At 43.1% G+C, this 72,089-nt stretch overlaps 1 protein-coding gene and 2 non-coding genes across 3 annotated transcripts; all 3 read left to right on the top strand.

The window, feature by feature from the left end:
• The first annotated feature begins 21,223 nt into the window (after positions 1–21,223).
• LOC126176040 (cuticle protein 21-like) lies at positions 21,224–60,859 on the top strand. Its single transcript, XM_049923172.1, has 2 exons — positions 21,224–21,279; positions 59,978–60,859. The coding sequence occupies exons 1-2, from the start codon at positions 21,268–21,270 to the stop codon at positions 60,728–60,730; spliced, it is 765 nt and encodes a 254-aa protein (XP_049779129.1). The 5' UTR covers positions 21,224–21,267; the 3' UTR covers positions 60,731–60,859.
• Trnat-ugu (transfer RNA threonine (anticodon UGU)) lies at positions 44,409–44,483 on the top strand. Its single transcript has one exon. It is a non-coding gene; the product is annotated as a tRNA-Thr (tRNA).
• On the top strand, positions 59,730–59,804 carry Trnat-ugu (transfer RNA threonine (anticodon UGU)). The gene has a single exon. It is a non-coding gene; the product is annotated as a tRNA-Thr (tRNA).
• Positions 60,860–72,089: the final 11,230 nt, after the last annotated feature.

Here is a 72,089-nt window from a genome sequence, read left to right as displayed (position 1 = left end):
TTCCGAGCAAAATGCTTTAGTTATTTGATTACATATATTATAATACCCTTATGTAAAAAAATTTCAAAAGTTTTTTTTTAATCTTAAAATAATTTTGGAAAATTATCATATCAGTGGATAACTGGGGGTTGTTATTCCTTCTTTATTTATTTTAATGCAGATATTAACCTGAAGACGTGGCCCTCAGTGCCATGAAACCGGTAGTGATCTAAAAGTAACGGACTAAATACGTCTGAAGTGGTTTATTAATACCCAAGATAATTTCGTATAGAGTCTAATGATTCGCACGTTCTTGCACTTCACTCAATTTTCCAATGCAGGAATATTTTTGTAAATGACACTTCTTTTGATAAAGATTCTTGCCGTTTTGTTGCTCAAAAGTAGCAATAATTGTGAAATTGGTTTTACTGTGTTGGAAGACAGTTTTCTTGCTTTTGGCGTTTTATTATCACGTCTGCGTGGTTTTCGCTTTTGCCACAGTTATTGTGGTTTTTTTGGTACGTCAAATAATGTAGGTAATACATTCCACACTCTTTTTTTATGTTCCAGAGGCAGTGATTTCACTGGAAACGCAGTGAACAAAATTTCATGCTGTCGGGTAGATATATGGCGTCTTTCTGTAAAAGATCAGGTCTTCTGCTGTTTACTTGACATCTTTCTGTTTTTAAAAGAAAACGATTTTCCTCAGTAAAGAGAACAGTAAATAATCTGCCTTGTAACGTACCGTTTCATATCTCTCAGAAACCTTGGGTAATTAACGACAGACAAATGCGAGGTAAGTTTTTAGCAGGTTTTTCTGGCACTACATACTCTTTCCATTGCAAAAACTATGTTACAAGTCAATACAAACGATACTATTCGCACTCATCGGATATCTTATTCATGTAGCTCGCTAGCCACTTGGAGTGCTGCTGTCGCAGAGTATAACGATAATGCGTAAGAGTGTCGTGACTGTATGTCTCGGACTGTGATTCAACAATGCCCAAGAGATTTCGGTCACGCTTCAGAGTGCAAAGAGCGAGTCGTTGTTGCGGTTTATTGCGGAATGGTAGTGGATGTGTGCGACGCACGAAGTTATATGAAAAGTTTGCTAAAGTGATGAGTTGTTACTTTGGAAATATTACAACTGGTAGCGTAATAGCGAGCAATGATTCGGTTATTAGCGGAAGGTGTGCATAATTACTATAATTACCCATGAAATCAGTGACTGAACCGTCTCCACACGGTTTTGAGTATCTCCTCTACAAATAAAACAGGTAAAAAGACGAGGGTTAATATAAATCCTTGGGTAACAGAAGAAATATTGAATTTAATTGATGAAAGGAGAACATATAAAAATGCAGTAAATGAAGCAGGCAAAAAGGAATACAAACTTCCCAAAAATGAGATCGACAGGAAGTGCAAAATGGCTAAGCAGGGATGGCTAGAGGACAAACGTAAGGATGTAGAGGCTTATCTCACTAGGGGTAAGATAGATACTGCCTACAGGAAAATTAAAGAGACCTTTGGGGAAAAGAGAACCACTTGTATGAATATCAAGAGCTCAGATGGACACCCAGTTCTAAGCAAAGAAGGGAGAGCAGAAAGGTCGAAGGAGTATATAGAGGGTCTATACAAGGGCGATGTACTTGAGGACAATATTATAGAAATGGAAGAGGATGTAGATGAAGATGAAATGGGAGATACGATACTGCGTGAAGAGTCTGACAGAGCACTGAAAGACCTGAGTCGAAACAAGGTCCCGGGAGTAGACAACATTCCATTGGAACTACTGACGGCCTTGGGAGAGCCAGTCCTGACAAAACTCTACCATCTGGTGAGCAAAATGTATGAAACAGGCGAAATACCCTCAGACTTCAAGAAGAATATAATAATTCCAATCCCAAGCAGGTGCTGACAGATGTGACAGTTACCGAACAATCAGTGTAATAAGTGACGGATGCAAAATACTAACGCGAATTCTTTACAGACGAATGGAAAAACTGGTAGAAGCCGACCTCGGGGAAGATCAGTTTGGATTCCGTAGAAATATTGGAACACGTGAGGCAATACTGACCCTACGACTTATCTTAGAAGCTAGATTAAGGAAAGGCAAACCTACGTTTCTTGCATTTGTAGACTAAGAGAAAGCTTTTGACAATGTTGACTGGATTACTCTCTTTCAAATTCTGAAGGTGGCAGGGGTAAAATACAGGGAGCGAAAGGTTATTTACAATTTGTACAGAAACCAGATGGCAGTTATAAGGGTCGGGGACATAAAAGGGAAGCAGTGGTTGGGAAGGGAGTGAGACAGGGTTGTAGCCTCTCCCCGACGTTATTCAATCTGTATATTGAGCAAGCAGTGAAGGAAACTAAAGAAAAATTCGGAGTAGGTATTAAAATCCAGGGAGAAGAAATAAAAACTTTGAGGTTCGCCGATGACATTGTAATTCTGTCAGAGACAGCAAAGGACTTGGAAGAGCAGCTGAACGGAATGGACAGTGTCATGAAAGGAGGGTATAAGATGAACATCAACAAAAGCAAAACGAGGATAATGGCATGTAGTCGAATTAAGTCGGGTGATGCTGAGGGAATTAGATTAGGAAATGAGACACTTAAAGTAGTAAAGGAGTTTTGCTATTTGGGGAGCAAAATAACTGATGATGGTCGAAGTAGAGAGGATATAAAATGTAGACTGGCAATGGCAAGGAAAGCGTTTCTGAAGAAGAGAAATTTGTTAACATCGAGTATTGATTTAAGTGTCAGGAAATCGTTTCTGAAAGTATTTGTATGGAGTGTAGCCATGTATGGAAGTGAAACATGGACGATAAATAGTTTGGACAAGGAGCGACAGAATTGGGGAGAAGAGGAGTTTGTGGCACAACTTGACAAGAAGAAGGGATCGGTTGGTAGGACATATTCTGAGGCATCAAGGGATCACCAATTTAGTATTGGAGGGCAGCGTGGAGGGTAAAAATCGTAGGGGGAGACCAAGAGATGAATACACTAAACAGATTGAGAAGGATGTTGGTTGCAGTAGGTACTGGGAGATGAAGAAGCTTTCACAGGATAGAGTAGCATGGAGAGCTGCATCAAACCAGTCTCAGGACTGAAGACCACAACAACAACAACAGTAGTCTAAAATTAAGAGGGATGAGGGCACACACAAAAACACCACTATTCTCCGCTGGAACAAATGGAACTTCTTGACCTGTGTAAGACAACGAAATCCTCATCGTTGTTACCAAATACTATCTACAGGTAGCTGATGCCTCCACGTTGTAATACGAGACCTCTGTCCACGTAGCAAATATACACTCTACACTCATTAAATCGCTCGCTTTCTCACAACAAGCAGAAAACAGCTTTGTTCATCCCTGAGGATAACTAACTGTCGACTTCCTACAAACAAAACTTTTAAAAGCTTAGCTCCACTCCACAGGACCTACGATTCCGGTCCTAACTTCACGAGGGCTGCAGGCTGAGTCCTAATTTCACAAGCTCCAAAACCGTTCCACGAAGTTATTTTAACACTGAGGACTCTCGGGTGTCGGCATCCACAGCAGAATGTAGACACTTCAGCTGGTCAGTTGCTTGATAACGCTCATAGTACTTGGCATAAGATGTTGCTTCCTGCCAACACCATCACAGGCTTGTTTGCCGTAGGGTACAAGAAGCACCTACCATCCTGTGGAAACCACTCGCCTTTGAAAACGATAGGGTCGGACCACATCACTACCTATTTAGTCAGATTAAGGGAACTCTCTAGACTAGAGAACAGTCCTCGTCCCCCAGAAGCCAGAAAAACTGACCTGGTGTTCACAGTAGCGGCCAGCACTACGCAACGGGCGCAGTCAGCAACTGATACAAGTATACTCGATAGGGAAAATGGGATAAGTACACAAGAGTTCGAAATTAATGAACTTTTATGTTTCGAATAATAAAATGCAACTGCACGGAAATCGAGGGAATCTGAATGGCCACAATAATTATGGGAATGTATACGGCCGTAAAAACAGCCACTAAATGTAGTTCTCATGCCCTTGTAGCTCCCCGTTGAATCGAAAGGCAAAAACGGGAGATCTCTGAGAAGCTGAAATTTTTGCAGATACGAGGTGCATTCAAGGTCGAAGGCCTCCGATTATATTTCTCCGGACTGGCAAGAGATAGAACATGCACATTGTTTTAAAATGAGGCCGCGTTCATTGTCAATACGTCCCAGAGATGGCAGCACCATACAGCAGATGGAATTTTACCGCCAGCGGCGAGAATGAGAACTGTTTTAAATACTTAAAATGGCCACGTTTTCCTTACTTGAACAGGGTGCAATCATTCGTTTTCTGAATTTGCGTGGTGTGAAACCAATTGAAATTCATCGACAGTTGAAGGACACATGTGGTGATGGAGCTATGGATGTGTCGAAAGTGCGTTCGTGGGTGCGACAGTTTAATGAAGGCAGAACATTGTGTGACAACAAACCGAAACAACCTTGGGCTCGAACAAGCCGGTCTGACGACATGATCGAAAAAGTGGAGAGAATTGTTTTGGGGGATCGCCGAATGACTGTTGAACAGATCGCCTCGAGAGTTGGCATTTCTGTGGGTTCTGTGCACACAATCCTGCATGACGACCTGAAAATGCGAAAAGTGTCATCCAGGTGGGTGCCACGAATGCTGACGGACGACCACATGGCTGCCCGTGTGGCATGTTGCCAAGGAATGTTGACGCGCAATGACAGCATGAATGGGACTTTCTTTTCGTCGGTTGTGACAATGGATGAGACGTGGATGCCATTTTTCAATCCAGAAACAAAGCGCCAGTCAGCTCAATGGAAGCACACAGATTCACCGCCACCAAAAAATTTCGGGTAACCGCCAGTGCTGAAAAAATTATGGTGTCAATGTTCTGGGACAGCGAGGGCGTAATCCTTACCCATTGCGTTCCAAAGGGCACTACGGTAACAGGTGGAACCTACGAAAATGTTTTGAAGAACAAATTCCTTCCTGCACTGCAACAAAAACGTCTGGGAAGGGCTGCGCGCGTGCTGTTTCACCAAGACAACGCACCCGCACATCGAGCTAACGTTACGCAACAGTTTCTTCGTGATAACAACTTTGAAGTGATTTCTCATGCTCCCTACTCACCTGACCTGGCTCCTAGTGGCTTTTGGCTTTCTCCAACAATGAAAGACACTCTCTGTGGCCTCACATTCACCAGCTGTGCCTCAGCGATTTTCCAGTGGTCAAAACAGACTCCTAAAGAAGCCTTCGCCGCTGCCATGGAATCATGGCGTCAGCGTTGTGAAAAATGTGTACGTCTGCAGGGCGATTACGTCGAGAAGTAACGCCAGTTTCATCGACTTCGGGTTAGTAGTTAATTAGAAAAAAAATCGGAGGCCTTAGAACTTGAATGCACCTCATATTATAGGTAAAAAACATTACACAATTTCTTTAACGAAAATTGAAATAACTTGCATATTAATTTTCCGTTTTCTGCTGCTCAGTGACTTTACTTCCTCGTTATTCACATATTAATGTCGTATTGGCAATTTGCCGTTTTCAAGTCGTCCTACAACATACAATATACATTTTTTGGTATAAAATCATAAAAATATAAGCCTGATGGCCCACGTCTATTGCCGAAACCACAACCGTCGCATGTAAATAATCAGACAATAACATCAGTGTGCAGTCGAAAACTGAAAAATTTATACATCATTCATCAACCTACAGCACGCTGCAGGCCACACCTGAAAAGAAAACAAAACTAACGTGTCGTGTATAAAAAATAATTTTCACCTTAAAAAAATGAATAAAGTTTTAGAAATCACAATGGAATCTTATTTTTGTCTCGTAAAATATCAAGATTTCACTACATATCTCTATATCACATGCCTAAACGGAAAAGTGAATGCAATTTCACGGAAATCGAGGGAGTTTGAACGGCCACAAAAATTATTGCAATGTATACAGCAGTAAAAACAGCCACGAAAATAAATCAGCTCAGTAGCGGTGGACGAGCCGTTTACTATACAAGTATTCCTGTTCTCTGTGTGCAAGCATTGTGTATACAGGGTGTTACAAAAAGGTACGGCCAAACTTTCGGGAAACATTCCTCACACACAAAGAAAGAAAATATGTTATGTGGACATGTGTCAGGAAACGCTTACTTTCCATGTTAAGAGCTCATTTTATTACTTCTCTTCAAATCACATTAATCATGGAATGGAAACACACAGCAACAGAACGTACCAGCGTGACTTCAAACACTTTGTTACAGGAAATGTTCAAAATGTCCTCCGTTAGCGAGGATACATGCATCCACCCTCCGTCGCATGGAATCCCTAATGCGCTGATGCAGCCCTGGAGAATGGCGTATTGTATCACAGCCGTCCACATGTCGCTCAGGAGTGGCTAGATAAAGTCAATAACAATGCATTACTACCGATGCGTGTCGCCACAGGTGATGAAATATCGGTTAACGGTTGTGACGACGATACTAAGACCCTGCCATCCCAGTGGAAACATTCTGGATCGCTCGACAAGGTTATGTGCACTGTGTTCTTCAATTTTTAACGGCGTAGAGCACCAAGCGTTATTGCCTCAAGGTCGAACTATCAATTAGGAATTCGTCATGCAAATTCGATGCCTATTATACGAAGAAACCTGAAAAAAAAACAGCTTGGATTTGGCTTTCGCACCACAATAATGCAGCTCTGTCGCAGAAAAGAAAAACAAATATTTTAGAATTATTTGCGAGAATTCTATGATATAGTGCAGGAGAGGTGTGTTCTGTCTGCGAACCAATGAACCAGTGGAACACGTCTTTGATTAGTGACAGTGGCGCATCCACAGGTGTGAATTAGGGAACGTTAATACAGATTTCGGTTGTGGGTTGTACCATAAGACTGTGGGATGAGTGAACCTCATTTGAAAATAAATGTAGTACTAAATCTTAATCCGATCTATGAGATTGATATAAACATGGCTCAGAATAAAAAGATCTCTCGTACGCGAACATAACATTTCCAAAATGAAATTTTTCCTGTGCAGCGGAGTGTGCGCTGCTGTGTCAGGAAGTGACACAAAGTTTTAATATACCAGGAAGTTTCACAGTAACACACCGGGTGATCAAAAAGTCAGTATAAATATTAAAACTGAATAAATCACGGAATAATGTAGATAGAGAGGTACAAATTGACACACATGCTTGGAATGACATGGGGTTTTATTAGAACCAAAAAAATACAAACGTTCAAAAAAATGTCCGACAGATGACGCTTCATCTGATCAGAATAGCAGTAATTAGCATAACAAAGTAAGACAAAGCAAAGATGATGTTATTTACAGGAAATGCTCAATATGTCCACCATCATTCTTCAACAATAGCTGTAGTCGAGGAATAATGTTGTGAACAGCACTGTAAAGCATGTCCGGAGTTACGCTGAGACATTGGCGTCGGATGTTGTCTTTCAGCATCCCTAGAGATGTCGGTAGATCACGATACACTCGCGACTTCAGGTAGCCCAAAAGCCAATAATCGCACGGACTGAGGTCTGGGGACCTGGGAGGCCAAGCATGACGAAAGTGGCGGCTGAGTGCACGATCATCACTAAACGACACGCGCAAGAGATCTTTCACGCGTCTAGCAATATTTCTTTTCTTTTTTTTTTTTTGTTCTAATAAAACCCCATGTCATTTCAAGCATGTGTGTCAATTTATACCTCTCTATCTACATTATTCCGTAATTTATTAAGTTTTCTAATTTATACTGACTTTTTGATCACCCAGTATATGTACTTAGTTTGCCATTGCACTAACGTGTTTCTGACTGTAGAATACTAAAGACCATGACGCCTTTGCATAGCTCCACGTAAATGTGACGGTTTTGTACACATTGCTGTAAAATGTGTACATACCCACTTGCATCTGGCGTGTTCTTGTGTGCAATGAGGGGACCATGACCTAACCATCAAAAACGAGCCATTCCAGCCCAGTCTCTTACCTTCCTTTGCATAATCACTGTGTTAGCTGGGCAGGTGATAGCACATTGCAACTCACGAGTGATAAGTTGCATTGATTTCATACAATTTTTTACAAGCACCTTTGAGTGTCCTTGTCCGTCAGTACATGAGGTCCCTCTGGTCTTGGTTTAGCTGTTGTTGTTCTCAAGCGTTTCCACTTGACAATCACGTCACCAGCAGTGGAACTTCGTAGCTATGGATGGCCTGAAATAATGTCCCTGATGGATTTATTAAGGGGACCGCACCCTGCGTATCTAACCCATGTTAATTTAGGCAAGTGTTTGACCCATTTATGAAAAAACTACTTGATGCAGGACCTTCATATTTTTATTGCATGTTACATGATGCTAATAGAGTTAATTGTACTAAAATCTACTTTATCCATTGTATAGTTTTTAAGAAATATTTTTTTAATTTTATTAACCAAAAATATTAAGTTTTTCTGCAGAAGATATTTTTTGTGAACTTCCTAATGGGGGACTATTCATGAATGAAGTACCAGAGGTGGCTTTTTATGTTATGCAGAGTCTCTGAAAATTTCATTCATTTATCTATGATAGTTTCTGATATAAGGGGCATATGTAATGAAAATTTTAGTTTGCGGGAAATTGACATTAAAAAAAAACTTTTGAAATTTGTTAATTAAAACTGTCCTCCTGCATATGATGGCCCTTCTTTGGCCTCGAAGGCCAGGGTGGCCGAGCGGTTCTAGGCGTTATAGTCTGGAATCACGCGACCGCTACGGTCACAGGTTCGAATCCTACCTCGGGCATGGATGTGTTTGCTGTCCTTAGGTTAGTTACGTTTAAGTAGTTCTAAGTTCTAGGGGACTGATGACCTCAGAAGTTCAGTCGCATAGCGCTCAGAGCCATTTGAATCATTTTTCTTTGGCCTCTAGTAGGTTTTCCAGCTTCTTTTTCACCGTCCTGAATGTTTGTCTTGCTTACTTGGCCATATTAGATGCAGACCTGTCTGCATCGGCTATCCTCATTTTATCGCAATGTTGCAGCCCAGTGATCATATTTTCACAGGATTAATTCCCAGATTTTTCAATAACCAACGCTTTCCAATATTACCACAATTGAATGTAGTAACAGCATCATGAACTCCTAGGCTCATTGTATGCATGCCTACAAATACAGTTTTAGGAAGGAGGTTCCAAATTATGTTGTTGAAACATTCATTAGGGTTCAGTGTCTGCCCATGCAGACATTTCCTTAGAAGGTCAGGATGAGCCAAGTCTCTGGCAATAGGTTTAATTGCTGTAATAACAGCAGCAGGAAGAGTATGCTGGTGAGAATAAGATTCTCCAGTTGCCTGAGCCCTATTTTATTTGCACCACCTCTTGCACAGAAAGCTTTCTAAACTTGTTTCCTCTAAATTGTTGTTTCTTGAAAATGCCATTACGTTTCGTCATCTTCAATAAATACTCGTATAACAAAACACACGTAAAGAAGCACTGCAAACGTAAGTATAACAGTTACTCACCGTCACACTTGAACAAAACTAACCGCGTGTTTGAAAGCGTGTTGCTTACAAACAGTAGAAACAAAAGAATACCGACCGTTGCATTCCAAGGATAGCCAACACACTCGGAACTAAAAAAAATCCCTAACGTGCAATGTAGGGGATATAAAGATCTAAAATATAGGCAGAAAAGTGGGTGACAGAGAAGTGGGAGTGGAACATAAACACACGTGATAGGAAAATGCTCTTTAAATGGTAGAAAAAAAAATTCAGCAAAATCCTTTTTAGAGTACTTAAATAAAACCATAATCTATCGAAATATGATGAAAACCGAAAATCGATTTTTTTCGACCTGAACCACAGTATGGTTCCCTTAAGGTGTGTTTAGATGGCTCGTATTTTACCACAGTATTTCGCCACATAAACATTGCCATCAACATTTCTGTAGTGTGACGGCAAAAGATGACAATTTTGCAGTATGCCTGGAAAATATTGCTGATCTTGCAGGCTGTTGCAGGTAGTTTCCGGCGTATTACCTAGGGTTTGACGGTGTTGTCCACCAAGGTTGGAGAATATTTCGTATCGCGGTGCAATAGTTATCTCTATCCTCGTTTGTAAGTGCTTCCCTCTCGCTCTACCATTGTTTCCTACTTCTCTCACCAACAGCACTGCAGTCACGTATCTGAGCCAAGGTCTGAGCGAAAACAACATCGATTTGTTTTGTTTTTTTTCCGAATGTTCGCCCGCAAACATATAGGCACGTTTTGTAGTTGTTTGTTGCTGTGACTTTGTTGTGTACAGCAATAAAGTGGACAAACGAGAGACTTATTTATTTTATAAATGCGATTCACTTATGACCAGAGATATATGACGTCGAAATTAATGTAGAGAAAGATTCTAGTCTAAAAAAAAAAGTCAGCGAGCTGTTACCGATGAGCTCAGAATCACACTTGATGAAGCATACAATAATTCAGAAGCCTTCTAACCTACGCCAAATGCATAAGTATTCCATAGGAAGTGTGTAAGTGCATATCGCTCTTCATCCACATGGTTTGCGGTTGATACCATGATTTCATATTAATCTCGAGATGTACCTGATGCAGAAATTGCCAGTAAAAACAGCGATGAGGGCTGGTGAACAAAAATAAAATAAAAATATTATTATTCTTATTCCAAAATACCTTGAATGAAATCTTTCACTTCTGTCAAAGCACTGCATACTTTTGATACCATGTGGCTTATTGATAGACAGCGAACTTTAAAGAGGTATATAAACGTCCGTACGAATCACCAGTAGCAAGAAAAACAGAAGGGCGATCACAAGTTGGGTTGTAACTCGTATAAAATTTTGAAATAAATAAGTAAATAAAAAATTAATATACCTTGTCTCATATCTGCATCGGTTTTAGCAATTCTCGGACAGAGATATTGGAAACTTTGTTTCGAGATTCCTGTAAGATTCTGGAACAGGTTTGTATTCAGCATCAGTTCAGTAGTTAAATTTTCTGAAAACATTTTCTTAAAACGTAACGCCTCCACTAAGGTATTTCAATGAAGTGCCTTGATAGCAAACTGCTAGTGATCTGCAATACTTTGTTTCGGGCTTTTCTCGCTCGGACGTAGACCGTTCTTTCCATCCCAATGGTGCCTTACTTCCCCCCCCCCCCCCAAAAAAAAAACAATAATTTAAATTTCAATCCTCACTGCGCCAGTTACTTGAAAGACTTCATTCCACCCTATACTTCTTCCACTAATACCTCAGGTTTATATCGGTATGTTTGAGTTCTCCAAGCAATTAATACGTCGTCTCTTATTGCTGCTTATATGCGTTGTGGTATGGTAGTTTAACTTGAAAGGACTTTGAAATACTACAAGTACTGATACAGTTCGTATTTTATGGGCCTCAAAAATCATGAACAAAAAAACCGAGTGAGGTTAAGGAAACAATCAGTTTCTTGTATACTGACAAAACTGCAGCAATGGTTGCAGGAAGCTTTTAGTTAGAAAGACGTAGGAAAATCATAAAAAGAAAATATGGTTTAAAATTTAAAACTAACTAGTGAAAGAGGTTAGAATTTTAACTGAAGTACCTTACCAACATGTTTAGGTCAGTCACTGCAGTTGTAGACATAAGAGAAATTAATCTGATTTAGTAGTAATAAAGAAGTGCACTAAAACCCCACCAGCATCATTTAGAAGTGTACGCCTAAATGAATATTGTATTCTCCCCGATGTTATTCAATCCGTATATTGAGCAAGCAGTAAAGGAAACAAAAGAAAAATTCGGAGTAGGTATTAAAATCCATGGAGGTTCGCCGATGACAATGTAATTCCGTCAGAGACAGCAAAGGACTTGGAAGAGCAGTTGAACGGAATGGATGGTGTCTTGAAGGGAGGATATAGGATGAACATCAACAAAAGCAAAACGAGGATAATGGAATGTAGTCGAATTAAGTCGGGTGATGCTGAGGGAATTAGATTAGGAAATGAGACACTTAAAGTAGTAAAGGAGTTTTGCTATTTGGGGAGCAAAATAACTGATGATGGTCGAAGTAGAGAGGATATAAAATGTAGACTGGCAATGGCAAGGAAAGCGTTTCTGAAGAAGAGAAATTTGTTAACAACGAGTATAGATTTAAGTGTCAGGAAGCCATTTCTGAAAGTATTTGTATGGAGTGTAGCCATGTATGGAAGTGAAACATGGACGGTAAATAGTTTGGACCAGAAGAGAATAGAAGCTTTCGAAATGTGGTGCTACAGAAGAATGCTGAAGATTATATGGGTAGATCACATAACTAATGAGGAAGTGTTGAATAGGATTGGGGAGAAGAGAAGTTTGTGGCACAACTTGACCAGAAGAAGGGATCGGTTGGTAGGACATGTTTTGAGGCATCAAGGGATCACAAATTTAGTATTGGAGGGCAGCGTGGAGGGTAAAAATCGTAGAGGGAGACCAAGAGATGAATACACTAAGCAGTTTGCACAGGATAGAGTAGCATGGAGAGCTGCATCAAACCAGTCTCAGGACTGAAGACCACAACAACAACAACAAGAGGCAAAACTGGGTTTAAACAATGAAAATTCTTAACAAGTCAGAAAGACATAACGCGCTTGTTTTCGGTGTATTGGGAGAATTTTAAAAAAGTGTGGTTCATCTGTAAACGAGACTGCTTATAGGTTGCTGGTGCGACCTATTCTTGAATACTGCTCGAGTGTTTAGGATCCGTACCAGATCAAATTGATGGAGGACATTGAAGCAATTCAGAGGCGTGCTTCTAGATTTGTTACCGATAGGTTCGAACAATGCGTAAGTGATACGGAGATGGGTCCAGAATGAGATTTTCACTCTGCAGCGGAGTGTGCGCTGATATGCCAGGAAGTTTGATACGGAGATGCTTCACGAACTCAAATGGAAATCCCTGGAGGGTAGGCGACGTTCATTTCGAGGAACACTGTTGACATAATTTAGAAAACTGGCACTTGAAGCTGACTGCCGAACGATTCTACTGCCGCCAACATTCATTGCGCTAAGTACCACGAAGATAAGATACGCACTATTAGGGCTCAAACGGAGGCATGTAGACAGTCGCTTTTCTCTCGCACTATTTGCGAGTAGAACAGGAAAGGAGGTGACTAGTAGTGGTACAGGGTACCCCCCAACACGCACCGTTCTGTGATTTGCGGACTATCTATGTAGAAGTAGATGTAAAATATGTAAGAAAGAAAATAATTAATTGCAATAATGTACGACACGAAGAGAACGAAATAGAGCAAAATGTCTTGAAAGCAGTGGACACTCTGGATATGAAAGAATTAAACATTACAGAACACACACACAACCAGTAAAACACAGGTTTCATTGCGATGAGATGTTTTCACGAAATTTCAGTCACCAAATGTTCCCTACGAATTCAAAAATATTTTTTTTGCCCCCCATCTATGCAGGAAGAAGTGGCCATCTTAATGAAATAAGCGAAACCACAAATCATTTTTCCCTAAGTGCTACACAAGAATGTAACGATCGAGAAATTATCTGCAAGTGGTTCTGCAAACCCTTTGCCAAGCACTTAAATGTCGATTGCAGAGTAGTCATGTAGCTGTAGGTGTAGAGATAGACATACAAATTGAATTTGTGATTTTATGGTTAAATCTGACTTTGAGATCACAACAATCGGTGTCACTTCTACAAGTCTTTCAGACCGTCTTTAATTAAATGGACAGTTCTTTATCTCCCTTACCGAGTGAGGTGACGCAGTGGTTAGCACAATGGGGTCGCATTCGCGAGGACGACAGTTCAAACCCGCTTTCGGCCATCCACATATAGGTTTCCTGTGATTTCCGTAAATCGCTTCAGGCAAATTCCGGAATGGTTCCTTTCAAAGACCACAGCCGATTTCCTTCACTAATCCTAGCTTGCGCTCCGTCTCTAACGATCTCTTTGTCGACGGGACGCTACAAATTATTCTCCTCCTTTTCCTCCTCCATCAACCATGTCCCGTTCAGTGGTTGAGTATCGACTACCCACTGTTAGGTTTTGAATTGTATGGTCTTTGTGGGATGGATGTTCGTTTCACTTCTCAATGACATCGAGTACGACTATGGACCGAAGATCGACGCAAGGTGGTTTGTGTGATTCCTGCGTATAGCTGGTGGATTCTGGGAAGCGCTACGACATCTGAAAAACATGTTCAGAGATTTCATAATGTTACTACATTTGAAAACTAAACTAACAAAACTTATAGTGACAAACAAACGGGTCAGGAAAAGATGTAGTGTGTAATAGACACTTTTTAGCAGATATCTTGGAGGTGTAGTACGAGAATGAAAGCTCAGTTACGATAGAGAGGGTGCTGAATCAAAAACAGACAGTCTCATTATATTTCCTTGTCTCTTATATTACGACGATATCTTACTTTTGACAGGAAAAGAGGACGACTTATAAAAAGAAGTTTGCTTATTGGGCAAGACATGTAAAGAGTGTGGTCGTAAGGTATTGAAAGAAAAAGCAAAAAATAGTTTTAAAGGAAAATGATACATAAGAACAAAAGTTGTTACAAATCATGAAATGGTAGAACAAGTTCAAAGTTTTGACTACCTGGATTGTAAGAGAACATACTAGTACGATAAAGATATAGAGAAGAAGCTAGTGAATTTCGCAGATATACGTAGGCAGTAAACCTGAAACATAACATTTGAAATTTTGTAAGGTCGCAGAGTTATTGTATCAAAGTAGGGCCTGGGTCGTAAGTAATTCAAGAATAGTAGATTTAGTAGCAACATTAAAATATCTCCGAGTGGTGTAAATATGTCACAGATTAAAATTACAAATTATGACAATGAGGAACGTTTCTAACGACTATAGGTTATGAAATAAAATTCACAAAAATAGAACAAAATTAATTGAACTTATCAACAAAATAAAATTTTAATACATCAACCTGAAGAAATACGAAGAAACGTTGACGAAAAGATGGGCTCGCTACATGAAAATGCTCAGTGATTAAAGTGCAGAAGAAAAAGGAGATAAGCAATGTCCAGTCCCTTGGTACACGATCTAGTAATGGCACACGAAATGCTAACACGTCTAAAGAGTGCAAACGAGGTACACCAACAGATTGATCTACACTGGATATAGGGTCATATCGATATTAGAACGTACAGACCAACTGGCTAAAAAGGGCAGAACCTCCTGCTACCGAAATCCTACTGTACAGCAATCGTCATAGCAAGTTCGCCTACATATCAAACGGAATGTACAGTGTTTGTGAACATGACACATGATATTTGGCGACACTGAAACATATAAGAAAGCTATACTTGGTTTTTCAACTTGGAGATGTCGAGAAAAGAAATTGTTCCTATTAACAGAATACGATCATGTCATATGAGTACCTACTAAGAAAGTGAGACATTTGGCAAAAATAATACCCTCTACAAACTGCGATTCCTGTCTCACTGAAAATAACATTATACATAAATTAAAAGAAGGTGACAAAGACAGTCATTCAGTACTCTTACACTGTGCCATGTTTTAAAGATTACGAACTATTTTTCTGTTAGATTACCTCTTTGTTGCGTGAATAGGATCGTTCGCTAATTAGTTATACATTTAATTCCTCTCAGTAAAACGCAACTTAAGAATTTTACAAGCATTCCCTGTGTATCACGTTGTATACTTCTACATCAATATAGTTTTCTATTAAAACATTTTGTTCCTCATTGCACTAGTGCAGCTAGACTAACATACTTTTTAAATAATTGTTCTCTTATCCATATATCATCTAGTTTTGTGTAATATATTTTTTTATATTTCGTTGTTAATACCTTCTTGTATAGAGTAGCGCGACGATCTCTACCTTGTAAGACAGGGAGGCGAGGCAAACCCCCCCGGATAGAATCCGTGTGACGGATTAATGACCGTGAGCTAGTACACCGGCCAGCCCGAGTGCGGTTTTTAGACAGTTCTGCACGCTCGTTTTGGCAAATGCTGGGCTGGTCCCCATGCTACGCCTCACACTTTACGATTCAAGAATAATCAACATTCATCAGGAACGTTATAATTTTAAGAACATGGACAGTCATAAATTTTGCCTACAAACGCATATGGAAGCATGTGCAACAGAAGTAGAATTTCACAAAAAATCCTTCATAATATTAAGTGTATATCGAGCACCTGCAGGTAACTTTAATCTGTTCGTAACCACCCTGAAGCTGTACTGGCCCATTTAACAACAAAAACAAAGAAATAGTGGTTGCTGGTGATTTTAATGTAGATTTCCTTAAAGACTCTCCCAATAAGAACTTATTGGAGTTAGTAACACTATCATTCAACTTAATTCCCACTGTAAAGTTCCCCACTAGGGTAGCCAATTGCTCACAAACAGCCATTGATAATATCTTTATAGAGAAGTCCAATGAAAAAAATTATATTACAAAACTAGTAGTCAATGGCCTCTCAGATCATGACATGCAGTTCCTTCTGTTAAATGTTAACACTGAACAGGATATAAAATCTGTTAAATCTGAGCTCAAGAGTGTAATCAATAAGCCAAAAATTGATTATTTTAGGACACTCCTCAGAGACATTCACTGAACTGATGTTTACAGTGCTCATGGCATGAATGAAAAATATAACACTTTTGCTAATAAAGTGCTTACCTTATTCGAACACTATTTTCCCCAAAAACTTACCAAGGTTAGAGCAAAGTCTACAAAGAAGCCATGGATTACTCAAGGAATAGGGGTATCTTGTAACACAAAAAGAAAACTGTCTGTGAATTCGAAACAGTTACGACATTGATGCTCTAGCACATTACAAGAAATACTGCAAAATATTAAAGACTGTAATATGGACATCAAAGCAAATATATTACACGGAAAAGATAGTCATATCAGATAACAAAATAAAGACAATACGAGATATAGTGAAGGAGGAGACCGGTAGAACCAGACATGAAGAGGGACAAATAGCATTAAAAGTAAATGGTACATTGGTGACAGATGTGTATAGTGTTGCAGAACTTTTTAACAAACATTTCATAACCATTACTGAAAAGATGGAGTTGTCAGGTTCTGTAGATGCTGCTATGGAACATCTCAGACCAGACATTTCAAGTAACTTCCATAATATGAATTTGACCCTCACTACCCCAGCAGAAATAATGTCCATCATAAAATCTTTAAAATCAAAAACATCTAGTGGGTATGATGAAATATCAACAAAGCTAATTAAAGAATGTGATTCTGAGTTAAGTAACATATTTCCTGAATGGTTAAAATATGCAGAAGTTAAGCCACTGTATAAGAAGGGAGATAAAGAAATAGCATCAAATTTCCGTCCATTTTCACTTTTGCCAGCATTCTCAAAAATTTTAGAAAAAGTAATGTACAATAGGCTTTATAACCATCTTATCTCAAATGACATACTGTCAAAGTCACAGTTCGGATTTCTAAAGAGTTTCTAAAAAGAGATATTGAGAAGGCTATCTACACTTACAGTGAAAATGTGCTTAATTCATTAGATAAAAAATTGCAGGGAACTAGTATATTTTGTGATCAGTCAAAGGCATTTGACTGTGTAAATCACAATATCCTTTTAAGTAAATTAGAATATTATAGTGTAACAGGAAATACAGCAAAATGGTTGAAATCTTATTGCTCTGGCAGGAGACGAATGGTGTTATTAGGAAAGAGACATGTATCAAGCTATCAGGCATCATCCAACCGGGAACTAATTACATGTGGGGTCCCACAAGGTTCCATTTTAGGGCCCTTACTTTTTCTTGTGTATATCAATGACCTTTCATCAGTAACATTACCAGATGCCAAGTTCGTTTTGTTTGCCAATGATACAAACATTGCAATAAATAGCAAATCAAGTGTAGTCTTAGAAAGATCAGCTAATGAAATATTTGTGGACATTAATCACTGGTTCCTAGCCAATTCCTTGTCACTAACCTTTACTAAACTTTGAAAAAACACACTATATGCAGTTCAGAACTTGTAAGGGGTGTCCCACAAGTATGTGCCTAACATATGATGACAAGCAGATAGAAGAAGTGGACAGTGTTAAATTCTAGGGATTAGAGCTTGATAATAAATTCAACTGGGAAAAGCACACCACAGAACTGCTGAAGCGTCTTAACAAATCTCTATTTGCAATGCGAATTGTCAGACATAGGGGATATAAAAATGAAAAAGCTGGCATACTATGCTTACTTTCATTCCATAATGTCATGTGGGATTATTTATTGGGGTAATTCATCAAGCCAAGCTTAAGTTTTCTGGGCACAAAAACGTGCAGTAAGAGTTATATGTGGCCTGAATTCAAGAACATCCTGCAGAAGCCTGTTTAGGATACTAGGGATACTAACTACAGCTTCCCAATATATTTGTTCTTTAATGAAATTCAGTTTAAAATAAGCCTAAAGGATTTATTGGTGGCCAACTCCTTCTACTCAATCGACGAATTTCTCAGTAAAACCAACTTATTTGTGTATATATATATATATATATATATATATATATATATATATATATATATATATATAAGTACAATATAACTTCTGCACAATTTCAGTGCAGTAATGTGTTCATTGTAAATAAGTGTGTGTGTGTGTGTGTGTGTGTGTGTGTGTAAGTACAATCTAACTTCTGCACCATTTAAGTGCAGTGATGTGTTCATTGTAAATAAGTATTATAGTAGTTGTATTACATGTGTATTACCTTATAAATAAATAAATAAACCTTTTTATTTTAAATTCAGTGCATTAGTATTTGTAAAATGATTCTTTCATATAGTGTTCATTAAAAAATGACGATCATTCCACTTGGGACCTGTGGAATGGTACATTAGCTTATTTGTTTGAGTTGTAAATATTTGTCATGTATTGTTGTTTTTCTGACATGTTCTACATCCTGGAGGACCTCCTCACTGCGGATCAATTGGAATAGAAATGAATCTAATCCAAAATCTAAAAACGATAACACACAGAACAAAGTTTACGCGATTCACAGACAGATGGCGCTCACGACTTATCTCCCTTAGGTTACATTGACGAAAGTGGCTTCGGGAAGCGCATCCGACCACAAAGTCAAACAATAAAATAAAAACTGTAGAATTCTGATTAAAGGAGCCCCGTACAAGACGGGATAAAGATATTTTGTATGTAATACCAGCAAATGTCCTGTTTGAATTTTTATGTCACAGATTGTATCTTTTCAATCCTGCTTTGCCTGAAACGAACAACAATTTTAGAAATAATTGTGTCCAAAGCCCTCGATTGTTGTAGATTGCAATAGTCTTGTCAAGAATGGCTAAATTATGTACTAAACAGTTCGATATTCTATTTTGCACACTGGTTACGATACCGACAGAGCGATGTTCACACACTGTTGCCCAAAATGATTTAGGTTTCTGTAATTTCTCTGAATGACTTTATGGGATACAGGAAATTTATTCAGTTGCAAATATCAAACAACTTCTGTCATATATTGGAATGAAGACGATGAGAATTTGCACCGGACCGGGACTCAGTCGAAATTTCCACTTTATGCGAGCGGTTACCTTAGCCGCTTCGGCCATCCAAGCACGAATCAGATCCAAACTTCCATATGTCGTCGTCCATGTGTTACAACCTGCACTCGTAAGTCACGAATATTCCCCTCCGAAAAGGACATATTTATTGAGAGTCAAGGGCCTGGTATTGGCGAATAAATACGAAATAGCAGTGCCTGTGTTATTAAGAATTACGATGTAACGTTCCTTCGGTCACATATGCATGCATGACCGAAGAAACCGAACAGCATCGTACTCCCTAATAACACAGACACTGCTATTTAGGGTCAACTTTAAAGGAATTCCACAATGGTTTTCTCAACAACACAACGGCAAATTCCCTATCTCATCCTTGTCGAACTGACATTGTGCTGCCGGCCGGGCTGGCCGAGCGGTTCTAGGCGCTACAGTTTGGAACCGCGCGACCGCTACGGTCGCAGGTTCGAATCTTGACTCGGGCATGTATGTGTGTGATGTCCTTTGGTTAGTATTTTAAACATAGCTGCGCAACAGCAACGGTTCCACGTAATAAGACTAAAAACAGCTTACCAGTTGCAATGGATAAAGTAATCTTTACCTAGGTTTCGACAGATTTAAATCTGTCTTCTTCAGAAGGCGGCCTGAGGACAATGAACATCGTAGTTTACATTAAAAGGTATGAAACTTAAGTCAAGAATAGAGTTTAACACATATTAGAGAGCTCTTGTATTACAAAATATGAGAAGGACGCCTGGTACTTACAGTATTACATTAATATGGAATGATGTATCATTGTCGTTTTTACAAATATCTGCATAGATTCATTAGTCCAAAATAAAATATAGCCCTGAAAATAGGGTTTGTCATGTAAATAAAAATTAGTACATGGATGTTGCAGAGCTCACAAGCGACTGAGTATAATCGGCCAGCGTAGTTACACTGCGGCCAGGGCAGGTGGCGTTCATGTCGTGAACTATGTGCCGATTGGCGTACTAAAGCAACGTGTAAAATATCAATATTAATAGCGTCCTTAGATAAAGCGACAAGAAAAAGAAGGAAAGCGTTTAACACTCCCGTTATAACAGTATGGGAGCCTTGGTATCATTAACGTAGATATATACATCAAAAAGGCAGGTGGCGCTTACGCCGAGAGTTACATACAGTGGCATATACGGCCAGAATATAAAAGTTACATTACAATATTAGTGAAGCACACACACCGTATATAAGTCAAAACTTTAAAACTATCAGTAATGGCTCTTAAGACAAACCTAAGTCCTTAGGTTAGTTAGGTTTAAGTGGCTCTAAGTTCTAGGCGACTGATGACCTCAGAAGTTAAGTCCCGTAGTGCTCAGAGCCATTTTTTTGACATTGTGCTCCGTCTTTAAATATCTTCCCACCTTTTTTATACCAAAAAAGACTTGCATAAAGTAAATAGAAGATTTTTAATCAGTCCCACTGTGACAGTGGTCTCAGCGGTCTCCCTGCCGTGTGAAGTGACGATGTAACCTGAAACAGCTGCAACTGGTGACGGCGGAGGCCGTCTGCATGTGTGTGTGCAGTACGTGCTGACTCCGTACCGGAGTGTAAGCTGAGATCTGGAAATCGCCCTCTCTGCCTGCTGCGAGGCCTTCAGGGCTTGGGTGGCGTCCCAGTGCCCCTGGCCACCGTACGGGTATATAAGTCGTCCGCCACCACCCCACTGCAGCCCACACCCGAGATCGCTACAACGGCTGCTCCGACGTCCGCTACGACGAACAGTATGAAGATCCTGGTGAGTTTCTGCAAATAATCTACCGTTGTTTGCTGCGACATGCTGTCTACGTGGCGCACCATGGATTTTGCTCGCCGTAGCACACCGTCAGCAGCTGGCGCGCCTGATGCTGTAATATGGTCTTTAACTTAGCTGTCTGTCTCCGCAGCCGAAGGCACTAGCGAGCTCCTCTCTCTTCACCACTTGCGACGGTACTTTCGCGTTCTCGTCAATATGGTATCAGAATGTTTAAGTTCTACCACTGTAAAGACGGAAGATCCGCGATTCGGAATGCCAGAACTGTGTAGTAAGTAGCGGCAGGAACACCACAAATTTACGTATCAGTAACACTCCAAACCATCGACTCTCGGAGAGGGATTTTAACCGTGTTCAACCTAATAGTAAAGGATCGAACTATTTTTCTCCGAATCATACAGTTTGTGGGAAAAGCAGGGAGAATAATTACTTTTGGAAACCTTTTATCAGACAAAGCCTGTTATAACAATAAACTGTTTTGCTTAATAAAACGGCCGCCAACCCAAATCGGGCACAGTGTCTACACAAAAAGATGAAGTTATTTTTCGACACTGAATAAATAACTACTTTCGCTTACTACGTAATTTAAACACAATCACTTAATTACCATTTACTACGGTCACTTGGCAGTAAGTACTATTAATCCCACTTTCTGTTACTTATGGAATTTATCACTATACTTCATTAACTATTTAAAGAAGACACACATATGTTTCAACAAGGATACAAAAACAAAACATTTAACTTATAGTCATCATTCATATGACCAAAACTATTATTTAACACGACTAAATTTCATTTATTTAGGACTGTTATTTGTTAACATTTTACTAACACCAATATTTGTCTGGCTTTCTTTGGCATGGAGAAGCAACACGAACAATTACTGTTAAGATTGTTGCAGTTAAACAATTATGTTACTTTACTTTCAGGAATGCTATTGAAAACTTATCCTCATGGTCACGCAAAGCGGTGGCCCTTAAACTGATACATGCAAACTTTACCATTTAATAATGATTTTCAGAATTTACTATCAAAACAGTACTATTGCCAGTAATTTACTATTATAAGCTTCAATAAACATCAGGATACTCGGAATAAATTCGTTTAGGTAAGGACCCTACTGAGGTAAATGAAATAGGAAAATTACGGTTAAACACAAAGGTACATTTAACAGTTATATTCCACTGATTGAAGATGTATGGTTCATACTGTGATACACTTCTAAATAAGGTTACTGATGTCGAAGGCGGCGTGAGGCGGTGCTGCGTAGTAACATTGCGCAGATACGGCTCTAGATGTACATAGCTCTGTCTTCCTCTTGGTGGCGACGATAAAATTGCAAATTTCTGAGCTATTAATTTATTGCCGTACTGCGCCAATCATGTAGAACACGTCCGAGGCGAAAACCCGGTCTTGCAGTTCCATTCTACCTATGATCCCTACACCTATTCAATTTACACTTCTGCTTACAAAAACCCTAAGTATGAACCATCTACAATTGCATGACAGCATATACATACAAAATTGACATAATTAATTACAGTTGTACTTGAAATATTACATAATTATTTACAAAATATGTTTTAATACATTTATTCCATCTACGTCAAAGTGGTTATTTTAAATAGATAAACTACACTTACCAAAAGCTTATTCTCGTTATTGTATTTGTTTAATTTTTCAAAATTATTACAGAACAAAAAAATTTTAAAATATACAGTTTAATGGCAGTATTATATTTACAATAGCATTACACACTGAATCACCTCACGTAGTGCGGTAGCGGTAGGTGCAGAGACAGACAGACAAATCATAACTGGATTACATTCTGGGTAAAATATTAAAGCACGCGTTAGTACCATGAAGGTAGTGATGGCGTATGGGCCAATCTTCTGCTGTCCGAGAGAAGTAAACAACGAATCTACAAATGATTTCGCCATCTCCCTTTCGTTCCCGTAGAAATCCTCAACAACACAAACAGTGCACTCTCTGCACGAGAACTAATCACACTTCTCCTCGCAACACAGAATCACCGCTGACGTACTAAACCGCATACTGACTCTTTTTCTGAAGCGCAGCGTTTCGAGTCGCTGTCCCACCATTCAGATCTCGGTTGTTCCCCTAAATCATGAAAGGGAAAGGCTGGATGGCTTCATTGAAAAACACATGGGCGAATTTCAGCCCCAGGCGGAGCCCGTGCTCCGTCTGTAACGATCTCACCGTAGACGGGATGTTACAACCTAATCTTCCTTCATTCCCTGCTGCACTGCAGAAGCGAACATCCGTGGATATACGTTACACTGACAACAGCAGCAGCTCCAGCCGTAAGACATTTTTTTTGTTTTCTTAGTTTCTTTCCAGTTCCTTTAGTTCCCCAGGTGTGGTGAATGAGCCTGCTTCACTTATTTCTATGCACTCAAGGGATATCGATGACAGTCTGATACAAGTGCAGACCTCGCTGTGCTAAATCGTCTCTTACCTGTTCGATTCATATTTTCTTGGCCGCCTTCTTAGTCACTCTGACTTCTTTCTTCAACCACACTAGCTGTTTGTGGAACCATCCTTCTCAGATTGCCAAATCATTTCAGCCTATTTTCATTAATGATCTCATTAAGGGATTGTTTCTCTTGGACCAGGTGACGTTCCACATTTTTACCCTTATTTCTTCCGTCCTTACGTTCTCAAAAACAATTGTTAAGAACTTCGTATCGGCAACTTGACATGGTTTCCTAAACTGTCTAAACCAGTCATTTCTGTTGAGAGAAACTTACAATTCAGCTAGTCTTATTGCCACCAACTATCAAATTCACCGCCCTCCTTACTGAAAAATTCCTCGTACGTTACACTGTTTGACATAAATGAACGACTGGGGTAGAGTCGTTTACTAAGCTGCGAAAGGTCAGAATTCGCCATACTTCTACCGTTTTATGTTCTACAATCATTTATACAAATGGATACATCTCAACAACGTGACTTAGAACTAACGCTGGAAACGAATGTCAAAAATTTCTCGTAAACGTATTATGGGATTACTGCTTTTTCGTAAACGGTTTAGCGTACAATATAGAAATTTCTCAAATAAATCTGATTCTTTATAAAATCCAGGTTCGGCTTCAGAAAAATAAGAAATTCATAAAATGTCTGCCAGCTTTAGCACTGAAAATTAATGAGTATAACTTGCTATGCTGCCTTTTTAGTTCGCTTACCAATCGCGTTCCTTATCGCCAAGTCACAAAACATCGAGAAACTAAACTACGAACATCTCCTAATTCACCTGTGTTCTCCAGAAGTACATTCATACTATTCTGTAGTAAATTCTGGCAAGACGTTGATACAAGTTTCATGTATCGCTGTGTTGACTCCTACCTCAAGTTTCAGCGTTCACTCATCAGGAAGACCACGCACAGAGTAACTGTCAAGACATGGCAGTGTGACACATACTTCGCAAGTATCTAAGAAAAGGACACAAAAGATTTGTAAAACTTATAGCTTTTTGGCTACGATTCAGATTACGAAGCCCTTCTATTGCTGAGGGCGTATCAGAAAAATTATAGACCTGTAGCTATTTTTATCTTCGTATCGGTCCTATCGAAAGCCACATACGCTCTTAATGGTATTTTCGCTGCCGGTTGCATGTCACAGAGTAACTGCTTTCCTTTTCAGGTTTTTTTCTGTGTTTATCGCTCATCAGTAAGAGATATTAACTTACAGCATTTGAATGAGATAACTAATATATTCATCGAACTTTTGGACAAATACGTCTTCTGCAAGTCGCTATGAAAGAACACATTTGCAGTCACTAAGGAGGTAGAGCGAAGTGAATGAGAGAGTTTTTAGATCCTTGTTTCGAACTGCATTTGTTAAATGAAATATATCCCGCTTCTCTGCCAGTTAACGGAGTGTTTGGTAAATATGCGGCCGAGACAAGCTGAAGACTACAGCAAAATTGGACTTTATATCTAAATTATATTTAAAATTAAGAGTAAAGAGATGTACGAGGGGACTTCAGAAAGTACATTTCGTAGGTCGTCCCACGCCAAGACCACTACGCAACAAGATATGTGCATTGTCAGAAAAGAACCTCATGTTTTTGAGTTTCGTGTAGACACAACTCTGCTGCGGTGCGGATAAAAGGTATATCACAGTGTGAGGGTGAAATTACGCTGCTACTGGAAACGTACTCCAAAATTGAAGTAAGAGGAACAGCACGACTCTTGTGGACAAAAGGTATAAATTGCACTCAGTCTCACGGTGATATATACTGAAGAAATGCAATGTGGTGTCCAGCCAACAATTTGACCAGTGCTGTACAGACATCGACCACAGACAACAATACCCAGGCCATCAAGGAACTGATTCGCTGCAACTGTACATATTCCAACGGTGAGGGCGTTCACACAGCGATTCTCGAATGGCTCCATGACCAAGGTGCCGAAAAAACAGTGTATCTGTGTCATTATGTGCTGCAGCATTCACTAAAAGTTACTTGGCATACCATAATAATGTGTAGATTACGTTTTGAAAAAAATGGTTCAAATGGCTCTGAGCACTATGGGACTCAACTGCTGAGGTCATTAGTCCCCTAGAACTTAGAACTAGTTAAACCTAACTAACCTAAGGACATCACAAACATCCATGCCCGAGGCAGGATTCGAACCTGCGACCGTAGCGGTCTTGCGGTTCCAGACTGCAGCGCCTTTAACCGCACGGCCACTTCGGCCGGCATTACGTTTTGAAGTCCGCTCGTAGTTATTCTAGAAGAGATGCATATCCAGCATTGATAATAATGCAGCCGGCCGGAGTGGCCGTGCGGTTCTTGGCGCTACAGTCTGGAGCCGAGCGACCGCTACGGTCGCAGGTTCGAATCGTGCCTCGGGCATGGATGTTTGTGATGTCCTTAGGTTAGTTAGGTTTAATTAGTTCTAAGTTCTAGGCGACTGATGACCTCAGAATTTAAGTCGCATAGCGCTCAGAGCCATTTGAATCATTTTTGATAATAATGCAACTTCCGAGAGTTGCAAGTCGCCCGTTGTTTACACTCACGGCTTTTGGAATGGTGTTTCAAATGTCCCTGTCGCGCAATAATTATAACAGGTACGTGTTAACGATGGACAGAAATGGACAGAGATTTTAAAAACATGCTTCCTTCTCTTACTTTTCAGTACTGAAAAAATTTCATGAGTGAAGATTAAGAAGCAAAGAGTAAAATGCTGCTTCTTGATACCAAACACTACATTTTGAAATGTTTGTATTTACCTGTCTACTGTTGTTTGTTCTAAACGTTTTAAAATGTTTACCATTAAGCTCACTGAACATACTGTATTTTTTTTACAATATTAAATTCATTTTTACTGACAACTTTTACTCTGCACATCTGACATTTTTGTCTTATTTAATCTGAGCCGAAAAAGAGGAAAATAACATGCAGATAAACAGTAATTTACGTCCTTTCGTGATAATTTTATGGCCGGCGTTTCAGTGGGACACGACTGCACTTAAATGCCGCGCAGTTATAAATCCCATTCCAACTTGTTAATTTTTTAATTCGTACTTAATCGTTTATGCGTCATTTAGATTGCAACGAAGATGCAAATGAAAAGAAACACTACTCTAGATTTCCTATTCTTGTAATTCGTAACTACACACTGTTTTTTGAGTAACTGGTTGATTAGAATATTTTGGGATGTTTATGCGTGAGCGGGAAACACGGAATTTGACTTCCTTGTAGCCATATGTTAATAAATGTAACGTAAGTTCTGTCAGAGGTACTCAAATAGTGAAGTGTTTTCGTGCAGGTAAAAATCCACGGAGTCCCCTACAGACGTATTAAATTTCTAATTTACCCACTTTGGTGGATGGGGTTGAGGTGGAGTAGCACGATTCCGCAATTTGCAGTTCGTGCCTTGATGTCCCGTAAATTATTTACAAGTAAGTTTTTACCAGTATGACAACAGAGTAAGACTTTGAATCGCATTGTTCATTACCATAAAATCGTGCAGCGACGTCTCTTATAGTGTACCAAATGTCGTTTAAAGGCTTGTAAAGTGATATATTTTCTTCAATGATGTCCCTAGCCATGTAATCCTTTTTAAGGGACAGCATTTCACCTTCCACATTCAAAGGAATGTTATACTTAAAAAATGCATAAGAAACTGTTCGTGATATTTCTCGATAAATAGGCAACTTGATAAGCAACCTCTCACATGTCAGTTGGGGTTGATAACACTGTGTAATGTTACACTCGACAGTCATGTACCCCGAATGGTTAACGTAAGACATAAGATCACCCATTTCTTTTGAAGTAGCGTCGTCAATGCTAGCAAACGACAAAGCACGTTCTCATTTAAGAGATAAATCCAGTAACATCAAAACCTCTTCATCACGTGAAACAAAAACACTAGAGGCTAGTGACGTTCAGTTGAATAATTTTGGAGACACTATCCATATTTAAAACAGTGACCTCTAACTTGTTTCTCTGATACTTAATGCTGGGTGATATTTGGTATGCTAGACCCATGCCCACTTTGCCCCACCGAAAATCCCCGTAGGGTTTCGTAAATCACATGGGTGAACACAAACTGTTAGTTATACTAGATAATTCACGGAATATCAAAACGACTGACGCTACAAATGTATGTATTTCTTCCAAGAATCAAGATCCAAGGTGGAGGAGATTTTAGGACGTATCTGGACAGGTACTAACTTCCTAATCGTTAACTACCTGCAAATAATGTTTTACAACGATGGTAGTTTAGCGTCCCGTCGACTTCGAGCTGATCAGAGATGAAGCATATACTCAGATTGGTTCAGAATGGGCAAATAAATTGGTCGTTGCCTATTGAAAGCTATCATTCTCTCAGGGGATATAAATAATTTTGGAATTATTCTCAAAACATAAATCTGAATAGAGAAACGGAGACTAGATATCCAAGGCGTGCCTGGTGCCTGTGGTAGTAATCGAAGGCATCGCAACAACTAATGACTGCCTGAGCATTATTGCAGACCAGTTGCTTCCATGTATGCCTGATGTCTTCCATGCAGAACATGTGGTTGACCATCTCGGATGTTTGTCCCAGTGCCAGAATTCAAACATTTCTGGGCCGATTTGCCTCAGAAAGGGAATTAGAGGGTGGATCCAGACAAGAGAGGGTGTAACGTCATACTGATAAGTGGGCCCACACTCCCAAGTTCTTTGTAAATATTACATGGTATTGTAGTCATCGGAATAGCATACCCTCTCAATCCATAAGGTTTAATGCTGTTTCCTCTTCACCTTTAGGGTGATTCACCTTATATATGAGGCAGTGGATATTCTATCAAAACTTATCTGTATGTAACATTTAAGAGACATAATTCCTTATAGGGTAAAGCAAATACAATAACGAAGATGTTATTCGAAATCTTACAACCAATGAAAATCGTCCTGCCAATCAACATCGGTATAACAAATAATGATTTTTACTATGGTGGAGGTATTACGTAGTGTTAAGATTGTAGGGACACAACAAATGTTTGGCAAACAAAAGTGTGCACAGCGAATTAATAAACAGAAAAAAGCGCCCTGAGAACAACACAGAAACGAGATTCACTGGAAGAATGTGGATGACAATATGGGAAAAGAAAAAAAGTTAAACTCTGCGATCGGGTCCTAAAGATCAAGCGATGCCGATCGGCCTCCGTGTCATCGCCTGCCACGTGGCGTCACGCGGATGCGATATGGATGGGCATGGGGTCAAAAACAGCGGTCTCCCGGCCATTGTCGACCTTTAAACTTTTGAGCCGCTACCTATGAATCAGGCAGCTCCTGAGTTGGCAACACAAGGCTGAGTGCACCCCCGGCCAGTCCTCCCACCAAGGAAAAATCCTCGGCAGTATCGGGAATCGAACCCGGGCACTCCGCAAGGCAGCCATCTACTTTCACCACTCAGCTACGGAGGCGGACACGATATGGAAAAACAACTCAATTTTCACTCTCCTACAAGAATGACTTAGTATGAAATATCAGTATGGTCCTTCCAGTTGAAAAGTTGTACAAAATGTTAGTGGACATTGTAAAACATAAACTTAAATGTAGAAATTAAACGTGGATTTAGAAGCTAGCACCATAACGGCAAGACCCAGCGAACCGCAAATAAACTGTAAAATCAAATGGACATGGCATCCAAGTGCAAAACCGAATACATTTACCTGTTTATTGGGAAAATATGTTTAATAGATAATATATGATGAAAAATCTCAATAAACGCAGATGCTAAATATGAGCTGAAATACGAGCAGAATTTCTTGTCTGATATTTTAAACCAACAGAGATAAGTAACACTTTTATTTTCATCTCTAAAGCAAGGGTCGGTGTTCAGCTCCAAGTTTTTAACACAGTATTAAATTTCCATCCATCGGATATACATTGATAAGCGAAAACATCTTGACCACTCGTTTACTAGAATGTTGGTCCATCAATGCAACGCAGTATAACAAATGGTTCAAATGGCTCTGAGCACTATGGAACTTAACATCTGAGGTCATCAGTCCCCTAGAACTTAGAACTACTTAAACCTACCTATCCTAAGGACATCACACACATCCATGCCCGAGGCAGGATTCGAACCTGCGACCGTAGCGGTCCGCAGTATAACAGCGTGTCTCCGTGAGGTGAATTCGAGAAGTCTTTGGTATGTTTTTGGAGATTTGCAGCAACAGATACCTACGAACAGGTCACGCTCTTCTCGTAAATTACAGGCCGGTGGTTTGTGGGTGCGGAGCTGCCGTCAGATGTGTTCCAATTCAGCATCATGATACTCAAGCCACTGTAGCACAATGTCGCCTTGTAACTACGTTGTCCTCGATGGTGAGTGTTCATCGGAGGTGAGGGTATCGTCTGGAGCGCCCCAGGGAAGTGTGGTAGGTCCGCTGTTGTTTTCTATCTACATAAATGATCTTTTAGATAGGGTGGATAGCAATGTCCGGCTGTTTGCTGATGATGCTGTGGTGTACGGGAAGGTGTCGTCGTTGAGCGACTGTAGGAGGATACAAGATGACTTGGACAGGATTTGTGATTGGTGCAAAGAATAGCAGCTAACTCTAAATATAGATAAACGTAAATTAATGCAGATGAATAGGAAAAAAATCCTGTAATGTTTGAATACTCCATTAGTAGTGTAGCGCTTGACACAGTCACGTCGATTAAATATTTGGGCGTAACATTGCAGAGCGATATGAATTGGGACAAGCATGTAATGGCAGTTGTGGGGAAGGCGGATAGTCGTCTTCGGTTCATTGGTAGAATTTTGGGAAGATGTGGTTCATCTGTAAAGGAGACCGCTTATAAAACACTAATACGACCTATTCTTCAGTACTGCTCGAGTGTTTGGAATCCCTATCAGGTCGGATTGAGGGAGGACATAGAAGCAATTCAGAGACGGGCTGCTAGATTTGTTACTGGTAGGTTTGATCATCACGCGAGTGTTACGGAAATGCTTCAGGAACTCGGGTGGGAGTCCCTAGAGGAAAGGAGGCGTTCTTTTCGTCAATCGCTACTGAGGAAGTTTAGAGAACCAGCATTTGATGCTGACTGCAGTACAATTTTACTGCCGCCAACTTACATTTCGCGGAAAGACCACAAAGATAAGAGAGATTAGGGCTCGTACAGAGGCATATAGGCAGTCATTTTTCCTTCGTTCTGTTTGGGAGTGGAACAGGGAGAGAAGACGCTAGTTGTGGTACGAGGTACCCTCCGCCACGCACTGTATGATGGATTGCGGAGTATGTATGTAGATGTAGTTGTAGATCCACTGCAGCGCACAGTACCTGCACCACCAACGATTGCTCTGTCTTAGTGAGGCGAACTTGGTACTACACAAATACTCTTGCCAGTGGATGCAACAACAAGTTGTAGGTAACCCTACATTGATAATAATATTTTATTTGCAGACGAAGCAGGGTTTATTCGTGAGAGTGTGTTTAATTATCGCGCTTTTCACGTTTGAAGTCATCTGCGCTCCAGCCCACATACTCTGCATGAGTCTTCAGATCAGCGAAGTTTCTCATTGAGTGTGTGGTTCGGAATACTAGGTAATGGTCTTATTGGGCCGTACATGTTATCAGACAAACGCAGTGGACGGTATTACCTTCGGTTCCTGCAACATCATCTTGCATGATTGCTTGAGGATGTTCCCTTAGAGCAACGCCACACGATGTGGCACAACGGGCGATCAAAAAGTTTTCGTTCGAAGGTCCGCACAGTCCAAAATCGGCATGCCAATCAGCAAAATCGCCAAGACCATTGAAGCCATTATCCCATCGACGCACCAGGTTTCAGATACCCGTTTGGTAAAACACCGAGTCCTGCTGTGTGAAAAATTCCTTAATTGACTGACGCACATCATCGTCCGACGAGAATCATCGACCCTTCACGGCCTTTTTTAAGAGACCGAGGGCGTGAAAATCGCGTGGTGAGAGATCACTACTGTAGGGCGGGTGCTCGATTGTCTCCCACATGAGTTGGTGCGACTTCCACGTTATGACTTTTACGATATGGGTAGGTGCGTTACCATGAAGCAGCAGCAACATCCCTTATCGTAGTTTACCCGAACATTTCGCCTGAACTGCATGCCTTAATTTCTCCAGCACTGGGCTACACCATTCCCCAGTGATGGAGACACCAGGTTCCTTGAAATCAGTAACCAAGAGGGATCAGTAGCAGCACGTTTGTCCTTTTGGGCGCTTTTGGTAATAACACTGCTTCAGTTCACGTTTCCGCATTTAGCGCACGCACGTCTGAAAGCCACGAATGTCACACTAATCTCTTTCCCACATTTCGTTGTTCATATACCCACATCTGAGTCGCAAGACGTTCCATATAAGCTGCAGCAACGCCCTCGAACGGAAACGTTTTGAACGCCCCCTACACGTACTTCATGGAGCAGCGGCACATTTTGTGGCTACGACGAGACCACGTCAAACGCGCAGATGTGGTCAAAGATGGATTGGGCGAGGAAGACCAGTACCGTGGCGTCCAAGATCTCCTGGTATGAACCCCAAGCATTTCTGTGTTTTGGGCCACCTTAAAGGTGTAATGTACGCCTCTCTGGTTAACACAGTTGAGGAATTGAAGTACAGACTTGTCAGTGCTTGTGAAGAATTTCAAAACGATCCAGTCGTGTTTGAAAGGGTTCGAACCTCATTTCGGCAACGGCTACAGTCAAGCAGGCAGGTGCGAAGGTGACGTTCTAAACACTTCCTTTAACTACGAGTACAGTCAAGTAACTGTTGTCGTGTGCATTCAAAACACCTGCACCTCTGTCACAGTACCTCTTAATAGCTACGGCCGCTGTGGCCGAGCTGTTCTAGGCGCTTCATTCCGGAACCGCGCTGCTGCTACGGTCGCAGGTTCGAATCCTGCCTCGGACATGGATGTGTGTGCTGTCCTTAGGTTAGTTAGGTTTAAGTAGTTCTAAGTCTATGGGACTGATGACCTCAGATTTTAAGTCCCATGGTGCTTAGAGCCATTTGAACCATTCTGAATAGCTTTTCTTGATTCTGTACTTTTCTTAACTGGGATGATATTTATGCAGAATCAAGTCAGTGGTGGCTGGTAACCACAAAGTCACAGTTATCTCTCAAACGGTTCGTTTGCGGACCTGTATTTATTGAGAGTTTTTTGCTGCTAGTGGCGCGTATTTTTAACGATAAGCGAATACACCATTAATTACGATAAATCCTGTACGTGTGCGTGCAGTTTCGATTTACTAAAATGATATTTCGTTCAGGAAAATGCCATTAGACCACAGCAATTCTGGAAACTGCCATAAGACCACAGCAACATTTGTCAGCCTTTCTAAGTAGTGATTCTATTTCAGCGCAGGTTTTCAGATTTAAGCCAGGTGGACTTCAGATAACTTAATTTGCATTACTGTATGCAATATACTATGTAGTTCTAAATTCCCCTTACAAACTCCAAACTCATACAGATGGTGCTGAGTAACAGTGGTTTGAATGGAAATCCAGGTCCGTAACATACCATTTCTGTGCTTAAAAAAACAACCATGTAAACCAATGTGTTTTTCTGTGTGTGGAACTCATTTATTGAATCTCTGATAATTATCACATCTGTAATCAACTGATTAATGTCATCAAAATGCTCATTGTTAACTTGTGTTTTATAGTGGATGGTATGCAGACCATCAGTATGAGAAGCATAATTTGCTTCTTGTCTCCTTCAACACTGTCATTACCACAGCATTATTTAGTTGTTACAAATGTAACAAAAAGAAAAGAAATTTGAGGAGTTATTAGATGAAGATCAAATTTGGTTTAGGAAAAGTAAGGGCACAGAGACACAATTTTGATATTGAGCTCGGTAATGGAAGCAAAACTTACGTAGAATGGAGACACGTTTATAGGACTTGTAGACCTATATAAAGCGTTCGACAACTGGAAATGATGCAAGATTTCGAAATTCTCAGGAAAAGTGGTGGCACCTACAAGGAAAGAGTGGTAATATACAATATGTACAAGAACCAAGAGGGAAGAAGAAGACTGTAAGATCAAGAGACAAGTAGTAGTAGTAGTAGTAGTAATAGTAGCTTTATTCATCCGCAGATCTCTTTTTACAATGATATAGGACATGTCAAATTATTTACAAGTTTAAATCAATTTAACATAAGCTAATTCGTATACACATATATTTACAGAATTCTAGTTAGAGACAATGATTAGATTTACTCCTGGTATACAATACTTTTCTTACAAATAACTTATTAAATAATGTAATGCCACACTGTTCACTCATATCTCACTATCAGTCACTCCACACACTATACACACAATGTTTCATAATTGTTGTGGATTGGCAAGAGAGCCAACCCACTATGAGAGGAAGCCGAAAGGCACGCGTTTTAGCTCACGCAGGCTGGCGTGAGGTCTGGAACAGGTCAAGGGAATGAGACTAGCAAAAAAGGACGTAGCTGTGGAATACTTAACTTTAATTCATAATTGGTGAACATCGCTCTTGACGGTACATGTTTTACAGCATCAATAGTAACTGGTAATGGCGCCTTGCTAGGTCGTAGCAAATGACGTAGCTGAAGGCTATGCTAACTATCGTCTCGGCAAATGAGAGCGTATTTTGTCAGTGAACCATCGCTAGCAAAGTCGGCTGTACAACTGGGGCGAGTGCTAGGAAGTCTCTCTAGACCTGCCGTGTGGCGGCGCTCGGTCTGCAATCACTGATAGTGGCGACACGCGGGTCCGACGTATACTAACGGACCGAGGCCGATTTAAAGGCTACCACCTAGCAAGTGTGGTGTCTGGCGGTGACACCACAATAACACTGCACACACACACACACACACACACACACACACACACACACACACACTGGTGATCTCTAGGCCATTTTCTGTACTGCAACTTCCCATTTGCTATCCTGAAAAACTGAGTCAGCGTCCCTCCATAATGAATGAGATGTTGACCTCAGAAAGAGGAAGAGGTGCTAGTATTGTGCTATGCATAGCTTGCGGGGGTAAGTATTTCTAGAAAGGAAAGAAGAAGGGAAAAATACATAAACTGAAGGAGTTATGTGGAATGTTGGATATTTTATATTCATTATTACTATTATTTATTTGTATGACATTTTTTTTATCAAACCCCTACTCTGTTTTACTCGGATAAGAAAGGGTATAAGACAGGATGCAGTCTTCCACCCCTAGTGTTCAATCGATACATCGAAGAAGCAGTGATGGGATTAAAATAAAGGTTAAAGAGTGGGATTAAAATTCAGGGCGAAAGGATATCAATGATAACATTCGGTGATTACGCTACTGTCATCATTGGACGTGATGAATAATCACAGGATCTGTTGAATGGAATGAACAGTCTCATCAGTACAGAACGTGGACTGAGAGTGAGCGGGAAAAAGGCGAAAATAATGACAACCAGCCGAACTGAGAATAGCGAGAATCTTAACATCGAACTTGGGGACCACGAAGTGAAGGCTAAAGCAAACTAGCCCCAGCAAACAAGGATTTCCTGACCAAATGATGTCCGCAGGTATCAAACATTGACCTTAATTTGAGGAAGAAATTACTGAGAATGGGCTTTTGGAGCACAGGGGTGCACGCTTGTGAATCAAGACCTGCGGAATAATCGGAAAAGAAGAGAATCGAAGTGTTTTAGATTTGGCGAAACAGAAGCTTGAAAATTAGGTGGACTGGTAAGGTAAGGAATGAGTTGCTTTCCAGAGAATCGGTGAGGAAAGGAACATAGGGAGAACCCTGACGAGAAGGGACAGGACGATGTGGTACTAGAGGAAGACAGAGATTGGAATACATCCAATAAATAATTGAGGAAGTAAGGTGTAGGTGCTACTCTGGGACAAAGAGGTTAGCGTGAGAGAGAATTTCGAGGCGAGCAGCATCAAGCTAATAGGAAGACTGGATTACCACAGGGCTTCGATTATTGACGTTGGAGTGATGAGGAAAAGCTGGCTCGCTGGTCAAAGCGAGGCTGACGATCCTTCACGAAACTAACGTCACGCGTGCAGCAGTGCAGGGAATTACCCCTAGTCCGCCAAAGAACGTTTCCGATTATATCTGCGAAGCAGCACATCACATAGTTTGTTTGGTGCGCCGTTTATAGCCAGAAGCGCATAGAGCCTGACCGAGGCCGCGAATAAGATTTAGCGATACGCCACGGAAGCTCCGATGTGCGGACGAAAGTGGCGTTTCACATTATATTTACTCTGTCTCAACCAAACGTGACATACTGGAAAACAATGTTTTCATGGGTATTGTTGTGTCTCGTCTCCGGACAAGTTCTTTACTTGTGATCATTTCCTGTCCCCACATCTTCCACACGCCTAGCAACACGTAATGTGACTGCAGCAACATATTGCATTTACTTTACTCGCAGGTAACGTCAGCAGTTCTCTGGGGCTCTTTTGAGAATGCCTAGTTGTTTACGGTCTGTTCACTTCTTCAGGTAATTGTTGTGATACACAGGAAGCCAACCAGATTATCAATGTTGCTTTCATGAGTGACAGCCCAACCTATCAACATGAAACACAATTTATATTGCTTAAAACAATCATAAAAGTATGAGTTAACTCGGTTATGGATCACCGGAATCTGTCGTAACCGCGGAACTTTAATGGAATCCGTATGTAGTATTTTAAAATGGATCATTAGTTACAGGGTTGAAACCAGAATTTTAGATTAGAGAGTTAATGGAAGACTAATTTATCCACAAACGAGACCGCTTGTTTCAGTGCAATTGGTATGTTACATATACTACACTGCTTTAACAGGAAAATTGAAATTCAAAGAATAGCAACGCAGTTCCTCAAATAGTAGTTCAGTCAGTGCGAGATCGTCACAGAAATGAGCAATAAACTCAGGTAACTCACAACAAAGGTGTTGTGCGTCGTCAAAATGCTTAATATTCCGAGAGCAGATGCTTCAAGAAGAATAAAGAAATGTTATGCCCATATGTGAGGGGCTCGACTCCAAGTATCCACTGCATGTAGTTCCCTTCGCAACGGTCGCTCGGAAACCGGTTGAGATGGACCTACATTTATTGACAGCAGAAATTCGTGTCGGTTTTGAAGCCGACTGACATTGACAAGGCCTGACAGTCGCTCACGCTCCCTGTCGGTCAGAATTTTATTGCGACCACTGTTCTTTCTCTGTGTTACATGGCGTCAGTGGTACTTTGTTTCTTGCGGTTCGTTATACAGTCCGTGTTGGTACACCACTGTATGGTACGTTAAATCTATTTTGATGCGTGCGGTACCTGTGTCTTACTACACAGCCTGAGATCTTCGCTTTCAGTGTTTGCAACAACTAAAGTCATACGCCCACTATCGGTTGAGTTATACATTACAGCATTAGGTGACCCCTCAGAAGAATTGAGAACCACTGTTCAAGTGCTCTCTAGTGATGTGCACAGACGGCAGTTGCCATTTGTGGACGTTGCATTCAACTGGGTACATGCAGTGTGTAATGGTCGCCTAGTCGTAGATATAGCTAATTGCTATAATCGCACTATTTCACTCTCATTTACGGAGCTTGTTTGCACTTGATGTTAGGTTGGCGCCATTAAAATGCATTGCGTTGTGGTAATCGCTGCTACTTGCTGGATCGCTGTTGTGTCTCGATGCTGATGCTGGCTCTAAATCTGGTTGTGTAGGGTTAAAAACATGAGGTCCCGTGTTTTCTATATGCTTTTGATGATAAAGAACGAGCGAAACCCACAAATATGTAAACTTCAAATATTTATTACTCTGGTGGCCATCTTAATTCCACTGTCCACCAAAGACCATGACACAACACAAAGTAGTACTTCCTTTACATGTTCTTTGCATTGTTTATCCACCTCAAACAATAACACACAAACACACTTTACCAAAGTGACATTCCGACTGCCTCCCGACCGTTCTTGCTGCTTGTATTTATAACATTGTCAAAGAACTACTAAAAATAGATATAGTTTACAAGTCACATGTACATCTGTTATCATAATTTGTGCAGAAAAGTTATTAATTTGCATCGAGTGACATAATTTAACATGTTATTAAAATGACAGACAGATTTGTTGACTTGACAGAATAATTCTTTGTTACAAAAAGGCCGTTTTTTAGAAGTTTGTCAATTGCCTTCTCTAATTTGCATAAATAAGTAAATAACATGAATTATTAAGAATTACATTGGTTTTCGTCTAAAATAGGATTGCTTACGTGAATACTGAGTGAAAACGCTCCTAGTGAACAAATAGGTTTCACTGGGTGATTTTTATTTAAGGAGATCCAAAATACCTAAGTTGGCCACTATTTTTCGTACTTCATATTAATTATTTAAGATGAACTTAGTGTTTTTACATGATGACATTTGCTGTATCAGTGATCAAGTGATATAAACTTTTGTGTGGGTCAGTTACTCAGTATAATTTAATGGGTTGACTGTTTATGCAGACATGTTATGCAATCATTGTTAACATACACAATAACTTTTCTATGATCATAAATACTCGTTAAACTGGTTGAATTTGGAGGGTATCATATACTTCGGTACAGTAAAGCCTTTAATATGTTCCGTTACAAGTGCGACGTCTCAGTGAAGTGAAAGATGCAAGGGCAGTGTGGTTCAAGAAGGATGAGCTTACCGTCGTGTTGCTGCGGATAACAATATCTCTCCATCTGTCATCCGTAGGTTGTGGAACGCTACAGGGTGTTGTCAGCACAAAAGGCGATAAGGACATAGTCAACGACGCATTACAACCCCACGTGGAGACCAATATCTGGTCACGTGTGTGTTGCGGCGCCGTACGTATCCGTATTTTACGGTCTATAAGGTGCTACGGACTATAAGATTCATGTCAATTTTTAATCAGTTTTTTAAAATAACATTTTACCATTTTCATCATTAGACTGCAAACTCAGACTAAAGAAATTGCTAGTTCATAAAACGGACCCTACCTTTAAGATCCCTGGAAATCGTCATCTGAACTTTCTTCTTCTTTTTGTTCTTCCTTTTCGTCATTGTTGTTGTCCTCTTCACATATAAGATAGCCTTCGCTACCATCGGGAGCGTTACTTAGACCGCACTTCTTGAAAGATTTAATAATAATGTCTTCTTTCACTCGAGACAACTACTGTTTCGTCCATTGACACACCTGTTTGATTAAAAGCCGTTTTAAAGCTCCCTTCGGCGTGAATTCTTGCTGGATTTCATCCATCATCCATTTGTTCCATTCCTCTCTCATATACACTTCAAACGGTTTATTTGTCGAGCTATGAAAAGGTTGCAACTGTAAAGTCAGTCCTCCCGGAATAACAGCAAGCTCTTTATTTCCCTGTCCCGATTTCTCTTTCACAGAATTTGTCAGATGACTTCTAAACTGATATAGCAGAAGAAGAGAACTCTTCTTCAATAAACTACCTTTCCTTCTCTCCCACACTCTGTTAAACCGTAATTTCATAACAACCTCGTCTATCCAACCCTTGTCATGTAGATGAACAACAACTCCTTTCAGAAGGTTTATGCATTGTTTTGCGCTTGATAATGATCATTGAATTTAGTACCGTCAGCACAACATAAAAGGACAGCAGCGTAGAGCGTTTTTTTCATGTGCGCTTGTTTTTGTACTTAAAATTGTAACACCTTTCATGGCAGCAGTTCTGTTATTCGGCACATCAAACGTCATAGGTTTTTCGCCCATATTCGCTATTTCGTTTAGTTCCACACCGGTTTTCTTTCGATATTGCAAAATAAAGCGATGGACAGATAATATTTTCATATTCTTGTGGCATTTCCTGAGATATTTTGGTTTTGGTTCACATGTCAATTCCATGAAGCTTCATAAACATGTAGTACCAACCACTTAAGCCCTTAAAGCCTGGTAAGTTCCACTGTAGCGCTAGCTTCCGAGCGTTTATTTGAATCATTCTTGCGTTATTTCCAATGTCATTTTGACGGTGTACTTGAATCCATTTCAATAAGTCATATTCTAGTTTTGGCCATTTTGGGTTCAGTCTTCTGTTTGCATGCTTAGTCTTCCTCATTTTCTTGATTTCTTCTTTAATAGTCCGCCAATCGCGAATGGTTATTTTTCTGTTGGTCAGGGCTAATACGCCGCTGAGTTGCTCTGTTTTCCTGTTCTTCTGCACATGCTATTACTCTCAATTTATGGCCTGCATGATATGAGTACCTTTAATTTTTTTCCCATTACGAAACTAGCTATTAACAAAAATATTGCGGTTGCCTATAATACAAATAACTTTCAAGTTCACTAGGATGCAATGATGCATTATAGGCTAGACAGTGTTCTGGGATTGTGAGACTGTGTTGGCAAGCTTGTGAATCCCAACTACTCATGTTCGTCATGTCGGTGTACTGCTGCTGTCGGTTGAATCCAGTGTTGCCAGACAGAGATATGTTTCTTTCGGCATCGAATATATGAACATTTCATTTCTAAGACTGACGGGAATTTTAAATCAAACACGGGACGTTTCTATATTAATTTCGAGACCCACCTGAATTTTGAAGGCAATTTTTCGAAGGAAAAGGTGCGTCCTATAGTCCGTGAAGTACGGTACCGCCAGAGCACTGCAAGACGATCTCAGAAAGACCACTTGAGGTACTGTGTCCCATCAGACGCTAGTGAACAGGTTACTAGAGAGGACCTTACCACCTGAGCTCCCCCTTGATAACATCCAGCAGCTCACCTTCAGTTCTGCCGTTGCCATGTCTACTGACACCTTCGTCACTGGCGAAACGTCTTATTCACAGATGAGTCCAGGTTTCCTCAGAACCAAGATAATGGCCATGTTCCTGTGTGGAGACTAGAGATGGGCAAAACTGTTCTTTTCAGAGATTGGATCAGAACTGTTCACTCCCTGAAATGAATTAGCTCTTTTTCATGATTCACCACTCATTTACAATAGAAAATAAATGGAAGGCACATTGCCCTTTAAACTTGGTTTATTCCAGTACTATACCTGTATTTTGATCTTATTTGATCCTATTTTGAAGTAACACAGATAATGAGTAAGAATTTTGTATTGTTTATTGAAATTTCCACGATATGACAAAGTTTTTGATTATTGATTTATTTTGCACTATCGTGGTTTTTTGGGTGATCGGAAAATGTTGTAACTTGAGAATTACATTAACAATATATTTGGCTATAATGTATTAAAATTTCATTAACCTCATACAAATACATCGCAAGCCATATATTTTTAAAGTGAACGTTTCCTTCCGAAGACGCCTAAAATCGCAAAATCCGTACCAGAATAAGAAAAAAATATATAAATTTGACTGTAAAACGAAAGTGCTGCATATAGCCTTACGCAGAATAAAACAAGGAAAATATTGGTGTATCACATTTTGCGATACTTTTATCGGTTCGCTCGTAATTGAAGCGTAAATTCGAGTGTCCATGATAAAAATCCTATAGTAAGAGGAGTCATCAGGAACCTAATCTAATCAGTTTAAACAAATAAAAATAAAATAAAAACAATTGATGTTGCATAACATAATAATGTAATATACATAGCGGTATTACTACGAAGAACAATATCCAGTAGGGACAAACTCCGATGCAGAGGCGCTGAGTCGAGCAGGTCGCTTTGCTCAACGCTCTGGCTAGAGTCGAGACAGTGGGGTGAGCGTTCAGCGGGCGAGTTCCGAGGGTGGGGGGAGCGGTGAACTCACCTGCTCCGAGACAAATCGTCTGTTCCCTTGCGAGCAGGTTGTTGCAAGTAGTTCCTATGTTATCCGCTAGGTGGCTTTCTGTCCTGTTGCTCGCATCAACTGCCCAGAGGGCAGGACGTGCGACTGAAACGATCGCCGACAGAGTGCGATGCCAAGTTAAGCTGCGCCAGACACTCACTGCACGCGGCAGAGGACGCACAGAGACGGCACGGCATATGTGAAACACAAAATCCAATGGGGCACTGCACAATGCAGGCAGCCAAGGTAGAAGCAGGGCGGAGGCTGGCGCTGGCTGTGTTGTGTGGCGTGCACTGTGCTCTGACCAGCAGAGGCGCTGCTGATATGCTCCATCTCTCTCTCTCTCTCTCTCTCTCTCTCTCTCTCTCTCTGCCGTGGTAAACGTTTGGAGCTACCGTTCTTTTTTTCTGAATCACTGATTGTTCACTCCTTTGAAAGATTCAACTCTATGAATTAGTTCAAGAGCGGATCCCCCATCTCTAGTGGAGACGCCTTAGTGAACGATAAGCGGCAAATGTTGTTCAAGAAATATATTCGCCTAGGTTGCGTGACAGTGTGGGAGGCATCAGTGTCGGCTACCATACGGATATTAAACAGTTTTTGATGTTGCTGACCAACAGTCATACAATAGTTCTTAAATGTACTCACTGCCATTTGACTGTACTGTTGTTTATTTAATTACCACCCACGTTTCGGCATTTATACTACTTTCAAGTGACATAAATTGAATCACTTGAAAATGGCATAAAAGGCCGAAACCTGGGTCGCAATTAAATAAACAACGATACAGTCAAATGACGGTATGTTCATTTAAAACCGTATGGATATTGTTGTCCGTGGTCGCCTTGCCGCCAGGCAGTACGTAGAACGAATGCTGTTGGACGTTGTGGTGGCCGTTGCATACGGTAGTGGCCCTGAATTCCTTTTCATGCAGTATGATGACAGGGCCCATGTGGTGTATGTCAGAAGGGGCATCTTGCGAAACCTGGACTTCAAAATAATGGAAATGCCACCAGTGAGTTCCGAAGTAAATCCCACCAAGCATGTATGAGTCATGCTCGACAGATATGTTTCTGGTTGCCCTGTTCCACCACAGACACTCCAAGAACTCTCAATGTCCGGTATCACAGGGTACGACCGGGTAACATCTGTGGACTTATACGGAACGTGGCACGTAGCTGTCATACGGTGATAAACACTCGCGAAGGGCGTATAGGTTATTAAAGTTCCGAAATTTCAATCAAAATCACCCAGAATGACGGGACGAATTATTGTTTCAGCTTTGTTTTTGACATCTGTCGAATATTTCAGTTCTTTTTGTGTAAATGAACAAGACTGTAAGATGTTTTGCTGTTTAGATAATTTTTGAAAGATAAAGGTTTAATTTGGTAACACATCCATACCTCAATTATCGCTCAGTAGAAAGTAACAGTCAGCCCAAAGTAATGTGCCTCTAATTCTATTGAGCACTGTACGTCATGGAGAAAAAGGAATCTCGCAACGGCACCTCGCAATGGCTTCCATTGCAGCAAGCTGGATGACGAAAATACTTGCTTTCATGAGTTGCCTAATGGAGAAGAGCTTTTACTTACCCTTTTATCAGGATAATTTTTATTTATAATGTAGAGGCGTCCTCATTATCGATACGATTTTAGAGCGGTTATTTACGATTTTTAGGTCAGTCTTAGAATATACGGGATGCGTCACTTACGGTGTATACTCTCAGGGACGATGGAAAGCAAAAATGTATTAATCCATAGGGATCCATAGACGGGGAAGTCCTTAACCAAAAGTAAAAGTGGGAAAATTTCAAACGTAGCATTGGTCTGCAGACGGTGATAAAACTCCAAATGGACACATTTTTGCAGTAATTTATCTGCAGTGCTTGCACAAGCTGACACACTCACGACAGTTGTTCAAAATGACGCCCCCAGTTTCTACGCGGACACGACATCGTCCACAGTCCTGCTGTACTCGTTCTAGTAATCCCAGTGTCGTTCGATAATCCCACGGGCAGCGAAATCTTCTTGGGCCGTGACAGATGTCTCGTACACAAGACCGTAACCAAGATCACGCCAGCAGAAATGAAGTGCGGTCAGGTCAGTGCCACAATTTCCCATATACCTTTCAGAGACCATCTGACGCATGTGTTCATAAGGAAGATATGCACGATGGGATGGGGTTCTGTCATGTTGGAACCACACACGTGGGCGAAGAGGAAGTGAGATACGTTCCAACGTCGTGGGGAGTATGCGTGCACTGATTGCACTGATTGCAGTAAAAGGGGAAGAACGGCGCGCGGGCATAATGATTGACGGTAAATATCCGTATGAGCTCTAAGTTCTCTGATTATTTCGTCATGATCATTTCGCGAGATGTATGTGCGAGTATGTAACATGTTGCATTGATACTTCACAGAACGTATTCTCTTGAAACTTCAAAAGTAATTTACAAAATCTATATATGACGGTAGTATCTGTTCCCGAAAGTGCAGTTACCGTGGATGACCATGCAGCTTTGATAGAAATGAAATGATAATTAAATGGACACCCTAGCTGCAAACAGGCGTTGATGTACTTCATTTAATTATCATTTCATTTCTATCAAAGCTACATGGTCATCCGCGGTAACTGTTCTTTCGGGAACAGATACTACCGTCATATATAGTTAAAATATGGCTTCCCGGCCATTGACCTTCTTGTGCGAACGCACGCGCTATGCCTGAACTCGTACGGTACTTGGTAGATTAATCTGCCACGAGTAATGAGTATGATGGGCAAACATCTATTAGGCGCACTACGAATGTAGTGGTGTGGACATGTTGGGAATGTGGATCTCACGGGGAGCGTGCAAGGGATAAGTCCCTGCAGACGCACTACCGTCTGTGCCCGCGGTGGCTCAGATGGATAGAGCGTCTGCCATGTAAGCAGGAGATCCCGGGTTCGAGTCTCGGTCGGGGCACACATTTTCAACATGTCCCCAATGAAGTACATCAACGCCTGTTTACAGCTAGGGTGTCCATTTAATTACCATTTCATTTACAAAATAGTTCACGCAGCGCCTGACAATGGAGTTGCTTCATCAACATACAGGGGTTGGTCAAAAATATGGAAACACCAGAAAGCACAACACATTACCGTACCTAATATGGTGTACGAAAACAGTTGGCTTTCAAAACAGCTTCCAGTCATCTCGGAATGGATGAATACAGGTCCGGAGCCGGCCGCGGTGGCCGTGCGGTTCTGGCGGTGCAGTCCGAAACCGCGGGACTGCTACGGTCGCAGGTTCGAATCCTGCCTCGGGCATGGTTGTGTTTGATGTCCTTAGGTTAGTTAGGTTTAAGTAGTTCTAAGTTCTAGGGGACTTATGACCTAAGATGTTGAGTCCCATAGAGCTCAGAGCCATTTGAACCATTTTTTGAATACAGGTCCTGTATAGTTTTCAAGGGAATCTTATACCATTCTAGCTGCAAAATACTGGCACGTTCAGGCAACGTGGATAGCGATTAAACACTCCTCTCCTCAAAGTAGACCACTAGGGCTCAATAATATCGAGGTCTAGTGACTTTGACGGCCAGGCTCGTACGAGTCGATATCGGTTGTTGTAACCAATGGCGCCTCAAACCATCACACCTGGTGTTTGTTCGCCATGCCGCTCCACAATACAGCCCTCCAGGTTGCGCTCATCACGGTACCACCGGCCACGGATGCGGCCATCAGGTGTTGACACGTTGAAGTGAGACTCGTCCGGTAAGATTACATGTTGCCACTCAGCACCCCAGTGTCGGTGTTCACGTGCCCATTGCAGTCGGAGGAGTTTGTGGCTTCTGGATAATGGAAGCTGACGTAATGGTATGCGTACGACCAGTCCAACCAGCAGCTGACGGCGATGAAACGTCGATGCAGACTAGTTCACAGCTGTTGCACTGCTCCAGTGACGAGCCAACACTGTGGATGACGCTGTACGGTCCGTAATGGCCATGCGGACAAGATGTGACGGTCATCCCGTGGTGTGGTCATTAGAGTGCTGCAACGCTCCATGTTTGACCGGCCACGGCTCGCTTGTTGACGGGGGGACCGAGCCGCTCGTGTCCGGCCCCATACGACTCGGCTCGGTCACGTACTCGCCCCATGTCTGTTGTCCGGATTCCGGACACGCGGATAACCGAGCATGACTGGTCGCCGCTGACGTCTCAACTCGCCTCGCCACGGCTCGCTGCTCTGTACTGTACAAATCCAACGCCTCCCTCCCTCTCTCTCTCTCTCTCTCTCTCTCTATTTCTGTCTCTCTCTCTCTCTCTCTCTCTCTCTCTCTCTCTCTTTCTTTTAATACAAAAGTAACGTTTCCAAGAACGGGTACGTTACACAGCTAAATTCATAGAGCACTTTCGTTTATAATATTTACTCCCATCTTCCTAACGTTCGGGAATTTTGTTGTAAATAAAACATTGATCAGAAGAGACCAATCTGTATTAATGTAATGAGATGTAAGCGTCAAATAGTGTACCTGATTATGCGAATCAGTCCATATATCAGCTATAGCAGCACATGTTTTATTAATAACTTCCGCAATAACAGAAGCCATTATACTGTTTCGTATTGCATCAGCTTGTTCTTTGACATATCTGCTTATAGTATAGGGATGTGGCATGACATCTGCCACGTTAACTTTTCCATAATGCGCACCTAGATGTATTAATTCTTGGCCTAGTTCTCTAAAACCTTCACCGCAAACAGCATTAAAAGGTCTCATATCTATAGGACACATTGCAACACACTTTGCTGTAATACTATTTTTTATTACTGCCGGTATTCCTGAAGGAGCTGTAACTTTGTGAGGTTTCTTGCAACTGTGTTTCTTTAAAAGAGTGGTTCCCGATTGGAAACACAATAATGTGGAGCAGTTTATGCACGATACGTATCGAGTAGACGCACTGCTTTCGTCTACAACCACCAAAAATATGCTCCGTACTTGGCTTTTTAGACCTTCCCGTCTCTTCAATGTGTAAACATTGATTTCAGTCTTACGTCTTACTGCACTGGTTTCCTCGCACTGCATGATTGCAGAGAGAGAGAGAGCGAGAGAGACCACAAATGAGAAGCCCGTACTGGCTGCAGTCTCACACGGATAATGACACGTGTAATGTGTTTGAAGTTGCGTGCTACGTATTCGGTCACGGCTTCTATGCTCGGTCACTAGAACTAGTGCGGGCAGCCTATCCAGTTAGGGTGTGCTCGCCCCATCTCGTATTTTGTGCTCGCTTACTCGGTCATGCAGGACTCTAGTGGTCATGTTCCGTGGTCCAGTTCCCGCTCGCCGCTGCGTACGACCTTCCTCTATCCACTGCTTCCACATCCGCATCAGTATAGTAGCAGCATGCCCCGTGCGATCCCAAATGTCACGGTATGACAACCCCGGTTCTCGGAAACCGATCATCCTGCGCTGTTCGAACTCGCTCACATGCCGATACGGTTCCGTGGCAGTCCCTGGCAGTCACTGTATTGTTTCCACCTTGTGTGACAGCTCTGCACCGACTCCACTAGGCGCTACACCGATCCTGTCGGGCTGACATGTGAGGGCTCTGTTCGGCCTACGTGTACCCCATCTCGCTGCAAAACGTATCACGTATTTCTTGCACACCCGTCGCCACTTCCACCAAGTCTGGCGTTATTCGGATAATTCCTTCTCGGTGTGGCACTTTTCACAAACGGCAGTGTAACTAAGTGCGACGAATGCTTCTGTTAACTCACTCGCAGACCAGAGTGGGGCGTCAGAAGAAGACAGCAAGAGGAAACCCGAATTTTAAATTTCGCCTTTAGAAAATCTTTTATGCGGAAGGATCGTACAGACATACACTCCTGGAAATTGAAATAAGAACACCGTGAATTCATTGTCCCAGGAAGGGGAAACTTTATTGACACATTCCTGGGGTCAGATACATCACATGATCACACTGACAGAACCACAGGCACATAGACACAGGCAACAGAGCATGCACAATGTCGGCACTAGTACAGTGTATATCCACCTTTCGCAGCAATGCAGGCTGCTATTCTCCCATGGAGACGATCGTAGAGAAGCTGGATGTAGTCCTGTGGAACGGCTTGCCATGCCATTTCCACCTGGCGCCTCAGTTGGACCAGCGTTCGTGCTGGACGTGCAGACCGCGTGAGACGACGCTTCATCCAGTCCCAAACATGCTCAATGGGGGACAGATCCGGAGATCTTGCTGGCCAGGGTAGTTGACTTACACCTTCTAGAGCACGTTGGGTGGCACGGGATACATGCGGACGTGCATTGTCCTGTTGGAACAGCAAGTTCCCTTGCCGGTCTAGGAATGGTAGAACGATGGGTTCGATGACGGTTTGGATGTACCGTGCACTATTCAGTGTCCCCTCGACGATCACCAGTGGTGTACGGCCAGTGTAGGAGATCGCTCCCCACACCATGATGCCGGGTGTTGGCCCTGTGTGCCTCGGTCGTATGCAGTCCTGATTGTGGCGCCCACCTGCACGGCGCCAAACACGCATACGACCATCATTGGCACCAAGGCAGAAGCGACTCTCATCGCTGAAGACGACACGTCTCCATTCGTCCTCCATTCATGCCTGTCGAGACACCACTGGAGGCGGGCTGCACGATGTTGGGGCGTGAGCGGAAGACGGCCTAACGGTGTGCGGGACCGTAGCCCAGCTTCATGGAGACGGTTGCGAATGGTCCTCGCCGATACCCCAGGAGCAACAGTGTCCCTAATTTGCTGGGAAGTGGCGGTGCGGTCCCCTACGGCACTGCGTAGGATCCTACGGTCTTGGCGTGCATCCGTGCGTCGCTGCGGTCCGGTCCCAGGTCGACGGGCACGTGCACCTTCCGCCGACCACTGGCGACAACATCGATTTACTGTGGAGACCTCACGCCCCACGTGTTGAGCAATTCGGCGGTACGTCCACCCGGCCTCCCGCATGCCCACTATACGCCCTCGCTCAAAGTCCGTCATCTGCACATACGGTTCACGTCCACGCTGTCGCGGCATGCTACCAGTGTTAAAGACTGCGATGGAGCTCCGTATGCCACGGCAAACTGGCTGACACTGACGGCGGCGGTGCACAAATGCTGCGCAGCTAGCGCCATTCGACGGCCAACACCGCGGTTCCTGGTGTGTCCGCTGTGCCGTGCGTGTGATCATTGCTTGTACAGCCCTCTCGCAGTGTCCGGAGCAAGTATGGTGGGTCTGACACACAGGTGTCAATGTGTTCTTTTTTCCATTTCCAGGAGTGTACTATTGTTTGACCGCCGCACAAACTCTCTCATGGAGGACGTAGAAGTAGGTGTACATAGAAACAGGCGCCCCTGGCATTGGAAAACTGCTGAAGGAGCCGAAAACAAACAAGGCGAAACCCAATTAGGTTTTACGGAAAGTACTTCTCGGCACTGTACCATCCTTAGCTTGCTGCATTTGTCGCGAACCTTTCCCGCAGCGGGAAGTCCCATACGATTGGAAGAAAGCACAGATGACTCCCGTATGTGAAAAGCATAAGAGAAGGAACCCGCAAAATTATAGCCCAGTATCCTTAACATCAGTTTGCCGCAGCATTCTTGAACATATCCTGAGGTCGAATATAATAAATTTGCATCAGGCAGAAATACTTCTATTCACAAATCAACAAGGATTTTGACAGCATCGCAGATGTGCAACCTCGCTTGCCCCTTTCTCGTACGATATTCCGCGAACCGTGGACAAAGGACAGAAGGCAGGCTACTCAGAGCCGCACTGCAGACTGTTAACGAAGGTCCGAGCATACGGAAAAGCTTCTCAGATATGTAAGTGAGTCGAAGACTTCGTAAGTAAAGGAACCTAGTACGTTGTCCTGAACGGTGAGTGTTCATCAGACAAAGGCATCGTCAGGAGTGCTGTAGGGAAGTGTGACAGGACCACTCTTATTCTCTCTATACGTAAATGATCTGACGGATACAGTAAGCAGCAACTTGTTGTTGTCTGCTGATGACGCTGTAGTGTAAAGGGACAGTGTCGTTTTTAAACGTCTGTGGGGGAGAATACAAGATTACTCTGACAGAATTGCTATTTGGTGTGATGAACAGCTGCTTGCTCTGTATTTGGAACCATGTAAATTAATGAAGACATGTAAGGAAACAACCCTGTCATGGTCGACCACAGTGTTAGTGGTGTGTTGCCTAGCACAGTCATGCCTTTTAAATGTATAGGCGTAACGTTGCAACGAGCGAGGTGGCGCAGTGGTTAGCACAATGGACTCGTATTCAAACCCAGGTCCGGCCATCGTCATTTCGGTTCTCCATGATTTCCCTAAATCGCTTCAGGCAAATGCCGGAATGGTTCCTTTGGAAAGGCACGGTCGATTTTCTTCCTCGTCCTTCCCTAATCCGAGCTTGTGCTCCGTTTCTAACGACCTCGTTCTCGACGGAACGATAAACACTAATCTCCTCCTCTTCGCAACGTCGCAAAGCGACATAAATTGTAACGAGCATGTGGAGCCGGTCGTAACGAAGTGGAATGGTCGACTTCAGTTCAAATGAGAGAATTCTAGAAGCCTGTACCTCATCTATCGCCTTCGGAACATTTGTACTGCATCAGTGAGGAAGACATCGAAGCATTCCAGAAACGTTCTGTGGCACATTCGATCAACACTCGTATATTACGGAAATGCTACGTCGACTCTAATGGGAATCGCTGGAGGAAAGAAGACGTTCTTTTCGTGAAACACAACTGAGAAAGTTTAGAGAACCAACCTTTGCGACAGAATGGAAAACAAACTTACTGCCACCAACAAATATCTGGCGTAAGGAACGCGAAGGCAGATAAGAGAAATTAGGTCTCGTACGGAGTCATATAGACAGTTATTTTCCGCTCGATTTGCAAATGGAACAGGAAAGGGAATGACTACCAGGAGCGCAAGGTGTCCTTCAGATCCATCGTGTAGTGGCTTGCGGAGTATGGAGAGGGCTTGGACAAAAAATATAAACACGGCAAGAAATGCTTGCTTGGACATAAATGCAGATATTAGCCAACCTGCGGGATGCGCTCTTGTATTTGGCCACGAACGGCACCTGTGCAATGCCCTCAGTACAGGGAGGTCGGAAATTCCCGTTACAAACTTCTAGGACATGTAGAGGGTATTTTAAATAGGAACCCATGTTCGGAATCGTATCGTTTCCGTTCAACGACAGTTTCAATTCAGATGTGTACCTCGTCAAAGGCTGCTTAGGGCAAGAAAAACGTCTCGGAATTCCCTGTCCTGATATGCAATAGGGTAGACACGATGACGGGTACTGCGTCAAACGATCCTCAGATGTCACTTATTGTCCGCTTTGCTGTGAGACCGAGTCAATACCTATGCAGTCCGCAGCTCGTGGTCATGCGGTTGCGTTCGAGCATCCCTCGCACGGGGCCCCGGGTTCGATTCCCGGCAGGGTCAGGGATTTTCTCTGCCTCGTGATGACTGGGTGTTGTGTGTCTTTCATCATCATTTCATCAGCATTGACTAAAAGTCGCCGAAGTGGCGTTCAAGGACTTGCAGTACGGCGGCCGAACTTCCCCGCATGGGGCCTACCGGCCAACAATGCCATACGATCATTTCATTTCAATACCTATGCAAGATGTATGAAACAGGCGAAATACCCTCAGACTTCAAGAAGAATATAATAATTCCAATCCCAAAGAAAGCAGGTGTTGACAGATGTGAAAATTACCGAACAATCAGTTTAATAAGCCACAGCTGCAAAATACTAACACGAATTCTTTACAGACGAATGGAAAAACTAGTAGAAGCCGACCTCGGGGAAGATCAGTTTGGATTCCGTAGAAATACTGGAACACGTGAGGCAATACTGACCCTACGACTTATCTTAGAAGAAAGATTAAGGAAAGGCAAACCTACGTTTCTAGCATTTGTAGACTTAGAGAAAGCTTTTGACAATGTTGACTGGAATACTCTCTTTCAAATTCTAAAGGTGGCAGGGGTAAAATACAGGGAGCAAAAGGCTATTTACAATTTCTACAGAAACCAGATGGCAGTTATAAGAGTCGAGGGACATGAAAGGGAAGCAGTGGTTGGGAAGGGAGTAAGACAGGGTTGTAACCTCTCCCCGATGTTATTCAATGTGTATATTGAGCAAGCAGTAAAGGAAACAAAAGAAAAATTCGGAGTAGGTATTAAATGGTTCAAATGGCTCTGAGCACTATGGGACTTAACAGCTATGGTCATCAGTCCCCTAGAACTTAGAACTAACTAACCTAAGGACATCACACAACACCCAGTCATCACGAGGCAGAGAAAATCCCTGACCCCGCCGGGAATCGAACCCGGGAACCCGGGCGCGGGAAGCGAGAACGCTACGTCACGACCACGAGCTGCGGACAAGAGTAGGTATTAAAATCCATGGAGAAGAAATAAAAACTTTGAGGTTCGCCGATGACATTGTAATTCTGTCAGAGACAGCAAAGGACTTGGAAGAGCAGTTGAACGGAATGGATAGTGTCTTGAAAGGAGGATATAAGATGAACATCAACAAAAGCAAAACGAGGATAATGGAATGTAGTCAAATTAAGTCGGGTGATGCTGAGGGAATTAGATTAGGAAATGAGACACTTAAAGTAGTAAAGGAGTTTTGCTATTTGGGGAGTAAAATAACCGATGATGGTCGAAGTAGAGAGGATATAAAATGTAGACTGGCAACGGCAAGGAAAGCGTTTCTCAAGAAGAGGAATTTGTTAACATCGAGTATAGATTTAAGTGTCAGGAAGTCGTTTCTGAAAGTATTTGTATGGAGTGTAGCCATGTATGGAAGTGAAACATGGACGATAACTAGTTTGGACAAGCTTTCGAAATGTGGTGCTACAGAAGAATGCTGAAAATTAGATGGGTAGATCACGTAACTAATGAGGAGGTATTGAATAGGATTGGGGAGAAGAGAAGTTTGTGGCACAACTTGACTAGAAGAAGGGATCGGTTGGTAGGACATGTTTTGGGCATCAAGGGATTACCAGTTTAGTATTGGAAGGCAGCGTGGAGGGTAAAAATCGTAGAGGGAGACCAAGAGATAAATACACTAAGCAGATTCAGAAGGATGTAGGTTGCAGTAGGTACTGGGAGATGAAGCAGCTTGCACAGGATAGAGTAGCATGGAGAGCTGCATCAAACCAGTCTCAGGACTGAAGACCACAACAACAACAACAACAACATGCATCACCGATAAAGGAAACATAGTGCAGCACAAGTTTGTGGAATACACAGACATATTCCTTGTGTATGAGGTAACGAAGAGCTGCTAGTCGGCTGTCTCACGAACGTTTCCCACACCGTCACACTCCATCGCACAAACTGATTGCCCAAGTTACACAACGGCTACGAGAAACGGGTAGCTTCACCGTGAGGAGGCAGGACTGTGGTGCTCCACGGCGACGGCGCACTCCCGAATTTGAAGAACGTGTACTGCGTCGCACTGAAGATAGCCCGTCAACGAGTTCGCGAACAATTGCGCGTGCAATGGCTGTTAAGTCACAGTACTGCCCAACACTACACAAGCGAATATTCCAACAATGCCAACCAACCACAGATTGCACACAGCACAGTCAGTGATTTTCATACAGAGCGCTACGTGGCGTTACCAACATAAAAACCTAAACAGCCTCCTTACAAGTCGTCAGCGGGCCCAGGTCTACAACAACGAACACTTGCTGCAGCTGGTAGAGCGTAGCAACTCTAACCGATGACATTTACAAGGCAAATTCCCCACCGCACACCATGGCCCGTCAAAAATTGAACACAGATCAAGCATGAAAACAGGAAGAAGTTGTACTGACCTGTGAAAAAAAAGAAGCAAAATACACTCCTGGAAATTGAAATAAGAACATCGTGAATTCATTGTCCCAGGAAGGGGAAACTTTATTGACACATTCCTGGGGTCAGATACATCACATGCACACTGACAGAACCACAGGCACATAGACACAGGCAACAGAGCATGCACAATGTCGGCACTAGTACAGTGTATATCCACCTTTCGCAGCAATGCAGGCTGCTATTCTCCCATGGAGACGATCGTAGAGATGCTGGATGTAGTCCTGTGGAACGGCTTGCCATGCCTTTTCCACCTGGCGCCTCAGTTGGACCAGCGTTCGTGCTGGACGTGCAGACCGCGTGAGACGACGCTTTATCCAGTCCCAAACATGCTCAATGGGGGACAGATCCGGAGATCTTGCTGGCCAGGGTAGTTGACTTACACCTTCTAGAGCACGTTGGGTGGCACGGGATACATGCGGACGTGCATTGTCCTGTTGGAACAGCAAGTTCCCTTGCCGGTCTACGAATGGTAGAACGATGGGTTCGATGACGGTTTGGATGTACCGTGCACTATTCAGTGTCCCCTCGACGATCACCAGTGGTGTACGGCCAGTGTAGGAGATCGCTCCCCACACCATGATGCCGGGTGTTGGCCCTGTGTGCCTCGGTCGTATGCAGTCCTGATTGTGGCGCTCACCTGCACGGCGCCAAACACGCATACGACCATCATTGGCACCAAGGCAGAAGCGACTCTCATCGCTGAAGACGACACGTCTCCATTCGTCCCTCCATTCACGCCTGTCGCGACACCACTGGAGGCGGGCTGCACGATGTTGGGGCGTGAGCGGAAGACGGCCTAACGGTGTGCGGGACCGTAGCCCAGCTTCATGGAGACGGTTGCGAATGGTCCTCGCCGATACCCCAGGAGCAACAGTGTCCCTAATTTGCTGGGAAGTGGCGGTGCGGTCCCCTACGGCACTGCGTAGGATCCTACGGTCTTGGCGTGCATCCGTGCGTCGCTGCGGTCCGGTCCCAGGTCGACGGGCACGTGCACCTTCCGCCGACCACTGGCGACAACATCGATGTACTGTGGAGACCTCACGCCCCACGTGTTGAGCAATTCGGCGGTACGTCCACCCGGCTTCCCGCATGCCCACTATACGCCCTCGCTCAAAGTCCGTCAACTGCACATACGGTTCACGTCCACGCTGTCGCGGCATGCTACCAGTGTTAAAGACTGCGATGGAGCTCCGTATGCCACGGCAAACTGGCTGACACTGACGGCGGCGGTGCACAAATGCTGCGCAGCTAGCGCCATTCGACGGCCAACACCGCGGTTCCTGGTGTGTCCGCTGTGCCGTGCGTGTGATCATTGCTTGTACAGCCCTCTCGCAGTGTCCGGAGCAAGTATGGTGGGTCTGACACACCGGTGTCAATGTGTTCTTCTTTCCATTTCCAGGAGTGTAGAAAGAGTAAACGCTCCACGCTCGAGATGTACAACATCGAGCGAATTTGAATGGCTATGGCTCCGTGGTTGTGATCACGGTGCTGAGATATGAAGGGGGGGGGAGGTTGTTCGAATCTCAGTTGCACCCATTTTTCACGAAATTATGAACTGTCCGCCCGGTCACTGACGTGTCTGTTCTCGCTGTATTCAGATTTGTGTCTCGGTCGTGTGCGACAAGTGGGGGGGGGGGGGGGAGGGGGGTAAAGCAGGGACCTCCAGACGTATGCATACTGCTTGTTCCACACAAATACCACATGTTATGACGCCGCGCGGGATTAGCCGAGCGGTCTCGGGCGCTGCAGTCACAGACTGTGCGGCTAGTACCGGCGGAGGTTCGAGTCCTCCCTCGGGCATGGATGTGTGTGTTTGTCCTTAGGATAATTTAGGTTGAGTAGCGTGTAAGCTTAGGGACTGATGACCTTAGCAGTTAAGTCCCATAAGATTTCACACACACACACACATGTTATGACGCTTGTGTCCCGTTTTGGAAGTTTTGGCTCTTGATTTACTCTGTTGTAACATAATTCACAACAGTTATTTTTTTTTTCATCTCTATGAGAGGTGTATGCAGTATTTCACCTGCTCCCACTATTTATCACATTTACTTTCGACGGTAATATATCCTTACCGTACGACGCATATTTTATAACCAATGTACGAGGTGTGGCTAGAAAAAAACCGGACTAGTATTGGTGAAACAATAAAACGAATGCAATAAGGCTGAAAGTCGCGTGGCCTGTCACGTGACTCTCGCTCCGCCTACTGCTCGAGTTTCATCTGCCTCCAGCACTCAGTCTGCCCGTGGCGTCTGTTTTAAGTAGTTGACGTTTTGTCTGTGCGTCGGAAAATGTTGAGTGTACAGAAAGAACAGCGTGTTAACATCAAATTTTGTTTCAAACTAGGAAAATCTGCAAGTGAAACGTTTGTAATGTTACAACAAGTGTACGGCGATGATTGTTTATCGCGAACACAAGTGTTTGAGTGGTTTAAACGATTTAAAGATGGCCGCGAAGACGCCAGTGATGACACTCGCACTGGCAGACCACTGTCAGCAAAAACTGATGCAAACATTGAAAAAATGGGTAAACTTGTTCGACAAGATCGCCGTTTAACAATCAGAGCAATGTCTGAGTTAACAGGAGTTGACAAGGAAAGTGTTAGGCAGATTCTTCATGAAAGTTTCAACATGAACAAAGTGTGTTCAAAAATGGTTCCAAAGTGTCTCACAATTGAACAGAAGGAACGCCGAAGAATGATTTGTTCTGACATCCTGGAAAACATTCAAAGTGATCCCACCTTCTTACAAAATCTTATTACTTGCGATGAATCGTGGTTTTTTACTTACGATCCCGAAACTAAACGCCAATCGATGCATTGGAAAACTTCTGGTTCTCCACTACAAAAAAAAGCACGAATGTCAAAATCGAAATTCAAGGCAATGATGATTGTTTTTTTTTTTGACATCAAAGGGATTGTGGACATTGATTGGGTACCAGAGGGACAAACAGTGAATCAGCATTACTACATTAGCGTCCTGGCTACTCTACGTGAGCGAGTACGGAGAAAACGGAACGATTTGTGGAGAAAAAAGTCATGGATCCTTCACCAAGACAATGCCCCAGCTCACAGTGCGTTGTCAGTGAAGACGTTTTTGGCAAAACACAACATTCCCATCTTAGATCATCCACCCTACTCACCTGATTTGGCCCCCTGTGACTTTTTTCTTTTCCCTAAAGTCAAGTCAGCTTTGAAAGGAACTAGATTTGAGACTGTTGAAGCAGTAAAAGAAAAAGCGACGGAAGTAATGCATGGACTTACCGAAAATGATCTGCAGCATTGCTATGAACACTGGAAAATTCGTATGGAGCGGTGTAGAGACCGAGGAGGAGAGTACATTGAAGGAGATAACATGAAATTGTAAATAATTGTAAATAAATGTTTTTTCCAGCATCAGTCCGGTTTTTTTCTAGCCGCACCTCGTATTACAGTATGACAGATGCCACAATTATAGAAGGAGAACAGACACGTCAATGGGCGGACGGAAAGTTCATAATATTGTTAAAAAAAGTGTATGGGGTACGAGAGAGATTTGAACACGGATTTTCAGTCCAACACCGTGACCACACAACCTCGACACCTCGCTCGATGTTGCACATCTTGAGCTTGGACTGTTCACTGTTTCTATTTTGCCTCTTTTTTTCACAGTTCAGTACACCTTCTTCCTGTTTTCATGTTTGATCTGTCTTCAGCTTTTGACGGGCTATCCACTGGATAATTTTACTAATAATTCTGAGGGGAGAGGGCGAGTGGGTGCGATGGGGAGTTTCCCTTATTAACAACCAAACACGCAAAACACTGAGGAATATAATCAGCTTCCGCTCCTAAAAGAACACTGCACAGATGGAAGTGGACACCTGTGCCCGTAACGGCGCGATCGAAAACCTATCACAACTTTCACATACTTGTCTGCACTCCTCCGCGACACAACGAGAAAAATTCTCACACAACCGCTAGAGGCGGCCCATACTGTTGGCTGGTTCCACACTGCATTTGCTCGCCGTCACGAAAGATAAGATCCGTCTCTGGCCACCGCTCGCCACACGTCGCGGGAACAAGCCACCAGAGAGCGTCACTTTTGACAGCAGCATCGTCGATTGCTACGAACACTCCCCCTTCTTTGATGCTTAACCTCTGTTTTCGATAAACCTTCCACGCCGCGTTAAATATTTCTGAGCTTTCTCTTCCTGATTTCATAGAGTATACACTACTGGCCATTAAAATTGCTACACCAAGAAGAAATGCAGAAGACAAACTGGTATTCATTGGACAGATATATTATACTAGAACTGACGTGTGATTGCATTTTCACACAATTTGGGTGCATAGATGCCACTTCTGGCCGTAATAATGGCCTTGATACGCCTGGGCATTGACTCAAATAGAGCTCGGATGGTGTGTACAGGTACAGCTGCCCATGCAGCTTCAACACGATACCACAGTTCATCAAGAGTAGTCACTGACGTATTGTGACGAGCCAGTTGCTCGGCCACCATTGACAAGACGTTTTGAGTTGGTGAGAGATCTGGAGAATGTGCTGGCCAGGGCAACAATCGAAGATTTTCTGTATCCAGAAAGGCCCGTACAGGACCTGCAATATGCGGTCGTGCATTATCCTGCTGAAATGTAGGGTTTCGCAGGGATCAAACGAGGGGTAGAGCCACGGGTCGTAACACATCTGAAATGTAACGTCCACTGTTCAAAGTGCCGTCAATGTAAACAAGAGGTGACCGAAACCTGTAACCAATGGCACCCCATACCATCACGCCGGGTGATACGCCAGTATGGCGATGATGAATACACGCTTCGAATGTGCGTTCACCGCGATGTCGCCAAACACGGATGCGACCATCATGATGCTGTAAACAGAACCTGGATTCATCCGAAAAAATGACGTTCTGCCATTCGTGCAACCAGGTTCGTCGTTGAGTACACCATCACAGGCGCCCCTGTCTGTGATGCAGCGTCAAGGGTAACCGCAGCCGTGGTCTCCGAGCTGATAGTCCATACTGCTGCTAACGTTGTCGAACTGTTCGTGCAGATGGTTGTTGTCTTGCGAACGTCCCCATCTGTTGACTCAGGGATCGAGACGTGGCTGCACCGATCCGTTACAGCAATGCGGATAAGATGCCTGTCATCTCGACTGCTAGTGATACGAGGCCGTTGGGGTCCAGCACGGCGTTCCGTATTACCCTCCTGAACCCACCGATTCAATATTCTGCTAACAGTCATTGGATCTCGACCAACGCGAGCAGCAATGTCGCGATACGATAAACTGGAATCGCGATAGGCTACAATCCGACCTTTATCAACGTCGGAAACGTGATGGTACGCATTTCTCCTCCTTACACGGGGCATCACAACAACGTTTCACCAGGCAACGCCGGTCAACTGCTGTTTGCGTATGAGAAATCGGTTGGAAACTTTCCTCACGTCAGCACGTTGTAGGTGTCGCCACCGGCGCCAACCTTGTGTGAATGCTCTGAAAAGCTAATCATTTGCATGTCTCAGCATCTTCTTCCTGTCGGTTAAATTTCGCGTCTGTAGCACGGCATCTTCGTGGTGTAACAATTTTAATGGCCAGTAGTGTAGTTTGAGTCCAACTTTCCAGGATAGCGGTAAAATCAGGCACTTCATAACGAATGCTTGCTCTAGAAAGTTTGTCTAACTTGTACGCTTTCAGATTTCGCTCTTTGCGTACTGACTAACGTGCGTTCATCATAGCTCTTAAGTATCGCGTAGCCTTGATATGAATGTTGTGCATTCCACATGTACTCTGATGCACTTCCTCTGTGTAATACACCGTGGCCTATCTACGGGAATTATACAATTATATATTTGAAGACAGTAACTGTTCTCGAAAGAACAGACACTGTAGATGACCGTGCAGCTTTTCCCTGGAATAAATGATGACTAACTGATACCCTCAGCCGCCGACAGGTGTTGTTGGTATACCTCGATGTGGACAGCTGAAAATGTGTGTCCCGACAGGGACTCGAACCCGGGATCTCCTGCTTACATGGCAGACGTTCTATCCATCTGAGCCACCGAGGACACAGACGAATAGCGCGCGACTGCAGTGACTTATCCCTTGCACGCTTCCCGTGAGACTCACACTCCCAACTGTCCACAATTCTACCTATGTAATGTACCTTACAGACATTTGCCCATTCGTGCGAATGCGCACAGGTTGCCCTAACTCTTACGGGAATCGCCAAAGCGTGGGCGAGTAATGGGTGAATGGGCAAATGTCTGTAAGGTACACTACATAGGTAGAATTGTGAACAGTTGGGAGAGTGAGTCCCTGCAGTCGCGCTATTCATCTGTGTTCTCGGTGGCTCAGATGGATAGAGCGTCTGCCATGTAAGCAGGAGATCCCGGGTTCGAGTCCCGGTCGGAGCACACAGTTTCAGCTGTCCACATCGAGGTATAGTAACAACACCTGTTGGCAGCTGAGGGTTTCAGTTAGTCATCAATTATACAATTAGCGACGCAATAACGCTGGTCCGGGAAGGAGAGGAAAACGATATTGTTGCGCAGTGTCCCCGATGTGAACGCAAACGTACGCCCGGCAGGTCCTGCTGAGCGCCGTGACGGCGGCCTGCGTCGCCTCCCCCGGCTTCCTGGCTGGCGGCGCGGCGCCGCTGGACGCCTTCCGCTGCGCCGGCGTGCCCTGCAGCCTGGCCGGGCTGCCCGCCGTATCCTACGCCGCCTCGGCGCCCGCCGGCGTCGTCTTCCCCGCCGCCGCGCCCGTCGCGCTGACGTCACAGTTCCACGCGCAGGACGAGCTGGGCCAGTACAGCTACGGCTACCAGGGCGGGCCGTCGGCCAAGTCCGAGACGCGAGCCTTCGACGGTTCCGTGTCCGGCGGCTACTCCTACGTGGACGCCAACGGCGTGCTGCAGACGGCGCAGTACGTCTCCGACCCGGTGAACGGCTTCCGCGTCGCCGCCACCAACCTGCCGACCGCCACCGCGCGGCCCGTGGAGGACACGCCCGAGGTGATGCGGGCGCGCGCCGCCCACGCCGCCTTCGTGGCTGACGCCGCCGCGCGCTCCGCCGCCCTCGCCGCCGCCGCCACCCCCGCGCCCCCGGCCTCCGCCCCCGAGGCGCGGGACGGCCAGCAGGCCGCCCGAACCGCCCCCGCACCGCCCGCCTCCTCTGCCACCGGCCGCGGCGCCCCCGCACGCCCACCCTCTGCTACCAGCTACGCCAACCTCGTGATAGGACCTTCGGGAGTGCCGCTGGACACCCCCGAAGTGGCCGCCGCCCGCGCCGCTGACGCCGTCGCCCACCTGCAAGCCAAGGCGGCTGCACTCTTCGGCTGAACGCGCAATCTTCGCTGCGGGCTCCTAGTCTGCGAGTTAGCCATTATGAAAACCTACAGCTTTCGCACTTCTCCTCTTCCTTCAGCAGTGGGTTCGCTTCTGTGCACCGTATCTTCACACCGTATTCTTGCAAGATGACGACTATGGCAAAGACTCGTATTTATATCTACAAGTATGTATACTGTATAGGAAATAAACAGATCCCACAATATTTCTTCTTTATTCACAAAAAGTTTGAGGTTTGCCAGTACCATGAAACTAACCCATCATCAAAACAAAGTACCAACACAACTGGCAATGTCCGCAGCTCGTGGTCGTGCGGTAGCGTTCTCGCTTCCCACGCCCGGGTTACCGGTTTCGATTCTCGGCGAGGTCAGGGATTTTCTCTGCCTCGTGATGACTGTGTGTTGTGTGATGTCCTTAGGTTAGTTAGGTTTAAGTAGTTCTAAGTTCTATGGGACTGATGACCATAGATGTTAAGTCCCATAGCGCTCAGAGCCATTTTAGCCACAACTTGCAAGAATTACTTATTGGGTTGGGCCTGTTCACACACAAGCTGCGCTTACATTACACATACGTTTTACAAATGGTTCAAATCGTTCTAAGCACTATGGGACTTAACATCTGAGGTCGTCAGTCCTCTAGACCTAGAACTACGTAAACCTAACTAACCTAAGGACATCACACACATCAATGCCCGAGGCAAGATTCGAACCTGCGACCGTGGCAGCCGCGTGGTTCGGACTGAAGCGCCTAGAACCGCTCGACCACAGCGGCCGGCATTCATTTTACTAGAACATCCCAGTGTCTTGATTAGTATTTATGACATTCATAATGCATTAAGAATTCTTTGCTAAACCCATAATTTATTTTGCCCACAAACTTCGTAAAATCACAATAGCTTCACCAAATTACAACAGAAAGGAGTTTTGCTATTTGAGGAGCAAAATAACTGATGATGGTCGAAGTAGAGAGGATATAAGATGTAGACTGGCAATGGCAAGGAAAGCGTTTCTGAAGAAGAGAAATCTGTTAACATCCAGTATAGATTTAAGTGTCAGGAAGTCGTTTCTGAAAGTATCTGTATGGAGTGTAGCCATGTATGGAAGTGAAACGTGGACGATAAATAGTTTGGACAAGAAGAGAATAGAAGCTTTTGAAATGTGGTGCTACAGAAGAAAGCTGAAGATTAGATGGGTAGATCACATAACTAATGAGGAGGTATTGAATAGAATTGGGGAGAAGAGGAGTTTGTGGCAAAACTTGACAAGAAGAAGGGACCGGTTGGTAGGACATGTTCTGAGGCATCAAGGGATCACCAATTTAGTATTGGAGGGCAGCGTGCAGGGTAAAAACCGTAGAGGGAGACCAAGAGATGAATACACTAAGCAGATTCAGAAGGATGTAGGTTGCAGTAAGTACTGGGAGATGAAGAAGCTTGCACAGGATAGGGTAGCATGGAGAGCGTCATCACACCAGTCTCAGGACTGAAGACCTCAACAACAACAACAACTACTACTTTATATCAAATTTTTATGTTTGTCTTTTTAAAAGAATTTAAAAGATTTTATTGAAATGTAAATTTACTATATCTTAAGGTTCTAAAATATCTGAGAACTAGTATGAATCTTGAAGTGGCTCTACTCCTTAAACGTGGCTCAACAGTAACCATTTTGAACAGATACAAAGCACACTCTGTGGCGTCTCTATCTTGGGCCATCAACTTTAACATGACAAGGTAGATTATATTAAATGGCACCCCTGAAAGAACTCTTATTAATACCACATAATAAACACATTAGGCCTGAGAGATGCCGGCCGCTGTGGCCGAGAGGTTCTAGGCGCTTCAGTTTGGAACTGCGCTACCTCTACGGTCGGAGGTTCGGATCCTGCCTCGGGCATGGATGTGTGTGATGTCCTTAGGTTAGTTAGGTTTAAGTAGTTCTAAGTTCTAGGGGACTGATGACCTCAGATGTTGAGTCCCATAGTGCTCAGAGACATTTGAACCATTTTTGAACCTGACAGGAAGCAACCTGCGATGCACACAGCTGATTTGACTTACACATTAATGCTCCATCAAGTAAAACTACTTAAGCTAATAATAATACATTAAGTCGGACATACAATACCTCTGCTAAAACCGCTGCAGGGATTTTTCTTTGTTTTCCAAATACACCACTCGCTCAAAGCCGATCGAAGCCATTTGACAACAGATTCATGTTACAGATAGTTCAAGGGATGCATGCATTAGCTAAACTCAAATGACATACTAATACTTCACTTCAAAGATACCACAGTAGAGACACAATGCCTAAATTTCTCACGGGGCCGACTGTATATTCCAGAGGGGACGACGAATTAGACTCCAAATTACAGGTTGCATAGCAGACCGAAACGATAAGACACTTCACTACCCATAGCATGACTATAACTTCGGTTAACATCCATCATTCGGAAAGCAATTCCATCACAGTACACTCCTAATAAAAAGCAGGGTGCCGTCACAGTACAGTGACTTATAATTCACTGTTGCTGAACACACGACCTTCCCGTATTCCTTAAATAACAACCACAGTCCTTAACGCACACTCTTGTACTATCCCGCGTAAAATTTGTCACAGCGACAGACAGTTTCAAGCCCCACTGTTCAAAGGCATCGCCTACCGGTTTCCAAACAGCATTTTCTTCATCATAAGCCACGACTTCCCTCTGCGTGCGCGCCGCTGCCGAGATCCATTCGTCTCTCTCCACGCCAATGGATTCTGCTCGTACCGACAATTCCCAGTAGACGATTTAAAATCTGCAGGCAATCGGCACACACTGTAATTCTTTCAGATACAGCAGATGTCTTTGAAGAGCGATTGAACGGAATCGACAGTCTCTTGAAAAGAGGTTCTTCTTTTGGTGTTCAACCCTGAGGTTGGTTTGCAGCAGACCGCCATTCCTCTCTTCTGTCTGCTTTCCACTTCTTTTCCACGTATGTGTTACATCCAAAGTCACTCATGATCTGTTGCATGTGTGATATGCTTGGTCGCCCCCGCTGATTCCTTCCCTCAATAGCTCCTTCTGCTATTGTTCCAATGTTGTGTCGTAGTATGTGCCCACAAGTTTGTCTCTTCTTGTTTGGATGTGCCTCCACAGAGATCTGGTTTCCTGTACTATTCTAAGCACCTCTTTATCTGTTACTTTGTCTCTCCAGCTGATCTTCATCATCCTTCTGTAGCACCACATCTCCAGGGCCTCTAGCCGTCTTCTCTCTTCTCTTCCAATTGTCCAAGTTTCACGTCCGTATAGGGCCACGCTCCAAACTAAATCTTTCATGATACGTTTCTTTGTTTTCAAACTGATGTTGTTGCTTCTTCGATTAAATGCAATTTGGGCCTTTTCTATTCTGGTCGCAATTTCTTTCTCTCTTGTGATTTTGCTTCCCAGGTAAGTAAATTCCTCTATCACTTCCAGCTCCTCTCTTCCAATTCTCATTCTCAGAGGTTCATATTTTGCTCCTGTACTGCATACCATCACTTTAGCCTATTTCTTGTTTATTCTCACTCCATACTGATTGCATAGATTTTTATCCATTGTTCTGAACCGAGCGAGGTGGCGCAGTGGTTAGCACACTGGACTCGCATTCGGGAGGACGACGGTTCAATCCCGTCTCCGGCCATCCTGATTTAGGTTTTCAGTGATTTCCCTAAATCGTTTCAGGCAAATGCCGGGATGGTTCCTTTGAAAGGGCACGGCCGTTTTCCTTCCCAATCCTTCCCTCATCCGAGCTAGCGCTCCGTCTCTAATGACCTCGTTGTCGACGTTAAACACTAACCATTGTTCTGAGGACTTCCTCTAGATCTTCTTTTGTCTCCGTGACTATAGCAATATCATCTGCATAACTTAGCATGTCTATCTTCTGCCCATTAATTTTGATCCCCACCTCAGTAGTTTCTTGAAATAGTAACAAAATTAAATAATATATATTTTTATTAACATTTATTCATTATTATTTAAATAATATTATATATATATATATTTATTTATTTATTTATTTATTTATTTAAATAATAAAAATAATAACAACAGTAAAATGAGGATAATGGAATGTAATGGAATAAAATCAGGCGTTGCTGAGCGAATTAGATTACGAAATGGAACACTATGGTAGTAAATAAGTTTTGATATTCCGGCAGTAGAACTTAGAACTACTTAAACCTAACTAACCTAAGGACATCACACACATCCATGCCCGAGGCAGGATTCGAACCTGCGACCGTAGCCGTCGCGTGGTTCCAGACTGTAGCTCCTAGAACCGCTCGGCCACTCCGGCCGGCGGCAGTAGAACTGAGGCGTGTAACATAAGCTGAGCTGTGGGGAAGTGGAAGGACTAGGCCTCAAACAAGCAGCATTCGTAGGAAGCACAGATTTATTAACCATAAATATTAATGTTTAAATATTAAGTTGCTTAATGCAGTAGAAACGTCAGTAAAAGTGCGGTTGAACGGTTGAGTTGAATGACAATGGAAGAAATGGAGCAGGACTCAAATCCGTCCAATAGTTCCAGGCATCGGACACCACGTACCGGGAGGCTGAGGAATGTAGCGCAGTGCACACCACTTCTATAACAGGGAGATAAAGACAGTAAAAAAAAAGAAAACAGCAATAATGAAAACAAGGAGAATTACAGACTCAATGTTAATTACCAGCTGCATCCATAGTTAGACCAGCCAGCTGTGTCACCAGAATGGACGCATACATTTACATCCATTAATAGAAATATATTTTATAGGCTAAGTTTCCCGTGGCTCTCAGTTTAAACTAGTGCCTCTCAAATCCGACAAGCAATAACCATCTGAAACCGGGCTGTGGCGGACATAATTCCGTATGGCGCAGCTAATTTACGTTGACTTGCCGTGGGAACCATCAATTTAAGTACGAAATCACACGAGTCACATCCGATAGTGAACAACATCTACATCTACATGGATATTCTGCAAATCACATTTAAGTGACTGGCAGAGGGTTCATCGAACCACCTTCACAATTCTCTATTATTCCAATATCGTATAGCGTACGAGAAGAATGAACACCTATATCTTTCCGTACGAGCTCTGATTTCTCTTATTTTATCTTTGTGATCGTTCCTCCCTATGTAAGTCGGTGTCAACAAAATATTTTCGCATTCGGAGGAGAAAGTTGGTGATTGGAATTTCGTGAGAAGATTCCGTCGCAACGAAAAACGCCTTTCTTTTAATGATGTCCATCCCAAATCCTGTATCATTTCTGTGACACTCTCTCCCATATTTCGCGATAATACAAAACGTGCTGTCTTTCTTTGAACTTTTTCCATGTACTCAGTCAGTCCTATCTGGAAAGGATCCCACAGCGCGCAACAGTATTCTAAAAAAGGACGGACAAGCGTAGTGTAGGCAGTCTCCTTAGTAGGTCTGTTACATGTTCTAAGTGTCCTGCCAATGAAACGCAGTCTTTGGTTGGCCTTCCCCACAACATTTTCTATGTGTTCCTTCCAATTTAAATTGTTCGTAATTCCTAGGTATTTAGTTGAATTTACGGCTTTTGGATTAGACTGATTTATCGTGTAGCCAAAGTTTAACGCGTTCTTTTTAGCACTAATGTGGATGAGCTCACACTTTTCGTTATTTAAGGTCAACTGCCACTTTCCTCCTCACTTAGATATTTCTTGTAAATCGTTTTGCAGTTTGTTTTGATCTTCTGATGACTTTATTAGTCGATAAACGACAGCTTCATCTGCAAACAACCGAAGACGGCTGGTCAGATTGTCTCCCAAATCGTTTATATAGATAAGGAACTTCTGTTTTACTCGATGACTTTCCGTCAATTACAACGAACTGTGACCTCTCTGACAGGAAATCACAGATCCAGTCACATAACTGAGACGATATTCCATAAGCACGCAATTTCACTACGAGCCGCTTGTGTGGTACAGTGTCAAAAGCCTTCCGGAAATCCAGAAATACGGAATCGATCTGAAATAACTTGTCAATAGCTCTCAGCTCTTCATGTGAATAAAGTGCTAGTTGTGTTTCACAAGAACGATGTTTTCTAAGCCCATGTTGACTGCGTGTCAAAAACTGGTTCAAATGGCTCTGAGCACTATGGGACTTAACATCTATGGTCATCAGTCCCCTATAACTTAGAACTACTTAAACCTAACTAACCTAAGGACATCACACAACACCCAGTCATGACGAGGCAGAGAAAATCCCTGACCCCACCGGGAATCGAACCCGGGAACCCGGGCGCGGGAAGCGAGAACGCTACTGCACGACCACGAGCTGCGGACGACTGCGTGTCAATAGACCGTTTTCTTCGAGGTAATTCATTACGTTCGAACACTATATTTGTTCTAAAATCCTGCTGCATATCGACGTTAACGATATGGGCCTGTAATTTAACCAACTCTAGCTATTCTAGCAGGGAGCAAAGGCAGATAATCCGAGGGCGTAGAAATACCGCATTATGAATGTTCCAGAATGTGCTCACCAAATTCAAGTGTACTGAGGACACTGCGGAATATTCCGGCGAAGCTCCGCGGAGAACGTCGCTGAAAGCGTCGCCCAACGGTAGGAACCGGGTACCTCAAGACAATAGGCGCCCCATTAGACTTCCACAAGCGGATTGCAGTTCAATGGTCTATTGCAGGGGCGGGCAAACGTTGCACGCGGCTCATGAGCACACAGCGCTGCACGTGTGCTGCTCGCGTGCAATCGTCGACAGGGGCAGTGGCGACAGCCGGCAGGTTGCGGCAGTGTAGTACCAGGCTAAGATGCGGACGTTGAAACGAAGCGACCACTACGTAGTGAACGTTGTATTCAATAACCGGAAAATGCAGAGTGAATCAAGGAAACGGAGAATTGGAGATTTGCTATCTTTTAAAAAGGAATGGAAGGATCATTTTTTCTCTCTGTGCAAAAACGTGAAAATTGGAAATGTATAGTATGTGACAGTATTCTGGCTGGTCAGCGGAAGTTTAATATTGAACGCCATTATAATAAATTTCAGTATGTTGCCGTTCTTGGTGCAATAAAAGAGGAATTTCTCAAGCGATTTGGGGATATATCTTACTTATCCCAAGGTTTTGAATAGTTCTCGAGACAATCTGCTGTTTCTATAGATGATATTCACCCCACTTTGCAAAAAAAATGGTTCAAATGGCTCTGAGAACTATGGGACCCAACATCTTAGGTCATAAGTCCCCTAGAACTTAGAACTAATTAAACCTAACTAACCTAAGGACATCACACACACCCATGCCCGAGGCAGGATTCGAACCTGCGACCGTAGCAGTCCCGCGGCCCAGTTTGCAAATGGAATTAATAGATCTACAGCGTAATTCTCGTCTGAGAGACAAGTTCCTTTTGGGAAGACGTGTAATAGATTTTTATCACGACTTTCCACAGCAAGAGTTTCCTCGTCTCCATCGTGAAGGCATGAAGATAATGTCAATGTTTGGCTCGTCATACGTTTGTGAGAGATTTTTTTCTGTTATGAAAGTCTCGGTTAAGAGCAAACATCAGTAATGAAAAATTTACGTAACTGTTTGTGTTTGTCTGTATGTAGAAATTTTGTTCCACTCCACCTGTGATAATTAAATAAAACGTATCGTAGGTAATAGATACTCTTTCAAACCACGATTACTTTAAAGCACTCCTACTAACCTTATTCCTTCATTCAATAAAGCAGGCCAGGAAACAAAACGCATTACAGAGGAAGAAGCGGAGAGACGGTATGGCGGGGAGGGGAGAGAAGCGGGTGGCCAGCTTGCCCCTGTGTGCACGCAGAACACCTGTTAACTGCACACGTGCAAGTGCACCGCACACGTGCAGAATTCCTGCCCGCCCCTGGTCTATTGCCTTTGTGCCCCCAGTCGCCCACACTGGCTTCCGGCACCTTCCGTCGATGGTTGAGAAGCTTGCTGTCCACTGCCGAAACGCAAATTGCCACCATCCGGTATCGCTCGCGTGCAGCAAAACTGAAACATCCGCTCGCGCCCTCAGAGTGGGAGACGGACCAAGCGTTCAGTCACAGAAATTACACATGCCGCCTGTCGACATGAGCCACGACGGCTCGAAAATAACTGATGGTGAATATAAAATGCAGAGAGGCAAGAGCAAGATAAGCATTTCTGAAAAAGAAGAATTTGCTAACATATAGGTGCAAGTGTTAGGAAGTTTTCTGAAGCCATTTGGAGAGGAGATTGTGGCAGCTCCCTTTCGTAAAACAAAAACGTATTTGAATAAGGATTGCAACTCATGCTCCAAGTTCATGTTTTTATAGTTCGGCTCGGTTCAGCCACTGCTATTAGGGACCTAAAACGAAAATCCCTAGAAATATTAATTTATCAGCGCAAGGGGCTTTATAATATGCATCTGACTTTCTGTTTATGTTGCTCCACTGTTCCGGGCGTCGCCGAGTTCAAGAGAATACTAAATGACAAAACAGGGAATAACGAATTACACAAGGCAAATAATAAAAAATGCTGCACACTGTACTCAATTAATAGAAACAAAATTACGATATCTTTAACTCAGTTCGCTTTATAAACGAAACGACTGATGACTGGATTAACACGCTAAACAACATTAGGATCATTGTACCACGTCGTAATAACTTCTAACAGTTTTTAAATCAATGTTAACAATAATAGCAATATCCCTAGTCTGGCGCAAATGTAAACACTTCGTTCCAAAATGGGTACAATATTAAGACTGACAAATACATACTTCTGTTAGTCTATTACTTTTTTGTGATACTGGCGGGAAGTGGATGCTGTGTCTCTTAGATGATTGTTCCGTGGCAACACCTCAGTCATCCGGGTACTGCATCCTCCGAACTCCAAGCTACTGAGCGCTCGGAAGTCTTTGACGACGACACGTAACAAATTTTTGCACGAATCATTAATGAAAAAGGAATTTTCCCCACTTGTCACCATCTCCTATCTCTCAGCCACAGTTTAAAATGAACGCTTTCTTGACTTACACTATATGATCAAAAGTATCCAGACACCCCCAAAAATATACGTTTTTCATATTAGGTGCGTTTTGCTGCCACCCACTGCCAGGTGCTCCATATCAGCGACCTCAGTATTCATTAGACATCGTGAGAGAGCAGAATGGGCCGCTCCGCGGAACTCACGGACTTCGAACGCGGTCAGGTGATTGGGTGTCACTTCTGTCATCCGTCTGTACGCGAGATTTCCACACTCCTAAACATCCCTTAGGTCCACTGTTACCGATGTGATAGTGGTGTGGAAACGTGAAGGGACACGTGCAGCACAAAAGCGTACAGGCCTACCTCGTCTGTTGACTGACAGAGACCGCCAACAGTGGAAGAGGATCGCAATGTGTAATAGGCAGACATCTATCCAGACCATCACACAGGAATTCCAAACTGAATCAGGATCCACTGCAAGTACTATGAAAGTTAGGCGGGAGGTGAGAAAACTTGGATTTCATGGTCGAGCGACTGCTCATAAGCCACACACGCTGGTAAATGCCATACGACGCCTCGCTTGGTGTAAGGAGCGTAACCATAGGACGATTGAACAGTGGTAAAACGTTGTGTGGAGTGACGAATCACGGTACACTATGTGGGCATTCGATGTCAGGATGTGGGTATGGCGAATGCCCAGTGAACGTCATCTGCCACCGTATGTACTACCAACAGTAAAATGCGGAGGCGGTGGTGTTATGTTGTGGTTGTGTTTTTCATGGAGTGTTGTTTTGCGTGGCACTATCACAGCACATGCCTACATTGATGTTTTAAGCACCTTCTTGCTTCCTACTGTTGAAGAGCAATCCGGGGATGGCGATTGCATCTTTCAACACGATCGAGCACCCGTTCATAACGCATTGCCTGTGGCAGAGTAGTTACACGGAAATAAAATCCCTATAATGGACTGGCCTGCACTGAGTCCTGCCTGAATCCTGTCCCATGGGATGCTTTGGAACGCCGACTTCGTGCAGACCTCACCGACCGACATCGATATCTCTTCTCAGTGCAGCACTCCGTGAAGAATGGGCTGCTATTCCCCAAGAAACTTTCCAGCACCTGATTGAACGTATGCCTGCGAGAGTGGAAGCTGTCATCAGGGCTAAGGGTGGGCCAAAACCACACTGAATTCCAGCATTACCGATAGAGGGTGCCATGAATTTGTAATTCATTTTCAGCCAGGTGTCCGGATACTTTTGATCTCATAGGGTATATTTGAGCTAACTGTACCTGGCCGCGCGTTGCTGCGAGTCACTGTGTTTAAATGGAAAAGAAAATTGGATATACGCCCTAATCTCCTTGTCGCCTATGTCTCTGTCCATATCACTTCCCCTCTCTTTGTCCGTCTCTTTCTCCTCATTCGCCCTCTCTCTGTCCACCACCTCCTCCCCATTCCATCTCCTCTTTTTTAACACAAACTTGCTGATTGTTGATTAGAAATATGTGGTGTATGTCCGTCTGAACGTTTAGTCGAGTATCGTTTAAAATTTGAATCTTTAGGGGAGTACCGTTTAAAGTTTGAAGTAAATCGATCCAGAACTTATCGAGATTTTTGCTGACAACTTTGCCCCTTTACATATTACGTATTTATTTATATGTTATAGTTGCTCAGATTAAAACAATGATCTCATTCACTTCGAAGACTGCCGGCCGGTGTGGCCGTGCGGTTATAGGCGCTTCAGCCTGGAACCGCGTGACCGCTACGGTCGCAGGTTCGAATCCTGCCTCGGGCATGAATGTGTATGATGTCCTTAGGTTAGTTAGGTTTAAGTAGTTCTAAGTTCTAGGGGACTGATGACCTCAGATGTTAAGTCCCATAGCGCTCAGAGCCATCACTTCGAAGACTGGATGAAAGTAGAATTCTGATCGACTGATTTGGTTTCGCGGTCAACTTCCAGTACAAAGCGAATTATAGTGCTCACAGTTCAGTTCATCGAACTTTTACCGTAAATGATAATGGGATACAACATCGAAGAAAGAAGTATTTTGGGACGTGCTGTGGACTATTTAAAAACAATGAATGGATTAAGTAGGCTTAAAAAATATGTGAACCCAACTGAAATAGAAATGGAACAACATCAGAAAATGTTGTCAGTGGAAGAACCCAGCGGTAGCGTTCTCGCTTCCCACGCCCGGGTTCCCGTGTTCGATTCCCGGCGGGGTCAGGGATTTTCTCTGCCTCGTGATGGCTGAGTGTTGTGTGCTGTCCTTAGGTTAGTTAGGTTTAAGTAGTTCTAAGTTCTAGGGGACTGATGACCAGAGATGTTAAGTCCCATAGCGCTCAGAGCCATTTGAACCATTTTTTTTAAGAACCCAGCTTCTGAACTACTTTCCATCA

This window comes from Schistocerca cancellata, chromosome 3, assembly GCF_023864275.1.
Source record: "Schistocerca cancellata isolate TAMUIC-IGC-003103 chromosome 3, iqSchCanc2.1, whole genome shotgun sequence".
NCBI lineage: Eukaryota > Metazoa > Arthropoda > Insecta > Orthoptera > Acrididae > Schistocerca > Schistocerca cancellata.
The sequence above is the reverse complement of the archived record's forward strand: the minus strand, read 5'-3'. Positions and strand labels throughout refer to the sequence as shown.